This window comes from Lampetra fluviatilis, chromosome 30 (assembly GCF_964198595.1).
Source record: "Lampetra fluviatilis chromosome 30, kcLamFluv1.1, whole genome shotgun sequence".
Lineage (NCBI taxonomy): Eukaryota > Metazoa > Chordata > Hyperoartia > Petromyzontiformes > Petromyzontidae > Lampetra > Lampetra fluviatilis.
Window position 1 is genome coordinate 7485125 of NC_136304.1, and position 72089 is coordinate 7557213.

The 72089-nt window shown below is 47.0% G+C and overlaps 2 protein-coding genes across 4 annotated transcripts; both read left to right on the forward strand.

Moving 5' to 3' along the window:
- Positions 1-14217: 14217 nt before the first annotated feature.
- LOC144943217 (alpha-actinin-1) lies at positions 14218-39783 on the forward strand. 2 transcript variants are annotated; one of them, XM_078870509.1, is made up of 21 exons: positions 14218-14467; positions 19397-19511; positions 20688-20807; positions 22488-22574; positions 22696-22783; positions 23446-23524; positions 23725-23806; positions 24208-24293; positions 26578-26670; positions 27278-27508; positions 27932-28079; positions 28281-28431; positions 28863-28971; positions 29167-29307; positions 29494-29676; positions 30421-30555; positions 34703-34882; positions 35847-35993; positions 36450-36530; positions 37288-37446; positions 37908-39783. In XM_078870509.1, exons 1-21 carry the CDS (start codon positions 14357-14359, stop codon positions 38064-38066), a joined length of 2685 nt encoding a protein of 894 aa, XP_078726635.1. In that variant the 5' UTR covers positions 14218-14356; the 3' UTR covers positions 38067-39783. The 2 variants fall into 2 exon arrangements, with proteins under 2 accessions (XP_078726635.1, XP_078726636.1); XM_078870510.1 differs by lacking the exons at positions 14218-14467; positions 19397-19511; positions 20688-20807; ... (3 more) ...; positions 23725-23806; positions 24208-24293 and adding an exon at positions 25490-25571.
- Positions 39784-41676: 1893 nt separating this feature from the next.
- Positions 41677-52983, forward strand: LOC144943218 (calcineurin subunit B type 1-like). 2 transcript variants are annotated; one of them, XM_078870511.1, is made up of 6 exons: positions 41677-41829; positions 43714-43753; positions 46439-46615; positions 47161-47220; positions 47441-47625; positions 47745-52983. In XM_078870511.1, exons 1-6 carry the CDS (start codon positions 41827-41829, stop codon positions 47790-47792), a joined length of 513 nt encoding a protein of 170 aa, XP_078726637.1. In that variant the 5' UTR covers positions 41677-41826; the 3' UTR covers positions 47793-52983. The 2 variants fall into 2 exon arrangements, with proteins under 2 accessions (XP_078726637.1, XP_078726638.1); XM_078870512.1 differs by lacking the exon at positions 47161-47220.
- The last annotated feature ends 19106 nt before the right edge of the window (positions 52984-72089 follow it).

Below are 72089 nucleotides of genomic sequence, written 5' to 3' on the forward strand. Positions count from 1 at the left end.
GTAGGCCGTGATGGAATTCTCCGAATGCCTCCGTAATGACTTGCACGTAGACTCCAGCCGCAGCGGGCAGTTGCCACCGTTGACAGCGCCGTGCGAAGCGGCAAACAGGAGTGGCGGAGGTGGCGGCTGCCAGCACCGCGTGTCACATTCCCCATGGCAGTGCCAGCTGGCTCGGGAGGTTCACCCGTCCCGCAGGTTTCTCCTCCAGCTTTGCTCGAGCTCAACATCGCCGCCTGCCACTGCCTCGCGAGGAGGTGATAACCGGGTTGAACGCTTGACTCACGATCGGGAGAGCTGTGAGGTCGAGGGTCGACTCGGAAATTGTGAATTTGTTTTTGTCTCAGTCGGCTCTTGGCTGCTGACAATTAAAGGTTTCAAGTTTCAACTTGAACGGTTTCAAGTTTTTGCTTACCTGACCAAATTACACTGCACGCGCTCCATCTCGCCGGATCTTGTAGGATCTCGGAAACTAAGCAGCATGCGACCTGGTCAGTACTTGGATGGGCAACCACCAGGGCTTGCCAGGTGTCACAGGCGTGTGTGTGTGTATACGAGGTGTGGTCAGGAAATATCAATGTTGGATGTCACCTCTTTGTACGCGCCCTGGGGGTTTCTCCAAGTTCTCCGGTTGTGACCCACGTTCAGCCAACCACTCATTCATGGGATTGGCCAAATATCACAAATACAATATCACCCTCCTGTCTCGAGACTCAGTACGGCTTTCATGGGTTTATACTTGCCACGGTTAATTGCCAATCATCCGTTCCGTGTTTAAACGAAGGACCGCTAATTGACGTGGTTGAAGGTCGCTTGGTTTCAGCGCTGGTGCAAAGAGATTAGCAAGAGGCGGGCAGGGGTTTAATTAATCACACGCAGCGTAGTTCATTAAGAGACCCCCGTGTGCGCCAGCGGTAATGAGACGTGGCTCACCAAGGTTCCGTTCACAGGTGACTTTGAAGGAGCCACGTGGGTTAAATATCGCATGTATTAACAACAACCATCCATGCTTTTTTTTTTAACTCGGAGGGCTTCACAGAGTCGCAAGACTATTTTAAGAGGGTGCTACATGGGGATGTTTGTCCAATCTCATGAATGAGTTGTTTGACTTGTCGGTTGAATGCAGATAACCTGGAAATCTCACGCGTACCAGATGGTTACATTCAGCACTGTCATCTCCTGACCACCCCTGTCATCCCCACACCTACAAGAGCTGGCAAGCCCAGTTGGTTGCCAATTAAAGTACTAACCAGAGCGGACAGATGCATTAAATAATCCATTACTCGATTTCTATCTTCTCGCCCTCTCTACCGCAGCCCAAGCCTACGACACCCTGGGCATTCCCATGCGGTCTCTCGTACACACGGACTAACCAGGCCCAACGCTGCTCAGTATCTGAGTTCTGATGAGATGAGGGCACATTCGGGGTGATGATTGGTCATTTGGCGAGTGAAGACACTCCAACATCGCGGCGGCTCGCGTGGTCTCCACGCCTCGGGCTGCCCGACACAAGTTTTACATTTCTTTGATGAGAAAACACATTTTGAAAGTTACGGTAAAACTTGTCGCCAGTTGCATTGCGGTGTTACGATATAACGGGCACACACATGCAGGTTTTTTTTATTAGAGTCGTTTCAACTTGTGTTGCGCTTCGGGCAGCTTAGAACGCACGGCCAGTGGATAGGCATCCATCCACATGATTAAGAGAAGAGCTGCGATTTTGGAATTGGCTTTCCTAGAATACGGGAGGATGGGGCTTAACTCATCACCGCTGGTATCTCTGGGCCACAAGCTGACGAGCCGCGTGCGTGAGATGCGTGGTGGGCGGCAGAGCACGAAGGGCGGTGGGTGGGGGGGGCTGTCGTGACGCGGAAAGCCAGGATCCCTTTCTTCTCTCAACTGGGAGCGAATATTCTACAGTCAACGGAGTGAATCAACAAATCCCATGCGTAAGCGGCGTGCCAAATCACCCCAGTGACAGCCGGAATAAAGACTTCATATAAACGAGTCAGGCTTTATAAGGAGCACAGGCTGTGTTCTGTGCCACGCTCCTTGGGGCGATGGTGGGAGAAGTGTCCTCTGCTCTGGGGGTGGCTCCTGTATGGTTCGTTCTTCACTCAGTGCCGCGTGGGGTCGGGCACTATCACTGCCACCACTCTCCGTGCTGGGGGGCCGTGATTATATCATTGATTTTTTAAAATATTTTACCAGGCGAGGACACGTTGAGAATTATGTGGTGGCTATGCACGTGGCCTGTGATCGAGCGCTGTGGAGGCAGCGAGTGTTGGTGGATCACAGACACACATGTTGTGAAACTTCCCCCGGGCATACCATGGCTCACCAAAAGAAGGCAGTACAGCAAAAGTGTGGACCTCGCAGATTCCGTATGTATGGGATATAGTGTTTCCCCCTCGTACGCGTGGGTTTTCTCCAGGTACTCCGGTTTTCTTCCATATGCAAACACTCGTTATTTGACCAATAACACCTTCATACACTGAGGACCGCAGAGCTTGGGTAATTGTTGGCGCCGGCTGCTTTCCCACTCGTCTCTGGTTCCTCCTCGCACCTCTGCGTCGTTCTCATCGAGGGAGAGCCAACACTGTATGCGATACAAGTTGGAATTATTATTTTTCAGTTTTCAAGGGTTATGTTGGTCGTCAGCACGTGGCAATTGGAGGGATGTGATGGCGAGATTGATTGACTTTATTTTAACAGGTGAGAGCTCATTGAGAATTATTTTGAAAAGGGCGACCTGGGTCAACCAGTGGAAATCGATGCGGTACAAATCGGGCCTGACAAACGCAGCCGACACAAGTTCCAAGAAAAGCGCTCCGTTCATACGTCTCGAGGTCTGGTGGAGACGGCACAGACGCTAATTGTGGCAGGGACGACGGACGAACGAGCAATACTCCCGATCTGGTTTTAATTCTAGAGGCACCCTCATCAGGTTCGCCGACTCGCTCCCAACCAATTACACGAGAGCCACCTTCGCCTCATTTGTGGTGATTGCCCGGGCCCTGTCTGGGCCGCGCCCTGGCCACGCGTCCGCAGCCTCCGCCGCCGCCGGCTGCACGCGGCGCAGCACCACCCGTCACCGCCGGCGACGGCGGTCACGTGGGGCAAAGCGGCTGCCAGTCTGACGGGGCCGATAATGGGGGCCCTCTGTTGTCTCGTTCTGTAAATATCTCGCGACATTGACTCCTGTCCTTGCTGCTCCGGATCTTAGCTCCCGAGTCCCAGGAGCTCCGAGCGGAGGCATGCGGAGGAAGGTTTAAGGGCTTAGATTGAGGGTGGTTTCGGGTGGAGTGGTGGTGGTGGTGCTGGTTAAGAAGCCCGATTGTGATGCATCTTCCTCCTCTGGAAAAATGAAGGCAAGAGAAAGACAAAAACGGATGTGGTGGAAAAATGACATCAAGGAGTGGACCCGTTTCAGAACGGGAAATATCACGAGAGTGCAGAGAGGAAGTCCTGCCTACACTGACCGTTGACCTCCAAACCGAGTTGACACCGATGGATGGATGGATGGTGGTGTTTTTCAGGGTACAGAGTGGTGGTGCAGTGATCAGCGATTTGTGCTGTGGATCCAGAGTTAGATTCCTTGCCACGACGAACACCAGCGGCGAGCTGTATCTGATCTAGTTCAAGATACCCCCTTCACCAGCGTGGTCAAGTACGGTCAAACAACCCCGACGACCCACACTTTTGGGAGCCTCCCATCCAGCATTGATACAGGGCTCTAAATACATGCATTGTGGTAAAGCGTGGTGGGGGTTGGGGGCGGTGGGGGCGAGCGGGTGGGGGGTGGCTGTTGCGTGAGCCAGGTCCAAGTGGCTCCATGTCTCAAATAGAAATGCGATGACGCAAAGTGATGGGTGCGAGTGGTGAGTTGGGGGGGGGAGATTGGGACTCGACCATTGAAGAGAAACAGCACTGAGTGAGATTCACTCTCAAAGAATTCAGTGGCAGAGACGCGATCTGGCATCCACACTCACAGGCGGTTAGGGCCCTGTTGTCCCACGCGGTCAGCTGTCTGGCCGTGGTGATGATTTTATTCGCGGTGTAACCGCGCGACTTAGTCGTCGATTAACGTCGATTCTCGAAGCAAATTTTCAGTCATTTATGTTGTGCTCTCAATCTTATTGTCTCATTCTTTTCCTCGATTTTTTTTTTACAGAGTTCCGTGTGGTTTGTTTTGGTATTTTCATTCTTTTTCATAACTCTCTGCTCTTCTACAAATTTCTCTGCCTCTTTACTCTGCACCCCAACTATGAGTGCGCTGTCAATGATAGTGTTGGTTGTTTAATTATTTATAGTGACGATATCCAGTTAATCATTTTGCTTGTTTATGCATTTTAATCAGTTGCTTAGTTGCTTAGAACCAGTCCGAATTCCTTTCCCTCCTAAACTGCTGGCCGCTTGACATGCTTTTGGGCCTGTGCTCAGCAATAGATGCAAATTCCCCAATGTACAAAATAACCGAGATTTTTCTGTCTGAAGCATTTCGGTGTTTTTTTTTGCCAGTGCATCGCACCGGCATGTGAATGCTGCCTGGGCTGAAATTTACGAGGACAGAGACTGACAATCTTGGGTTGAGCCCAGAGAATACAGACTGCAGTGCTGAGTGCCACCCCCTCGTAGACGGCGTGGTGGGGTTTCTCCGGTGTCATACCACACAAAGGCCAACGCTCGATTATAAAAATAAAAAATCTTTCCAAACAAGTCCAAAAATGCAGCAGCATCACCCACCTGAAAAAAAGTGTCTTTGAAACTCCGCGAGGCTCTACGTGACGAATAATTGGAATTGTTATTTGCTAGCACCGTGGAGAAAAAACCCCCCCATCTTCACTGACAAACATCACAGGGAGAATATTTGGACGCAGAACCAGACGGGGATTGAAACCCTACCCGAAAAACGTTGCCGGCATTGTGCATCTGCGTGGCTTATCAGCAGTGGGGGGGGGGGGGATGCGATTGAGCTTTGCAGCCATCACGTCCCACATTCCTCCTGTGTTTGGGTTTGGACTTTGCGAACAAACAAACATCGCTCAGAGAGGAGCTTGCGACTGCAGCCGCGTGGAGTCAATTCTGGATAGGGGCAAGCGCGCACCGTCGGCATTCGCGACAGATGAGGCAACCTTAATAACAGCCATCACAGTCGAGCCATTGATTCCCTGCTGCTCAAGTGAATATCGTGGGGGTGTTCATCTAGAATTTACAGCCCTGAGCCGGTAGTGGAAATTCCACATTTATATTGCAGGGATTAATTTATCCACAGCAAAACTGCTGTTGGCTTCCCCAAACACTGCCGTGCACCTTGTATATCAACGCTGTGTATACGTGTGCGCTACGTGTGTTGCCTTACGGTGCTACACAATACACAGCCGTTATGACTCATCACCCCACCAGCCTCCCCACAGCGATTCGATGACACGGTACATTATTTGGTCTCGTTTCTACTGTCGCGTTCGTGTGGTTTCTTGTCCACTCCCGTTCGTTCGGTCTCACTAAGCCACCGTCGGTCGCTCTCCACCAGCGGTGCTGAACCTGCGGTGAGTGCACGCACGCCCTGGGGGTGCGAGATGCCCTTTCTGGGGGTGCGAGACGTGGGCAGATTTTTTTAGCAGGTAAATCATCGAAACGCAAAATTAAGCACTTGCACGTTAAGTACAACTTACTTTGTTTCATCAAACCTATGTATTTATCAACAGTATGAAATGTTTAAGGGTTGAGAACCAAAGGGGTGCAAGGCTGCAATAAAGGTTAATAAAATAGGTTAAAATTTTGTTTTTAACACGCTTTAATGAAATGTACTGTCCGAGCTGCCCCATCCCCTACCCCCTTCCCCAATCGCCCCTCCCCTTCTTCCACATCCCCCGCCCCTCGGCGTGGCTCCCCGTGGCTTGCCGTAACGTAAGAGACCGTGGTGATTTACAGCCAACGTGAGTTGAGCGTCGACAAATAGAGCCATAAAAAAATATTTACAAAAATATGTTTTGGATTTTTTTATGATAGGATATTGTGTTGTCATCAGTATGATATACCTATACGAAGTTAGCAGTCGATAGCACATTGGGAAGTGGGTAAAAATTGAGTTGCAAGATTTCTTTTTTGAGGATGCAACAGACGGAGTGAGTTAAATAAAAGCGTGGAATAATAATAAAAACAACTTCTCTAAACGAATCGATGTGTCGTTTACACGCGTACAATATATGCTTGCCTTTCATCCAGCAGTGGATAGACCTCGATGGAATTTCCGGAGAGTAATGAGGCTAAGATGTATTGCCGAAATAAAGGACGAGCTCTAAAGCAACATGCTGTTAAATCATCCATTTAATGCCAACGTAATGCACAAGAGTACAACATTGTATCAATATATCCCACAAATAAACGTATGAAAACATATAACGTCAATAAGAATATAACGATAGGAATAATAATGTTTAGCCCCCGGATATATGAGCAACATTTACCAACTTATAATCATAACAACTTGATAATGTACAGATTTTTTTACTCCACTTGTGGATGAAGATCCACTTACTTAAGCACTGCCAGTGACAGGGGTTGTTTGACCATACTTCACCAAGCTGCTCAGTTGGGGTTTGCGAAGTTAGCTGCCCAGGATCGGTTCAGATATCACTCGTCACTGATGTTATCCGTGGCTGGGAGTCAAACTCGAGACACCGGGCTTATGGCGCAGCGTGCTGAACACTCTGCTACCACTCCAACAACACAAGAACTGCTTTGCTGGACTCAACCTATGACTGAATCACCCGCAATGCGTCCGACCTCATCACATCTGGGAAGCTAAGCAGGCTTGATCCTGGATAGTGCTTGGATGAGCAACCGCCATGCATTAAATATATATTATAAGCTGATGCTGGGCTACCTCGTGGGTCTTACACTCCATCGTACTATGCTCCTGTGATACACTCGCTGCCTTCACCAACCCAACACTGACCAGAGTGGAGAGGTAATGGAATAATTCGTACACTTTGGTTCTTTCGGTAAAGTCACGTAGGTGAACATTTTTAATAAATAAGTAAACTCACGACGTTTCGGGCGCAACACAAGCGCCCGTGATCAGGTGGGACACAATAGTTAGAAACAGCTGCTGAACTGGGCAAGAAATCTGCAGTGAAACAAGACGCTATATATATTGTTTCACCTACGTGACTTTACCGAAAGAACCAAAGAGTATGGATTCTTGCAGTCACAAAAACTTCAAATCTAGAATAATTCGTACAATTGGTGTTCGCACCATTCGTGTTGGGGTAGGCCCTCAACCAGCAGTGGATAGACAGAAAGCCTCACACATGAACATGGGACTGGTGGACCAGTCGTGTGCGCTGACCTTGCAGTATGAATGACTCATTTCACCTGTGTAATTGTCAATGTATTTCAAGCACAGAGGGGTGGCGTTAATAAAGGCGGTTTGCGAGCGCTAATATCAGGCACATGCCCAAGTCAAGAGCTATTGTTTTATTAAGCCGAAGCTCCCTTGAGCTACATTATGGAATTCTGAATGTGCTTTTTATACTTGCTTAAAAATTAAGGCTTGTGTTACGTGCTTTAAAGTCTGTTTAAGGTTACGCGTCAATGTGGAATGTAAATTACGAATGGTCTAAAATTTGCTCTTGCGAATGGTGTCACAGACTCTTTCATGTCCACTTTACACCTAGTTTTTTTCTCTCGCAAAATGTGCGGTGACGCATTGGTTAATTGTTTTGCACATTATGCTAGGAACCTGGCGACATGAGGTAAATTTCTGGCCATGGTAAACATCTGTTTTGAGTAATATCTGAATACGTTATGCTCCCGCCCATTCACCAACCTGCACTAACCAACGGGAAGTACGGTCAAACAAAGCTGTGGTCAGCGTAATTGGTGCTTGACTCGCAATCGGAAGATTGTGAATTGTAATCCCAATCGGGAGTTGAACAAGTCCATCATCTTAATCATCATCATCATCTCACTGGGCCGATTAAATAAGTACCACTTTGCTGGAAAGTCTCTTCGTTAGAGAGTGATGGCCCGATGGGGAGATTGCCCTCCAATGCTATAGGAATGTGGAATTTCCACCAATGTCTCAGGGCCACCAGCGGAGTTGAGCATTGGCCCACCCTAATCTGGGCAAGGAGACACTTGCACTTAGAGAAATGTAAACAACTCAACGGGCAGAAGCAGGCTTCACACAACGCGCTCCCCACGTGAAAATAAGCAAACAAGGGATAATGCGCGCGCTGAAAAGGTGTCTTAAACGCAACACACGACACCAGTTCCAGCGTGCTGTGCATGTCTGGATGATATCGACATTCCAGCGCACGGATCATCAGCCATGGTCAATCCATGACTGGATGGAGGCTTCCCCAAGTCGTCGCTACCTCCCACGATCCCATGATGCAACGTTCCACCTCGCACCTGCACGAGAACCGATCACATCGCTCCATCTCCTGTGCGAGCGTCTTCTAAAACCCGTTCCTTTCGTTGGATTTCATTCCGTTGTTATTCTTGACTATCGGCCATCGCCCCTTCTAGAGAGGTGTCCTGCCCAAGACCGCTGCTCACTTTTCTTAACAATTAGAATCATGTAAACAATCTGTGTTTTTCTAATCCACGTGTTCCTATTTCTGTCTTTCAGTATAATTCCAAGCGTGCATCGCTCCACGCGTCTTAACACCCTTCCCAGTTTTTGTTCCGTTTTCTTCCATAACGTCCGTGTGCTTTTGAAGCATGCGGCACAGCAGCGGGTAAAGTACGCATTGGTGGGTGCCCTGCTGTGGACACTCTTGCAATCGAGAGATGTTTCACCTCCATGGATTTTAAAGATGAAATATCTAATAATAATAACAACGACAACATTGATCATTGGTTTTTTACCCTTCTATCTGGCAACAAAACTGACACATTTTTTACAAGGAGTCATGTTCGTATAGACCACAATACCTGCAGCCATAATGCAAGCAAAAAACATAACTCTGATAATATATGCACTGTCCTTAAAGTTGAGATAGAAAGGTAAAACAACAATTATCATATTTTTTACTGGCAAATGAGGTTCCAATGGTGAACGACAACGTTCTTCTATTTAAAATTTTATGCAACCGGGACCCCCCCACACCCCCTCCAAAGGCAGCTGTATAACGGTTTTATCATTATTAGCACTCATCGGCTCAGTACAAACACACACCGATAGTGCATGAGAGGGCAAGAGGGCAGGGCCCTGGATCGTCACGAGGGGCACTCGACCCTGCGGAGCCAGTTTGCCTGCAGCTGGAATGCAACCGCCCCAACCCCCACCACTCGAGCGACTTCTGAAGTAGATTTACTAGGGGACAAGTACGTTCCCGAAACGCGCCGTCTTTCTCGACAGTGCCTTATATCGCACCGTGCCATGAACAGCATGTGCGTGTGTGTGTGCGGGTACGTGGTGCTGGCCACCCACCCCCTCGTGTGCCGTGCCGGCCTTCATAGGTGCTCGCGAACAGCACTTGCCCCAACAGTCTGTTACAGGCTATACGGGGGGTCTTTGTCTTTGGGGGGCCACCGTGGAGGGGGAGATTCTGTGGGGTCTGCTCTTTTGAAAGAATATAAACAAACTTGTCCGTGGGTTTCTCGTGGAGATTAATTGCAATGTGCTAATCGTGTCTGTTAGCTATTCAAACAGATTTACTGAATCTCCGAGCTATTTCTCAGGGGAGTTTAACATTTGGACTTTGGGCCACTTCCTTCGTGAGCATTGTACTCGGTCAATATGCTTATTTTAGTCTAGCTTTGGTTAATTTACAGCCCTTGGTCATGTCACTGCTGGATGAAGGTCTCCCTACGCCGTGTAAATCATGCGGGGGGGGGGGGTATTTTGACTGTAATCTAAATATGTAAAAAAATGTGAACATGCACAAATAACGGAGAGCTGTATGTTTATAATTACTGTAGACTGAAAACAGAAAGAAGAAATCATTGGTTAGAGAACATACATAAGTCAAATATATCTTATGACTCTTAAGAAAATAACTTTAGAACACGACTCTATAAAGGATGCATGGTCTGTGATCGAGACTAACAACGGAACTGCAGCCAAAGTAAGGGGCACGCCCAAGAGGTTGTCCACCTGTACAGATCGACCTCATGTGCAGGTGCTGTATGGAATAACACATCATCACATGACCGTGAGACATCGCGACCAGTGTAGGGAGGCCTTCATCGTGGCTCATGAGGATCACGATGATGATGTATGTGCCACATCTGTTTACAGAGCGTTGCTCTTTCAGCAGACATACACATGCGGGGCGGAAGAAGCAGTGGCGAGATTGCTGCCCAGCTAACGCTCATTTCACAGACTCCTTGAAGGAGCTGACACGCTCTCTCTCAGCCCCCCAAAGAGTTCCCCCCAACAGCTGTGGATATGATTATTTTGCAGCCCAGGGAAGCCAAGGTCAGCTCTTTCCTTCAGCCCATGCGCGTTCTGGGTCCGCGCCCGCACAGCAGTTCACGGGCCCTCTCACGAAAAGCCTCCAAAATGTCATGGTCTGGCCCGGACAGTCCCCGCGGTTTTAAGAAAGTCTGTCCTCCTCGTGTCTCGAAGCTTTAATGGAAATCGAGATTTTGTCCCAGTTAAGAATTGATTTGCCTCATGCAAAGGCAAAGACTCCCCCCCATACAGTCTACACGGGCTGTTGGGGAAAGTTCTGTTAGCGAGCCTCCAATGAAGGCTGGAACGGCGCACGAGGAGTGGTGTGGCCAGGCATATAATATCCGGTTACCAAATTAATTATTTTGTCAACCCATTATTATTATTGATATTATGTTAAAGCATCTGGTGCCACTAACGTTCAGCCACATCAGGTGGTACACTGGTACTCGCAAGAGGAATGCATAGTCTGTGGCTGATTGTGTATCATCCATTACCTAATGCAGAGCTTCATTGAGTACATGTCAAGGTTTTAGGACCCAAAATGAAAACCTTGCGCATGCAGCAACTGTGCATGCATACATCACATCTACACTCTTTGTCAATTCACGCCTGGACGAGAGGCCTCCAGGCGCCGCATGGATTAGTTGTTTGACCATACTTCACCATGCTGGCAAGTTGCGGGTTGGTGAAAGCAGAGGGCATTATTCATGTTGCTGCACTTCAGGCCACGCGCGGCGTGGTAACGTGAACCCACGTGGTGTTGATTTTGGGGGGGATACGGCGCCACGTGCTGACCTGGGGTTTGCATTTTTATTCAGAGAGGGCGGCAGTCGGCAAACTGGAAATGTGACGACAAACGGAGCACCTTCATCTCTCGATATACACCCGTCCCTTACCCAGGAAACCAATCCCTGCTGCTGTTTTGCATAAATAATGTTTTGCATAAATAATGTTTTTGCATAAATAAAGAATGTCCACGCTCAATTATTCATGGCAGGTCTCGGCCCAGCGTGTTTTGGGGGTGGGGTATATGAGCAGTGGTGATGCTAAACGTGAGCAAACTAGGACAAATAATGTATACACGAAATATCAGCTCGAATTGAATTAATATCCAAATAAACATAATTAAATAAAACAATCAAAGCCGATTAATCTCTAATCTCGATATTGTCTGCTGTTGTTTTCATCATATCTTAGAGACCAGAGTTGCCTACATCTCCCTTATTTCATTATATCTCTCTCATCTCATTATGCCTCTATTTTCCGTCCACATTTATCTCATCTCATTCCTTCTTTATCTCTAGTCATCTCACGAGGTTATTGCCCTGCGTGCATAGTGGTCACCCACTCAAACGCTGGTCCAGGCTCTCACCTGACTCGCTAAATTATTGGTTACTTGATCCGAGGCACGGCTACATTAATGGACCGAATATGACTTACCATACAACCTTAGTAACACAGCCATAGGTAACTTTTTTCAAGAACAGACTGAGCGTGGCACTAAAGTGAAAAAACATCAATTTAAAGCTTTCGTGACTGCAGGGATTCATCTTCTTGGTTCTTTCGGTAAAGTCACGTAGAAGGGAAGTAATAAAATAATAAAAATAAAACATAATAAAATAATTCTCACGACGTTTCGGCCACAACGCAAGCAGCCGTCCTCAGGTAAAGACCAGGTCTGTCGGGGAGACAGCGTCTGAATGTCTCCCCGACAGACCTGGTCTGTCGGGGCCGAAACGTCGTGAGAATTATTTTATTGTTTAATTTTCTTATTTTGTTACTTCCCTTCTACGTGACTTTACCGAAAGAACCAAGAAGATGAAAAACATCAGTTTGATATATTCACAATTAAGGTGCTTGTAGTGAGGGATAATTATTGTTTGCGGGCCTTGTAAAAGTGCTGCTACACACGTGGTCTGTGTGCCGCAGGCTTTGTGATATGTAAGTCGAACCCGGTCCAGAGTTTACTCATATGATGCTTGACAATATTGGTATGGAAAGCCCATCGGTTGGAGTTAATTTGTGTTGTATATTTGTAGGCTCAGCACGGAGTTGTAATTATATCTGATTTTATCCACAAAGATCCACGGTAACCGCGTAGGTTTCAGCAGAAACGAAGTCGCGGGTCACGCTCTGAGCCGAGGAAGACCAGGAGGAGATTGCGTGAGATTATGGGCTTGGCTTTTTGAAGTTTGCAATTAACATACTCATTGTAGCGGGAAAGTGAGTGGTGAACAGTTGCGTAAAACACGAAGTCATGTTACTTTATGTAACTTGCAGACGCTTCGATGTTAATCGGGCCAATTCATACCTGTCAACCCATACGGTTTAGCCCGTATTCTTGTACAGGGAAATTGAGTTATAAGGTCTATACGGCGTACAACCGTTTCAATACGGGCAAAAAAAATGTGTGTATGTGTTTGTATTTCTCCCTTGGGATGGCACTTTATAGGATGAACTTTGAGATTTGGAAGGGCACGGGGTGACCACTAAGGTCTGAATTGTTCTGTAATGAGGTAGGCACTGATAAGGTGTTGACAGGTATGCAAATGGCACACTAATTTGGGGAACGGATAAGGCAACTTGAGTGTTGTCTCTGTAACAAGGCAGTGGCAGTAAAAAAATGCGCTCAATCTCGCCCAGCCCACCTCGTTTAAAATCTCTGCGCGCGCGCTCTCTGATTGGCCGTTGCTAGGGCACGTCCTCGCGCGGGGGTGGGGGCGTTTGGGCTCGGGGGGGCGGGGGGGGTCTCTGAGTCTGGGGGCGGGGGGGGGATCTCTGAGTCTGGGGGCGGGGGGGGTCTCTGAGTCTGGGGGCGGGGGGGGTCTCTGAGTCTGGGGGCGGGGGGGGGTCTCTGAGTCTGGGGGCGGGGGGGGGGTCTCTGAGTCTGGGGGCGGGGGGGGGTCTCTGAGTCTGGGGCGGGGGGGGGGTCTCTGAGTCTGGGGGCGGGGGGGTCTCTGAGTCTGGGGGCGGGGGGATCTCTGAGTCTGGGGGCGGGGGGGTCTCTGAGTCTGAGGGCGGGGGGGGGGTCTCTGAGTCTGGGGGCCAGGGGGGGTCTCTGAGTCTGGGGGCGGGGGGGGTCTCTGAGTCTGGGGGCGGGGGGGGGGTCTCTGAGTCTGGGGGCGGGGGGGGGGTCTCTGAGTCTGGGGGCCGGGGGGGGTCTCTGAGTCTGGGGGCCAGGGGGGGTCTCTGAGTCTGGGGGCGGGGGGGGTCTCTGAGTCTGGGGGCCAGGGGGGGTCTCTGAGTCTGGGGGCGGGGGGGGTCTCTGAGTCTGGGGGCGGGGGGGGGTCTCTGAGTCTGGGGGCCAGGGGGGGTCTCTGAGTCTGGGGGCGGGGGGGGGGGTCTCTGAGTCTGAGGGCGGGAGGGGGTCTCTGAGTCTGGGGGCGGGGGGGTCTCTGAGTCTGGGGGCGAGTCTCTGAGTCTGAGGGCGGGGGGGGGTCTCTGAGTCTGGGGGCGGGGGGGGTCTCTGAGTCTGGGGGCGGGCAGGGGTCTCTGAGTCTGGGGGCGGGGGGGGGTCTCTGAGTCTGGGGGCGGGGGGGGTCTCTGAGTCTGAGGGCGGGGGGGGGGTCTCTGAGTCTGGGGGCGGGGGGGGGTCTCTGAGTCTGGGGGCGGGGGGGTGTCTGAGTCTGGGGGCGGGGGGGGTCTCTGAGTCTGGGGGCGCGGGGGGGGTCTCTGAGTCTGGGGGCGTGACCTTGGGTAAAGAAGAGGACTGCCCCGGTCCCCCAGAAGCCACGCCCATAGCTTTCTCGGCATCGCTCTGGAGCTGGATGGAGGGGGGGGGGCGTGTCCTTAATGAGGGGCGTATCCTGGCTGCGGGGTTGGGGGCGTTGACCACTGAGGCTGAGCTGTGCACGTCCCTGAGGCGAGAGGCGGCTCCGCTTCCCGCCCGCTCAAACCTCGCGCTCCCGCAGCGCCCTCGGCTCCCCCCGCGCCGTCGCCAACGCCATGGACAACTCTTACGAGAACACGATGGGCGTGGAACCCTACATGGCACCCGAGGAGGACTGGGACCGCGAGCTACTGCTCGACCCTGCCTGGGAGAAGCAGCAGCGCAAGGTGGGCGGGCGAGTTGCAGGCGAGGCCGTAGGCTTTGGCCTAACCGCGGTGCGGTGGTGTGGATGAACGTAGCCTCGGCCATATGAACGGCGAGTTTAACGCTCTCGCTTTCTATGCTTTTATCTGAGCCGAGGAAGGCCAGGAGAATGCGTGAGATTATGGGCTTTTGCTTTTTGAACTTGCAATTAACATACTCGTTGTAGCGGGAAAGTATTGGTGGACAGTTGCGTAAAACGCCAAGTGATGTTACTTTATTTAACTTGCAGACGCATAAATTTGGGGAACGGAGAAGACAACTTCGTGATGTTTTATGCAACAAGGCAGTGGCCTAAAGATGCGCTCAAACGTTGGAAGGAGAGGCCCTATTCGCCGAATCCATCGCTGGATGATGATGACTCCACAGTGTTGCACGTCGTGGCGTTTGCGTGACCACCGTACTTTACACCACGTTGTTCGGCGCGGCTTGGTAAATACGGGTACCAGCGTAGATGTTGAAGAACGTGAAACTACAGTACAACAGCACCTGTGTCTGCGCCCACTCTCTATGCTGACAATGCAACACCCGTTTTGTGCATTTCACGTGCAGGGGAACAACTCTCTTCAGATGTGCAGCTTACACGCTGGGGGGTTTGGCCAACTGAGGGATTTAGGTGCCGTTATTCACACCCGCATGGGGCGAGAATTTGGGGCTGTGGGGGGGGGCGAGCAAAGAATCTGGCAGCACGAGGGCTGGGGGAGAGCTTTAGGGGGCTGCTACCAGCAGTGCATGGCCCCAAATCATCGCTGTTGTTGCCAATCTCGAACAGTCATCACTGCTGAGCAAAAGGCCTCATCCCCCATTTTATTCGATGTCTTCCTCTCATGAGTTTGTTTAGTGCTGCTTTATTGGTGTTTAGTTTGTCCTTCATCGCACCTCCGATCAGCACGGTTTGGGATATACGTACGGCGCGAAAGAAGTTCAACACGACGTAGTTGCTCTGGTACAGTTAAGAGTCCTCCGAATTGGTTTTATGGTCGATAAGTCTCATCACATGAATTAACTTTTAAGTTTATATTGTACGTACCACTGTTATAGGCCTTTAAAAAAAACACACACACTAAGATGGTACTGACAAGTGAATTTTAAAGCTATCCATTATAAGAGTGATAGACGTTTTTGCCGAGTAGCCTCTGTGAGGATGTGAAGATCAATGTAGTATGACATCACCCGACGAGCATGAAGTGCTGGTAGTATTGTGGTTTTATCAAGTGTGCCTCACGCACTCGGGATCTGCATTTTTAAAACAAAGCATTCTTTCCGTTTCGCGGTTACCTTACCATGCTCGCTGAATTGGCAACTATGCACTTTATCCACTTTGGTGGATACGCTGTTACTATACTTAGCCGCCTCTGCAGTGTTTCACAAATTGAGAGCCCATTGAAGACTTTGACGTCTTGTAAGGGAGACCTGGAATAAATGTGAATAATTAATGGTCACGGGAACCAATGGATGGTTGCCCACTCCACTGGGGGGGGGGGGGGTCTCTGAGAACGCTTGGGCAGCCCGTGGCCTTGAGGAAGGGGAAGAGAGGAGAGGGGGGGGGATCGACGTGGGTCACCGGCTTGGGCTCTCGTGGTCCGGGCCGAGGCCCCAACTACCCCCCTCCAGGTGGGAGGCGGGCAGGAGGGGAAGGGCATGGCCGCAGGGGATCAACATGTCTCGAGGCAAGTGCCACTGCTTGCAAGGTTGGACTCGGAAATCTGCATGGGAGGAGAAAACCCTCTTAAGTTTAGTGACGGGGGGGTCCTCGATGCGAGAGACGTTTAAGCAATGGATTGTTTTTTATCGCAAAGGGTCGGTGTTATCCACTGAAGCGGTAACAACTATTAAAACATAATTTCCAGTCGTTTCTAATTAAAATGTATCCGTTGATTAACCGATGGCCACTGACACATTATATCGAGACTTGCAAAGTTTGGTCTCAGAGCCCCACACGTTATCATCGGCAGGAGCCTTAAGAAGTGAATACACGTGGGTGCTGTCAAATAATTGGGAAGTGGAGCTGTGAATGAGTGGGTGTGTACGTGGTTGCTTGCTTGAGTGGCCACGCGGGGGGGGGGGGACTGTCACAGATCTTCGCATTTTGCGCTACCGTGTTGAGTTTCAAACATATAATGAACACGAACATATCTTGCCGACACGGCTTAAAATATGCATGTCAACTTCATGGTTTCCGAGTTAACCGTTAAGTTTACGAGTTGTACAAAAATCCAAAATGCAAATATTGTTCGTGACTGCTCACGCACGTTCATTGATTCCAGATGGTATCTTGGAGCATACTTCACATTCTGGTAGCCGCTCTCAAAGCAATGCAACATCTTTTAACCTGATTTTTTCACAAAAAAACATCGAGAACTCTTATACTGTGTGCTGCCTTCATAAAGCATAATACAGTAAATCAATACTCACTCACTCTATTCAAATGAGTTGTGAAACTTAGTATTTTTACTTCCCGAGTTACCATGCTTGAAGTCATTTGGCTTTATGGGTGGTGTCTTTTTTACAAAGTGAAAACATCCTCCCCCTCATGTCATGTGACCAAGTAACCATTCGGAAATCTCAGAGCAGGACATCCCCCCCATTTAATTTGAAACCTACTTGCCACTGATATCGATATTTTTTTTTATTCTCGGAACAGGATTTCAGCCAAAGTAAGTGCATAATCAAATTTAACGTTTTGTTTGTGTTGGTGTACTCTATTATTATTGGGCTGAGACCATCAACTGACTAACCATGATAAAACTGACTTAGTCACTGGTTGCTGCCTGGATCACAACGCAGGATGTTAGTGGTGCAGCCTCAGAGCTCTGACTTGATTCACCCGGCTGGTTGGTATATTTTGTCGAGTTAAGCCAGACGAGCAAAGTCTACTGAATAAGTCTCATGGGAACAATGTTGCCAAACGATGACCACTGAATACGCACCTTGTGCTGTAAATATATAAACAGGAGATCATTCATGGATTTGGTTCTTTGTATGTGTCAGGCTCTGCGTCTGCCTTCAGCTGGTCGAAGAGTGAGCCTTGTGTTTGGCATTTGGATAGAGGTTGGTAAACAGCAGCATCATGCACCTGCGCTGTCAAGAGCACAGCAGGACGTTTTGTTTGCAGAGTTGTGCACACACGGGGAGAACAAACAACTGCGCCTTCTGCAGCAAGAACTTAAATGTGCAGTGTTGATGTTAAACCAGATTCCTGATATAAATACTTGTGTTTCTCCAAATGATGATTGTATCACTGCAAGCAAGCTAGTCAATTGTAGCTGTCATAATATTTGGCAGCAAAGTGTTGTGAGTTGCGTTTGAGAATACCAGTTGGTATTTTTTGGAGTATTACGGCTGTAATGAATGGGTTTTCTGGGTCGTAATGTTATTGCACCATTACTGAAAGAATGAACAGCAAATGTATACATTTGTGAGCCAAGTGTGTGTAACTGTAAGGGGTGTGGACATTTTCAAGTGATTGAGATGTTATGTAAACAGCTTAAGCTGTCACTTGTGTTGTGGTTCTTTTGATGTGTATATACCTGTCAGATTATGGATTTACACCCTCAACCGAAAGGTGATATAAAATGAAACTTTGTCATTTTAAGAATAACCTGTTGCATTGCCTATTAGTCGTACATGGCGTTGGTATGTGTTCTCAGTGCCCAAAGCACGAACTGACATAGACTGCGGTTAGAGTTTGAAGTTAAAGGTTTTTTTTGTGTGGTTGCCTGCAGGCTTGAATGTTAAACAGTGAGTACTGAGGGCTCTGCTCACTTTCGCCGTGTGGTTTTTTGTGCTGAACAGGGGCCGTATGTGTAGTATGCTAACTCTGCAAGCAGGATGTGCAGAGCAAAGGGGAGCTTATTTTTGCCAACAATGACCGAGTCACATGATGTTTTATTGCAGCACAAGACTCGAGGGGGCAAACGTGCTGGGTTTGTTTTGCTTGAGAGTGTTCTTACAAATTTAGCAAACGCTGCATTATGATATCTGTGAGGCTAAATGTTGTGATAGTTTACTGTGGTTGTCATAACGTTCCAGGATTCAAATACTTAACCTTGCAGACAATTTGAGTTGCACGATATATGGTGTTCCAGAATACATTTATTTGTTTCAAAGTATATGTTAAAACTTTAGTATGGAGCAGTGGTCTGTTTCTATTATTGCATGTGGAAATATGTTCAGGAGCTAAATAAGATGGTAGCCTTCGTACAGCCTGCCTGTTAGGTGTTTTCATGTTACCTTCAACACAACTAATATTCTCATCTAGGTGAATTAGACATGATACATTTTCGTCTGATAAACCAGGCATAAGTGTGTGTATGTGTACATGCGCGGTGAGATTAGGTGGCTTCGAAAGGCACCTATTCTGGTACGAGCACCATGGTGACATCACCATAGCGCTGTGTTGTGTATAATTACGTGGTGAGTCAAAATCGTGCGTGTCTGTGGGCGTGTGTCCGTGCATGAGTGTATCTTTATGCGTGTACGGTTGTTTGTGATTGTTTGTCAAGTTTGTATGTATGCATGTATCAGATGTGTGTGTGTGCATAATATATGCTTGTGTGTTGATGTAGTGGGGAGCGGTAGTGCAGCAGTTAGCTATGAACCCGGCGACCCAAGCTCTTTTGCTGCTCATGGCCAATACCGGTGGGGATTATCTGAACTGATCTTTGGCTTTACCCTAGGTCGACTCTACCTCAAATGAGTACTTAGTGTAGTGTGTGGAAACAACACTGGGAATACAAAGGCGGTTGGGCGTGGTGCTGGCCACCCACCTCTTCATTTTCTGTGCAGGCCTTGAAAGTTGCTCGCGAATGGCATTTTCCCCCAACAATCTGTTAAAGGCTATATGGGGTATCTTTGACATTGTTTTTGTGTGCTGCTGCCTCTCGGCCCCCTAGACGTTCACGGCATGGTGCAACTCACACCTGCGCAAGGCCGGCACAGGCATCGAGAACATCGATGAAGATTTCCGCAACGGCCTGAAACTCATGCTGCTCCTTGAGGTTATCTCAGGTGAGCTCACGCTTGGTTTCAACCGGTGATATTCCACCAAGCGCAAGGACGTCGTCACCACGTCAAGATGCATTGTCCATCGAGTGCAGCGAGTGACGACATCTGAACAGTTGGATATTGTGCCGGGTCCTGTACAAGTGTAGGGTGACGGCAAAAGATTTGATTCTGATAATTTTTGTTTCCTTTGCAGTTTACAGAAAGTGTTAAAATTGGTATAAGTGTAGGATGAATCGCTTTGCTTTTTGTGCAATCACTTTTTTTAACTGAACACAATAGTAGCTCGTAGATGAAGAGCATTTTGACAATCGTTAGAAGTGCTGTTTTATGTTGGCTTGCCTTTACTTTTGTGTTTGTGTTTTTTAATTGCCCTCTTTGGATTGTTTGTTACCATTATTGAAATTGCTTCAAATAAATGAAAGGCTTAGTGAGCATAACAGATCGAATTGTTGGAAGGTTCAAATCACAATACATTTAGTAGAAAATAATTTCCTGCTGGTTGACGTATTGGGAGTAATTGGGTCCAATTTGTAAGTGATTGTTTTTTTTCTCACCGTGGAATAATTGGAGCTTGCTTTCCGGCTAAGATCTGGCGGCTGCTAACGAGATGTGACTAGCTGTCAACTTCACACGAGGTGAAGTCGTTGGATTATTTTCAGCAGGCTGAGTGTATTTACTAATAAAAAAAAACGCAATTTCAGGCTGCAAACCGCTGCTATGGTAGGAGGTAGACGTTTAACAATGTCCCCCCCCCCCCTCCGACCCTCATCAAGCTCGTCAATGAATTGTCACGATTGAGGGTTACGATTATATTTAATAATATTTTCAAACAAAACAATGTTCTGAATGTAGCAGCCACTGGTGGCTACATCGATGATGCAAACCTATTACATACAACATCTGCATACATGCGATTATTTGCATGCATCGATAATAATTTATATATTCATGCAATCTTACAATTCTAGTGAAACATAGACATTACCAGCACAATCTTGTACCTTTATTTTGCTCAAAGTTGAACATGCATTCTGAAGAGTGGTATAACTTGAATGGTATTTTGAACTTGTGATCTGCGCATATCATGCATTATTGCTCACACGTTGGATACATCTACGGCTATGAATGTAGAGCTCGGTGTCGTGAGGTTTACGCAATGGCGTAATGTTTACTTTACAGGTGAGCGTTTGGCCAAGCCGGAGAGGGGAAAGATGAGAGTGCACAAGATCTCCAATGTCAACAAGGCTCTGGATTTCATTGCCAGCAAGGGTGTGAAACTCGTGTCCATTGGTGCAGAAGGTGGGATTGTCATAAGCTGATTTCCTCTTGTGTCACTGCCCCCGGTGCCCTCTACACCGTGGGATTCAGACGTGACGGGCACTCCGTAATTCAGACGCCCGGCTCGATGCCGCTTGACCCGGTGCACATGGGAGATGGAGGGCAGGGTACATCATGAGAAGGGATGATGGTCAGTGGTCGAGACGAGCTATGTAGTGGCAGCCAAAGGAGAGGGCAAACACTGGCACATGTCTACCAAGAAGATAATGATGAGAAGAGCTTGTGTGCAGGAGCGAGGTGCTTTATTGTATCGCGCGACCATGAATGATGGTGATGGATTTGGAAGGTCTTGAGCCAACACAAGCAAGATCGTGGCTGATGATGAAGGCAGTTTTTAATAATGGTGGTGGGAAAGTTGTTTTCAGCCTTCGTTTAGTGGGGTCTTTTGAAAATGTAATCCTCCTGCCAGCTGTTTTACTAACTGTACTTGTGTAACTGGTGGAGTGCATGGGTTTCATATTGGTGAATGTCTGCTCCTGTTGTAATCGTGGCGAACGGCTTTGTATTTGCCTTTAACCTTGTTTCTAATTATGCTCTCCACTTCTTCAGCCACTTGGTTTCTATCGGCTGAATGTATTGAATGTAATAATAACCGCAACTTGTTTAGGTCATATTTCATCTTACTTTCATCTCAGTTTTACAGAACTGCAAACACACGACATTTAAAGTTGCACTAAATGTGCTTCTCTTGGTTGATGTAAAATACTTATTATCCAGACAGCTTCCATGAGCAGAGTTCCCAACTGTGTTGGCAGCCTGGCAGACTGACAAACTGGGAAGGGATGTGGCCAAGTGGTGCATAGCCCTGTGCACAATGTGGAGTCCCAGGCACATGCCGGACGTGCCGACATTCCACCGTTAATCTGCAGATCCCAAACTGAGCGTAAATCATTGATTTAACTGCCATGTTACATCAGGCATTCACATTGTTACCACGATTTTGCTTTATTCATATGTTATCCCCCGCCCCCCACTTCTATGATTAAATGCAGATCACATTTTAATTAAGCCTCTCTGACAACTTGTAATGTTGTGGTTACATGTATTGATTTTTATTCCTCCATAAATATGCCACTTTATAATGTATTCAAGAAACGTAAATACTTGGGCCTCCAGTGTGTAAAGCAGTATTGTATATATTTTTTATTGTGCCAAGCGGTAGTGGTGCATGCCTGTAATCCATCACTGAAGGCGGGGGTTGGTGGATCGCACAAATGTTGTGAATCTCTTTTAGAGTGAGTGTTTCGGAGGTGCCAAACCCTGGCTTGTCAGGATAATAGCAGAATGTGGTACGGAAAATGTGGACTCCAACTTTTCCACCTGTATAACGTAGAGTTTTGTCCCCTCTCGTGCGTGGGATTTTCTCCAGGTGCTCCGATTTCCTCCCACATATAAACAATTGTTAATTGACCGATAATGCCTAAATATATAGAGGACCATAAAAGTTGTGGTGAGTTAGGAATCAGCTAACTGCCAGGGCTCCCTTACCTGATTGTTTTTGGTTCCTCGTGCCTCTGAATCATTTCATTTATTTGAGAGTGAGTGAGTACTGTGCGCATTACAAGTTCAAATGATTCCTATAAAGTTTGTTAAAATGTAGAGACCATCACTCGCCTTTCTTTTTATGTTTATTTTTTGCAGAAATTGTGGATGGAAATGCAAAGATGACCCTGGGTATGATTTGGACAATTATTCTGCGTTTCGCCATTCAGGACATCTCTGTTGAAGGTAAGCGAGCCTCCGTTGGAAAAAAACGTGCATCTAGGATCAAACGTGTTGTTCATAGGCTAAAGTTACATGTATTCCTGCGCACACTCGCAGACAGAAAAACGGCTGCATTTTTGTACAGAAACCTCTGCCAAGGAGGGCCTCCTGCTCTGGTGCCAGCGGAAGACGGCTCCGTATAAAAACGTCAACGTGCAGAACTTTCACATCAGGTTAGTCCGTCTTGTCCTCAGCTTTAAGACACCTGCTGTAAGTTAGAAAGATGCAACTGACTGAATTTATTTCCGTTTGCTCATTGCTGGCAACCAAATATACACCGGTTAAGTATCATTCCAGGCAGCTGGGTTATTGTTTTTCAGCAATCTACAAAATATTCAAGAGAATGTAAATAACAGTGGTGGGGATTGAAATTGCAAGCCAGAGCTTGTTGTTTGTTCCAGATCTGTAACTCATGAGTCTCCACTGAGCCCTTGCATCTGAAACAGCCACTGTATTAAATCTTAATTTTCCAGATTTAAACCTCCCTCCTTATATGTACTAAGTCGGCATGGATTAAGATTATAATGCTTGTGAGAAAATTAAGAAGGTTTTGTGTGCATGCATGTGTCCAACTCGCACATTTTATTGTAGCCTTGGGTTGTGCGACTCCCACTCGTCACTTTTTTTGTATGTTTCACCGTCCGCTCGTTCGATGATAGAAGCGTAGAAGGTATGCAAGTCCATGCCCCAGCGAGCATGCCGCTGATAGATGGCCCCTCAAACGTGACCTCCGTGGAACACATTTCTGCTGTGCAGCCGTGCTGAAAAAAGGACTTGAGACGATCGGCTTGGATCCCCGATGGATGTAATCTCGTTGTTTGTGCCCTCACTGCAGCTGGAAGGATGGCTTGGCGTTCAATGCCCTCATACACAGGCACCGGCCGGACCTGATCGACTACGAGAAACTGCGAAAGGTACGTACTGTCTTATCTTTTGCAATCTCTGTTGGTCCAGGCGAGGAGTACATTCTTAATAATTGTTGATGCAAATATGCAGTGTTTTTAAGAATTGAAATCCTTATATTTTGCATACATTCAAATGATGATGCATTTCTTTTTAAATCAGAACTCTCAGAGCTTGTTGTGTTGATTGTCCTGGGCATTCTTATTGGCAGGATGATCCCATCACAAACCTCAACAATGCCTTCGAAGTGGCAGAAAAGTACTTGGACATTCCAAAGATGCTGGATGCAGAAGGTAAAAATGTTTTTCAGATTATTATTTTCATTATCATTACTATGCTGAATGGAGTTGGTGAAGTTGGAAACAGTTGAAAGTGTCATGGATACTGGCTGTGAGCAAGCGTATTGAATTATAGATGTATAATAAATACCCTAGGCGCAGCTGTGAAGACTGCATTCTCTTTGATCAGCTTTCAGGCCAGCAGGTCATCGGTAGCTTTTTAACAAGCTACTTTTTACGAGGCAAGAAGTGAGAGTACATTATGTTAAAATCGTACATTGGTCTAAGGGCAAAGGGGAACATGGTGACTGCTAATGCATTGTTAACAGCATTTGTTATTTAATTGCTATTTAATCTGCATGCATGATAGTGTTTACCTAATCATGGCTGTTTTTACGGCACGCGTGTCCGTGCAGACATCGTGGGCACAGCACGTCCAGATGAGAAGGCCATCATGACCTACGTGTCGTGTTACTACCATGCATTCTCGGGCGCGCAGAAGGTGAGCCACCCCCCCCCGGGGACATCTGGAGTTGATGCAGGCATGGATAGTCGCTTCCTCCCTCGTTATGAACTCGCACTTTGATAGTGGATCCGAGAAGGTCGCTGGCGCGCGCGTTCGGTTATGCACTACCAACAACGCGAGCACTGTGCGGTTGGTGGCATTCGTGCCGCTATTGGTGAAGCCTGAGCAGCGTAACTGATGTTCATTAAGGGATGCACGGAAGGTGAGATTGCAGAAACGGGTAAAGGTACAGGCCTGAGTTTGCTTGCCAACTTCATTGCTGGTGGAAGGGCCTTCATTGGAGGAAACTCACTCAGGAGAGAGCCCCTCGAGATTTTATTTTGGACTACTCTTCCATGCTAGACATTTGTTTTTTGGAATGTTTGGTGTACCCACATTTTACTCCACCCATATGCGACCTGCTAATCGACTAACTCTGGTGTAGCCATTTATACTGCTTAGTGGACAGAAGCGGAGTGGGGGGGGGGGTGATTTAAGAAACTTGCGCCATTCTTTCAGCTGCTGTGCCAAGAGATGGATTCGAACCAGTGACCTCTTGGTTCGCAAAAATCTAGAGCGTTGACCATTGCACTGCAGTAGCATCCCGAAATTGCAGTGGCGATAAGCAAACGTAGGAGAACTGAGCTCGGCGAGCGGTATTCTGCCGTTGAAGCAAAGTTTCCACAACTTGGTTGCTATTGGTGCAAGCGGGTGTTTGTGGGTTTTGCGCATGAGCACTCGGGAGGATTTTCATGCACGCGGCATAGCCGAGGAGGGTGTTTTATCCCAGCAGCAGGCTCTGACTTGCCCTCTGCATGTCACGCGACTCTAAGCCTGGCTCGAAGGACACTTGGCAGCTGTTTTTGTGTTCAAGCGCATGCAAGTGTTGTTTTGAGGTAGCGGTGTGCGTCCTATTGAAATTATAGTGTGCCATTCAGCCCACGTGTTAATGCAATGAAAGTATTTAACTTTAGACGGTCGTTATCTTTGGCTTGTCCCTTTGATGCGAGAGGTGGCGCATGTTCAACGTGCACGTGTTTCACACACATTAAGTTACGCGGTGCGGCTGTAGTGAAATTTTAAGTACGACGTGTTGTCCGAAACGTGTCTTGCAAAGATTGTTTACATGAGGCTTTGCAGAAGTATATCACGGTTAAAGATTCTCTCCTTCCCTCTTCCCCGACTGCCCTCCCTCTTTCCTGTGTAGTTCCCAGGACAGACGTGTTAGGCTTTCCCTTTCCTGCCTTTCCCCCTTCTTGATGGTGCTCTGCACAGGTATTTGCCTTCCTGCTATGCTCATTATGCCCCTCTCCTCCTTTGTGTATACACGCTTGGATTTTTTGGTCTTTGAAGGCAAATGGAGGCCTGCGTTCTGCTTGACTGCACGTCGCTACTCATGGCCACTGAACACGTTGGACTGTTAAAGCACAGGCGCTTACCATTGTTCAGACATCTGCTGACATGTTAACGACGATTTTTATAGCAGTTGGAGGCAGCCAACCTTTACAAGATGATTGCTGAAGAATGGGATGCTTAATTATTACTGATTGACAATAATGAGCGGTCTCAAGGGTAACTAACAATATTAGATACGTTTTGCCTTGTGCAGTGATGATCATTTTCTGTAGTGCGAGAAGTGAAATCTTTAATTATAATGTCTACAATTTTCTACTGAAATAATTTGCTGTGACAAAGTACAACTTAATAAAATGTAAAAGTCCATAGATTACATTTTTTTGTTCACTTGATTAATACTTATTGTAATCGCTGTGTCACATCAAGGGTCACATGAGTGTCTTTATTCGTGTAGCGGCGTATCTAGATTTAATAGGTCAGTAGAGAAGCAGCTGGAAACCACTTGAATGCTTAGCTGTGTAATTCGAAACAGCGATGAAGTCTGGTCTGACTTTGGAATGAGAAACAAGGAGGGCTCAATTCAAGATGCACGCACTGCTCCACAAAGTCCCAATAGTATTATACGAACCCATTGATACGACTTCATTGGTTAATGTTAAACTTGATGTTTGTGACATTTTTCACCTCCTTATACCAACCGTGTCGCTCAAGATGAGCGAGTGAACTTGGCGCACGATTCATCTCTGCTGCGAAAAAGTCGGAATACATGCATACACCCTTGAGATGTAGCGTGTTGGGTAGGTACTATAAAGTGTCTTGGGGCGTTGTGGGCAGTCGTTAGACGTAGTTGTGCGTTGGGGATTTATTTGTTTTTTTTGCTCAACGATCTTTGCATGCTTCATAAACGTTATGTTTCTTTGCGCAGGCCGAGACGGCGGCTAACAGAATCTGCAAGGTCCTGGCTGTCAACCAGGAGAATGAGAAACTCATGGAGGACTACGAGCACATGGCCAGCGATGTGAGGAGCGCCGCCACTGCCACCAGCCAGCACACGCACACACGCTTTTACATCACTGTAGGGGGTACGCATAGTTATTATTAAAATGGTAACATGTCACATCATCAATCTCAGCACTTTAGAAAGGATTTTAAAAGCAGTTTTTTACGATGTACATTTTTTTAATATTTCTGACACTTTAAAGATGTAGGCCATTATTAGTGTAATCATGGAGTGGCTCTTTTACTTGGGCATAGTATTTCAACGGATTAGGAGTTTGTCAACTTTTCCTGATAATGGAGAAATGCTCATAAAATACGACGGTGTCAGACGTACTCGGACAGACTTGACCTTTTCGTCCACGCTGTGATGGTGGATTCAGTTTCATATATTGTGTCAAACCGTTGACTTATTGCATAAATTTACGAATTAACAATAAAGATAATTGTTCAAAATCACACCTTGAATTTATTGTTGGGATGATTTTGAAATATTCACCGTTAGCTTACTTACTTTGTGGAACATCCCACAAGCGGGTAACTCTCACAGTATTATTGCAAATATTGAGTGCTGCTGTCAGCTGTGTAGACTCCTGACAAGCGCCGTTGCTTTGTGATTTCATGTTCAGCTGCTGGATTGGATCCGGCGCACCATCCCGTGGCTGGAGAACCGCGTGCCGGAGAACACCATGCAGGCCATGCAAGGCAAGCTGGAGGGCTTCCGCGACTACCGCCGTGTGCACAAGCCACCCAAGGCCCAGGAGAAGTGCCAGCTGGAGATCAGCTTCAACACGCTGCAGACCAAGCTGCGTCTCATGAACCGCCCCGCCTTCATGCCCTCCGAGGGCAAGATGGTCTCGGTGAGTTTCGGTCTCTCTGGCACAGTAGTCGTTCTCTTGGCCCGCAGTTTACATTTATTTTACTTGGTGCAGCCTGTGACGACATCTGGAATGCAGTGCCCAATCCGGTCCGATCTCAGAAGATAAGCGGGATTAGAGCCTGCATCGTCCTTGGATGGGTGACCGCCATGCATGAAACAGGTGTCGTAGGTCGCGGGGCTATGTTGTGGGCAGCAGACCGGAGTACAGAACTTTGGCCAAATCACCCCCTTCCCCCCGCCACTCACATGGTGTGGGAAGGCCCTCATCCAGCGGTGGATTGACAGTTATGCTGCACGTGTACACATGGGCATTTATTCGTGTGCCTCATTTGTTTTGTGCGTCATGGAAAGAGAGGTGTCACCAAACCGCGTTTCACACCTGCACATGTACTTCTCATCACAGGACATCGCGAATGGCTGGTCCATGCTGGAGCAGGCGGAGAAGGGCTACGAAGAGTGGCTCCTCAATGAGATTCGACGCCTGGAGCGGCTCGACCATCTGGCCGAAAAGTTCAGGCAGAAGGCCAAGATCCACGAGGCGTGGACTGCAGGTACCACTTCCAAAACCATCGCTTCAGCACGTGTTCATGTCCATGGGTGTGGGCTCCGTGGTACAATTAGCAGTTCAAACTGGGGCATCGGCATCTGCCGCCCTGGAGGAGTGAATGCGATCGTTTTGTTGTTCAGCATTGTGCTTGATGCTGCTGCTGCTGCCCTGCCACCTGCTAAGCCCGCGGTTTCGCGTGTGCCAGGCAAGGAGGCGATGCTGGAGAAACGCGACTATGACTCTGTGTCTCTGACGGAGCTCAAGGCGCTGCTGCGCAAGCACGAAGCCTTTGAGAGCGACTTAGCTGCTCACCAGGACCGAGTGGAGCAGATCGCCGCCATTGCCCAGGAGCTCAAGTATGTGTGGCACGCATAGGGAAGGAAAGATAGAACGTGGAACTTGGTCCGCGGGTGCTCTAGCACACGTGCTGTGCGTTTCATCTGGCGTGCAAATATGACTCAACTTGTTAATCGTCATTAGCCAGAGCATTGTAAAATTATTGCATGGAATAACGCTATTGCACTGAGAGAATAGAAATGCACCACTTGCCATTTTAGGGCTATGGCACATATGAGGACTTTAGAGAAAAGCGAATCCAGCGTGTGTTGCTGACACCTTGTGGCCAGTCATTAAAACTTCCAGTCGCTGATCGCCTATGTGGCTGCGTAAACCTATCAATTGCTTGTGTTGCACTCTGGGGATTAATATCCACTGCACCTGCTGTCTACAGAATTAACTAAATGTTTATCTCCTCCCCCACATTGTTCTCCTCGGTGGCCTCGCGCAGTGAGCTGGACTACCACGACGTGTCGAGCGTGAACGCACGCTGCCAGGACATCTGTGCCGAGTGGGACAAGCTCGGCGACCTCACCCAAAGGCGCAAGGATACCCTAGAGGTGAGCTGGTGTAGCACGTGTCCGCCTGTTTTCACTGTTACATTTTTGGTTGTTGTTAACTAATTCCCTATTCTCTGGATATAATAATAAATACGGTTTCCCCTGTATTTCAAAGCAAAAGTAGCGGTTGGTGGGGGTTCTTCACGTATCAAAAGCCACCAGTTGAATTGCTGTCGATCGTGCTTGTGAATGCAGAGGACAGAGAAGGTCCTGGAGACCATCGACCAGCTGTACCTGGAGTTCGCCAAAAGGGCGGCGCCCTTCAACACGTGGATGGACGGAGCTGTGGAGGACCTGCAGGACATGTTCATCGTTCACACCATCGATGAGATACAGGTCGGCAGTGTTGGCACCCTTTACATTTTTTACTGATGATGCAATCATAATTTTACAAGAGTGTGCGTTTATAGTTTTGGGAGCCAACAACATTTTCTGAGATGAAAGTGCATTCTATTATGAAAGTATATTTACGTTTTAATTTCACCTTCATTAAACTGATCAAATGTTTACATTTCTGTGCAGGGTCTGATATCGGCTCACGAGCAGTTCAAGGATACCCTGCCTGAAGCAGAGAAGGAAAAGAGCGCCATTCTGGGCGTGCACAACGAGATTCAGAAGGTGGCGCAGACGTACAACGTCAAGCTGGCCGGGCCCAATCCGTACAGCGCCATCACGCCACACGACATCTCCAGCAAGTGGGAGAGGGTGAGCCATCCCTCACAGCTCACAGCAATGCACGCAGTCTCCTTTGGGATCGAGCGCAAGCTCTCAAAGCACCCTCATCAATCCTGAAACACAGTGCAGAGCAGCCAGTGACAATGCCGATGTTCTGAACAAGCAGTTAATCGCCAATCCCTAAGGGGGGAGAACCTTCCGGTTTCAATTTACCCTGTAAACAATGGTTTGCATTGAACTCTATAAGATCATCGTCATTTGGTGAATTGTCATGATTTGAGGTTGACTGAAGAATTTTTTTTGTGATATTGTGAATGTAACACCTCGTGTGTTCAGGAGTCACAAGACAGGTGACTGAGGGAGGGGAATTTCAGACTATTCAGACTATTGCGGGCAGCAGAGTAAAATTATTGACCTTCCACTGACAGGGCTTTGATTGACATTGTTCATTGCTGGTGTGGTGAGTACATGGCGGGGTGTAGAGCAAGGTAAGAGGGTAGATGTAGGAGAGTGCACAGAGGGGAATAAGTGTGAGATGAAAGGCGAGAAGTAGGAGCATGCATTGAGGGGGGGGGGGGGAGGAGCGAGTTTAGTGAGATGAAATGGGAGAGGGGTAGGTAGGGGCAAGTCCGTGAAGGATCTTGAAGATAGTTTATGCAACATTTTATATTGATTCATAACTGGTCTGGGAGCCACACTTTGATGCATGTGTGATGAGCATGAGTGTTGATTGTAGTGGATGGATTTATGCATCTCCTTCTATTCTGCCGGCAGATGACACAGCAGGTCCCGCTGCGGGACGACTCTCTGCAGGATGAGCTGGCACGGCAGCAGGCCAACGAGACGCTCCGTCGGCAGTTCGCAGCCTCGGCCAACATCGTGGGGCCCTGGATACAAACCAAGATGGAGGTGAGCCGTGTGCTTGGGGCAGCACACAGTCTCGCCGTGGGAGTTGCGTTGGAAATTTTTTCAAAATGTCAACCGTGTGGAAACCTTTTCTGCGGGTGCCTTTTTAGTGTATTGGTTTAACTAGGTGAGAACTCGAGACACCAGGATAGTCTCATTTGCAAGAATGTCCCGGGTCACCAAAATGTCAAGCAAAACAAATAAAACAAAGTACACCAATGAAGCGAATCGAAATCGGAGCAAAAATAAACTGTCACATGGGAAATCGAAAATGTTGCACAAATAATCTATTTTTAATCGTAATTTCCCTGTAATGTAGATCTGCTTTGGTGGATGCTTTTAGACTGATCGTAGTGAATTAAAAATAAGGTACAGAAGCATTCAATAGTTAAGAGTGACTGCATGAAAACAGACACGGTTTTACGTCAAATGCAATTGGAAGTAAAGTTATCACAGAGAATTGACAGTTTGGCATCAATTTATGTTTTGGATGGGAGTTACTTATTGGTGACCAGTTGGTTATGCAAGTGTGCACATCGATAATTATTCGGATAAACTTGAGTTTATATTCTTTGGTTCTTTCGGTAAAGTCACGTACATAGAAAAATAATAAATTAAAAAACACTAATGTAGACTGTAGCCTGGTTCTTAACCTCGGTGAGTGTACTGGCAGTCTATAATGTAGACTGTAGCCTGGTTATTAACCTGAGTGAGTGTACCGGTCCTGGTGAGACACTGCCTCACCTATACATACTTCACCTGGAATGGAACATTCTACAAACAAACTTAAGGCACCCCAATGGGTTCTCCCTTATCTCCAGTTGTAGCCAATATTTTCATGGAAACATTTGAGACGGACGCCATCCAGGCATCCACTCTACGCCCGTCCTTGTGGAAGAGGCACGTGGATGACACGTTTGTCATCTGGCCACATGGCTGGCTGGCTCTGAACCAATTCCTCAAGAGGTAAAAAAGGATGGTATGCTACCCTTCTTGGATGTCCTAATCAAAAAGAGACCAGCTGGCTTCATAAGCCATTCTGTCTACAGCAAAGTAACCCATACTGACGCCTACCTAAAGCTTGATTCCCACCACCATCCATCCCAGAAGAACTCCCTCATCAAAACGCTACACCATAGAGCTCAATGTATCTCTGACCATGAACACCTAACCAGTTAACTCAAACACGTACACCCGGCTCTCAAGGCGAATGGATATTCTGACTACACAATCCGCAAAGCCATCACCCCAACTCTGAGGAAGGAGCCATCTGAGGATCCAATCAAAGCCATCACCTTGCCATACATAGCAGGGGTAACCAAAAATATTTCCAAAATCATGAACAAACACAAGATCCAGGTCCGATTTAACACAGTACATAAAATTTGTGATCTGATCCCATTTGTGAAGGACAAGATTCCTGACATGCAATATCCCGGCGTCTACAAACTAAGCTGTATCTATGGCAGCAGTAACATTGGGGAAACTAAGCGACATGTACCGGACCGTGTTCCTGGGCATAAGGCAGATTTGAAACACGGTAGGACCAATACTTCTGCCGTAGCTGATTATTATTTTAATGCGGCTGGCTCACACGAAATTGATTTCACTAAGGCTATGGTACTTTGCAAGCCGACTGGCTATCAACAAAGATTTGTTCATGAAGCCATCCATATATATAGACACAGACACAATTCAACAGAGAGGATGGTTATAAACTCAGCAATCATTGGAAAGATGTCATCAACCAATTTGGTTCATGACTTGATTTGTGTTTTCTTGTCAACCTCAACCGTCAGCAGTGTGGGTATGTGGAGCGAGGTGCAATGATTGCCTGGCAGCCCTTTTATTGGTGTAGACTTGCTGTGTTGACGTTGTTTTCTCCAACATTAACATCAGCTGCCCCGCCCATAATTCTGACACACTTGGGCTTTGACCATCTCTAAAACTTTATAAACAGTTTGCCTTTAGAAGCTAACCACCCTTTTCCTGATGACGACCGCTTGTGTTGCGATCGAAACGTCGTGGTTTTTGTTTGAATATTTTAAATTAGATTTTTATGACTGAAAGAACCAGAATAAGTCTACATTATAGACTGCCAGTACGCTCACTCTGTTTAATAACCATTGCTACAGTCGACATCATAGACTGCCAGTACACTCACCGAGGTTTAGAACCAGGCTACAGTCTACATTCTCGACTGCCAGTACACTTACCCAGCTTAATAACCATTGCTACAGTCTACACTATAGACTGCCAGTACACTCACTCCGATTAAGAACCAGGCTACAGTCGACATCAGTGGTTTTTTATAATTTATTATTTGTATTCACTTTATTTTTATTATAATTTTTATATCTACGTGGCTTTACCGAAAGAACCAAAGAATATTAATTCCTGCAGTCACGAAAGTTTTAAGTCAAAATTTTTACTTGAGTTTGTTTTACAAACATCGCTATGGTATTATCATTGCTTCATATGCACTGATGAATAATTGCAAAATGTTAAGGTTAATATTACTCTTAATTGTGTAGCGTTTTTTCACACTGAGATTTATTTTCTGTCCTGCTGATGTATCTGCTAAACCCAGATCTCCCATAATAGATTCGTGGTAGCAGGAGGCGCTCTTACCTCTTCATAAATAGAAGCTGTCTATCTCTCGGAATCATCTTTCACCAGAAAATAATTAGTTTTGTATACATTGGCACGTGTGTGTGCATTTCACATGCTGTGCGATGCCTGTTTAGCAAGCTGTGCATGTTCATATGAAGACATAAATTATACAATTTATGGTTGCCTATAATTTTGTGGCAAACATTCCCACTCATGCTGAATAGTGACTTGCAGCACATTGAAACTTGATTGAGGTGGAATTGATGCCAATTTTTACATGAAATTATGATTCAAAAATGAATATTTAATGAGGGCCAATATTAACTTATATTTCTCATTAAAGCTAAATGTAGGTGTACTCCTAGGTCATTAAATAAAGGTCAAAGTAATTTCCTGCTTAAAGGAGCATTGAGGTAGTTATCCTCTCCTGTTTACAACCAGTGGTGGAAATTCCTCATTCCTACATCTGGGCCGAGTCCCTAATATAACCACGGATAACTTCCCCACAAAGTGGTGTGTATTTTTAAATCCTTTATATTAAGTTCGCGTGCTTGCTTGCTTGCTTGCGTGCTTGCTTGCTTGCTTAGGACCGTGCAAATCTTTCGGTCGTTTTTTAACCCACTTCCCATGATCCAATCGAGCTGACATTTTCTACACAGACTCGTTGTGCCAGACAATTATTGTTCGTGAAAAAAAATTCCCAAAATTTTACACTTTTTAGGCAAAAAAAAATTATTTTACATATATTCAAATAGAACGCATTCATGGCTTTGGCTGAACGTCAGAGTGTAAGAGCCCAGAGCGTAACCCCTCCACAGGCTGTGGCGGAGTAGCGCAGTTGGTAGCGCCCTCGCTTCCCATGCCAAAGGTCGCGGGATCGATCCCCGCGTCCTCCACAGGCGAATATATTTTAAAATCCTTTATATTAAGTTCGCTTGCTTGCTTAGGACCGTGCAAATCTTTCGCTCGTTTTTTAACCCACTTCCCGTGATCCAATCGAGCTGACATTTTCCACACAGACTCGTTGTGTGTGACAATTAATTTTCGTGAAAAAAAAAATCCAAAATTTTACACTGTTTAGGGAAAACAAATTAAATATTTAATTACCAATTGCTTAATGGTGGCAGACAATCATCTGACCCATAAGTGGCAGCCATCTCAAGCCAGAGGACGAGAGGACTCTAGCCGCCACGCATATAAAGGATTTATAGTGAAAAACTTTGTTTTTACGGGTTTACTTGTTTCGACCCCAGAGAGATGATGGCCTGAGTCAAACGCTAACCAGGAGTTGAACTTGCGACCTTCCGATTGTTAGCTGCTCGCTCTACTGCTGAGCCACATGGCTGGTTCTAAAATTGTTATTAATAATACTGTGATGTTAAACATTCTTAGACATTTTCACCAGTTATGGAAGCTGTTTTAAATACGTACCATTTACTATTTTCGGGAGTCACAGTGACATTGAGCCACCCGGCTGTCTTTCTCATTCAGCCTTCAAATATGCCATGTGCCGCGTGTTGGGCGTTTGTTGTTGCAGGAGATTGGACACATCTCCATCGAGATGCACGGCACGCTGGAGGACCAGCTGAACCAGCTGAGACGTTACGAACAGAACATCATCAACTACAAACCCAACATAGACAAACTGGAGAGCGAGTACCAGTTGGTGCAGGAGGCCCTCATTTTTGACAACAAGCACACCAACTACACAATGGAGGTGCGCACGACACATGATGTGCACCGCTGCGCATGACACAGGTGCACGCCGCACACAGCGTGCACCAGCTACGCTCGGCAGGCAGAGGCAACGACTCGAGGTCGTTGATTCTGCAACACCTTGGCATTGCTTCCTGTCGATCCCCTAGTTGTCAGGTCAACACCTGCCTGTCAAAGACCCCCCTGTCACTTTGTCACCAACTTCACCTTCTGGCTTTAGGTCTGCATCTTGGATGCAAACCCGTGGGTGATCATCGCATCTATAACCTTCTCTCACCCTATTGTGCAATAACTAAGCTATACTAATAATGTCATTTACGCAGAAAAGTCCTACTTAGTCTCAGTAAATCGAAATTTAGTCTCAGTACTTTTTCACGAGGGTCTTGCATTGAGAATTTTGGCCAATTTTATTTGTAAGGAGATTTTTTTTATGGCGTACCCAGAGAAAACCCATGCACAAGAGAGGAAAACACTCTTAGGTCCAAATAATAGGTTAATGAACCAATTTGCTGTACTGCCATTTCTTGGCCTGCTTACAGCCCAGCCCAATGGGAATAAAAAAATGATGTACCAACGTTTGCCTTCAGAGGGCTCGATAACAGGTGTGCACCATCAAGCCCTGATGGTTGGACACTGCACATACCTCGTTCCTCGCACCAACGAGGTCACACACGGGCACGCGGCAAACACGACTCAGTGGCGGTGCACATACTCAACACGCAGGTGTCAGGCCAGTGGTCTCTATGGTAATGTCATGCTTTGTCTCTAAGACCCTAAGTAGACGGAATTAGCTTCATCAGTATGTAATGTTATAGCTACGTATGGTTAAGCATTACATTATACTTTACCCTTATCCTGTAAGGTGTGGCTAATGTAAAGGCAGGCTGAGAGAAGGTCATACATTTACGTCGCGGAATATGAGCGCTCTGTCTTAAGAGGTTTATTGCACCGTGTCGTGTGTTCAGCACATCCGCGTGGGCTGGGAGCAGCTGCTCACGACCATCGCTCGCACCATCAACGAAGTGGAGACCCAGATCCTGACGCGGGACGCCAAGGGTATTAGCCAGGAGCAGATGCATGAATTCCGCGCCTCTTTTAACCACTTCGACAAGGTACTGCAGGTTCTCTTGAAAATATAATAAAGTGGCAATTTATATTCAATAGATTAACCGCAGCGCGTACATATTTAGTTTTGTAATTCACTCCGTTAAGAAGCATGAATACATAAATGTTAACAATGCAGTACTTGAATGTGCTTGTTTTTACGATGCTTATCGGGTGGACTTCATCTGGCCTTGCGTTGACAAATGGTTCTACCGTATTCTCTGGAATATTATAGACACTTTTCCCCCTGTATTTTAAAGTAAAATTTGGTGGGTGCGAAGCATTTTGTACAGGAGGTCTGTGTGTGACCAGATTTGTATTACTTTATTGACACCCTGCACTTGTTTTGGGTACGTCTTACTATCTGGAGTGTCTTATAATCTGGAGAATACGGTAAATGTAGATGTGTGAGTTGCTGATCAATGGTTTAAGTTGGTCTCGCCAAACTGTCCCTCATGGTCTAGGATCACTCTGGCAAGCTGGGTGCGGAGGAGTTCAAGGCTTGCCTCATCAGCCTGGGCTACGACGTCGGGAATGACCAGCAGGTGACGTGCAGCCCCATAATTATTTCTGACACCATAAATTGGCTGTTAAGAAGAGTATCGAATTTAAAATACATACACAGTGTGTCCTAAATCGATTTGGAATCCATTTTAAGTAAAGTATAATTTCTCACATCGTCACTGGTTTAGGTAAAAGTATCGTCTCGGTTGTAAAGTCTTCGTAATAATATTTAGATTGGAATAGGGAGTTTGAAAAAAATTGCCAAATACTTTTTAACCTTTCCCCTAATTTTATCTTGATAATGTCAATGGCATGTTTTGAGATGAAGTTTACATTTTCGTCTCTTGGAGAGAAGTTCAACACACTGTGTGAGAGAAGTATTGGATATCAGCTTCATCTGAGATCCTTTCAACTGACCTTTCTTCCACACAGTAGGGGGCAGCACTTTCCCACCCATTCTCCCACTGAGCTTGATGTTCCTTTCATGACATTAAAATGTACATTCTCAGAGCTCAAATTTATCTATATTAGGCACATAACCTAATTTTACAAAATGTTTTTTTTTGTGAATTCATTGGAGACCATCCTAAGGCCATCCAATCACTACACTTAAGAATCCGGTTTAGTCACCGGTGGCAGAATCCTGGATTAAATTATTCATCTGAGCGCAGCGCTGCCTTAACATTCTGAACTGAGACACTCAGCCAACTCCATCGTAACTAAATACTTAAGGTATTTTGTGTATGAAAAAGCATTCTACATTGCTAAGTAATTGTCTGTTGTCCCTTGGCCACACAGGGAGAAGCAGAGTTTGCGCGGATCATGACGGTCGTTGATCCCAACAACACGGGCCTGGTCACATTCCAGTCATTCATCGACTTTATGACGCGCGAGACCACCGATACCGACACAGCCGACCAGGTCATCGCCTCTTTCAAGATCCTCGCCGGCGACAAGGTCAGCGTTTCTAGCAGATCATGGCATTTCCCGTGATTATTTTCTCCTCTGGAGTCAACAGGAATTAAGGTCTGGCTTTTGGAGCCGACTTGTCTGAGATATTATTTTTTTCTTCTTTGAACATGGGCAACTGTTTTTTAGATCTAGAATGGTTGGCTATGTATGGAGCGAAAGAAGGTCGACATACATTGTATACCCATCAGCCCATTGGTTGTATCTCCTGTCCTTTGCTCTTTACACATAGATGCAAGAGACCTATTCCGTCGATGAAGAAGTTTGAGATCAGTCCTCCTTGAATCGATGCGGCAGGGCCTTCATTTAGGAGTATATTGACGAAGTCTAACAAATTTATGTACAAAGCAGTGTAGGGAGTGTTTTTTTGTGTAATTGTGTACGCCAAAGAAATCGAGTGCTCGCTGAATTAGTGTGTGCTGCCGATGTGTGTGAACTCATGGGTGCAGAACTTCATCACGGCCGACGAGCTGCGGAGGGAGCTGCCCCCGGATCAGGCTGAGTACTGCATCGCCCGCATGGCCCCGTACCGCGGGCCTGACGCCGTGCCTGGCGCACTCGACTATATGTCCTTCTCCACCGCTCTCTACGGCGAGAGCGACCTGTAACCACGGAGAACCGCTCATACAAACACGCACACCACGCACTTGCACATTCGCAACACGCGGTCACTAGACACAGCACATCCATCCTTGACACCCAACTTCCATACACTATTCGAGCAGCTTTCAGATGATCCCGACTGCTGCGCACAACAGAGATCGGTTACTAAGCGTGCAGTTTGCCTATCCATGGTCACGCTTGAACAGACCGTGTGCTGAAGTGTGGACCGATGCTGTGCGGAAATTCGTGATCCTGTCCTGTGATCCACATGGAGGAATGGCGAACTGGAGTCTGACACTCCCACGCATGACGTGACCACGAATGAACTTCACTTACTGCGTCCTTGGAGAAGGGGGAAGGACAACAGAACACGAAATGCAACAATGAATTTAAATCGAACATACACCTAAACAAGTATACACAAAACAAACTTCGTGTATGTACAGTAAACAAATTTATTTGGCTTACCACCATTGGGTTATTGCTGTATTTGTTTATTATTAAGTAGTTATCAAGATTTACAGAAGTGCCCTTTTGTAGAATACAAAATTAAGAGGGCTTTGTTTTTTATTTAGTATTTTACTGATATTTCTCGTATCTCAAAACATGTTAAGGCTTAATACATACCATTTTTAGCCATCAGCGCATCATTGAGGAGAAGCCCAGTGTATAAAATAATGTACCCAGGACAATACTTAGTTCTTAAAAAAAATCTATGCATGTCCGGTTGGAAAGCATCAGACATAGGGTGATACTCGGTCTTGTAAAGAATGTGTTATTTGAGTAGTAATGCGATCTGTTTACAGCAGAGGTGGGAAAAGCAGTTAGCATTGAGTTGTTGAGCTGGGTAGATCCGCAATTTGGGGGTCTGGTGGTGTGTGTTTGACTGCACTTGGTGTAGTATTGGCATCTGGAAACCCATTGCTTATTTGACCTAATGACTTCACAATGGTCAGAGAAATGTTGCCCACCACTGGATTACAGAAACCTATAGTTATTGTTTTCTTAATATACAGTAGCAGCGTGTGCTAAAAATGTAGGGTTTTTAAATGTAATGTGTAATATGAGAATCTGTTTAAAAACACAAACCGGATGTTACAACCCACCACTTTTAATAGTGTAGGTCTTTACATTTAAAAGCAACTTGGATTTTAATCCCACTGCACAGCATTGTCATTTGAATAACTGCTTCAAGTTGGTGGTCACTGTCCCCCTGCATTTAAGAATGTCTGTTGCTCCCAAGTAAACCCCGTCTTATTTATATGAAACAGTGTTAGAATTGGATCGGTGCTGATTTTAAATTCTACATTTATATTGTATCTTAACTTTCTTATGAATTTAGTCTTTCCAATCATGGGGCTTAGACAAATGGACCAAGTTACTTAGCTGTATAATGGTGTGTTATTTAACAATTATTTTTTACTGTACCACAATAGTGTTTGCCCTTTATTTTAAACATCAAATGTGGAAATCAGTGGTTTTTAGTGGAAAGACAGCGAGGTGAAGTGTTAATCTTGCTGAATGAAATGTTGGCGTTTTACAACGAGTGATTGCCTTTCCACGCTATTGTTACAGGGTTTTAACTTTGACCGCATATTTTTAATGCGGACGTGGAGATAAGCATGCCTCAATGAAACTCCACTGGGCAGACCGCAGACGTCCCTGGATGCATTGTGCAGATGTGTAATCACGTGGGTAAATAAAGGCTTACGTTGGATATAACCGCATTGTGCAAGTATTTGTCATTGCTATATGCCAGGTGAATCTTGCGTACAGTAAGATTTCAACCCTTTAATGGAGTGGTTCTCAAAGTCCAGTGCGCGGACCAACAGTGATCAACGACGGTCTTCCAGGTGGTTCGCGGACTCTGGTGCAAATGCAGGTTGATCCAAATGCAGGAAACAATGTTTATACACTGTTTATTTCGGACATGAATTCGAATTTCGCTTACGATGTTGAATAAAAAAATGCAGTTCGGTAAACTTCACCGATTACGCTAACCCCGAGATCTAAATTCCTCCTCGAAAATAACCTTATAGCGGTCTTTTAATGTTCCGGTAAACGAATCCTTGAGTATCACTGGCATTTCTGGAGAAGTGAATGCGTTTTGTCACTGGTCCGCGGAAATGTTTGCATTGGTTGAGTGGTCTGCGGGACGATAAAAGTTTCATAAAACCGCTTTAATGCACAACAAAAATGTAAACACGTGGCGTTGGGCTTGGGGTGAGATTCCAGTCGCTGAACAATGACCGATGCTCCCATTTCCACCAAATGGCAATATGTGGTTTTGGGAAACCTCTGATTTTCATTGCTGCTTACTGCAGTGCCGTTTGCAGCATATGACTCGGCAGTGGCCTTTGTTTCAGGGTCATTCCTTGCGCTAGGTGTGTGACGAGTGTGCAGTTGAAAAACACATTCCTGCGGAGGGAGCTGGTAGGAACGTTGGGTTGCTCGGTCAATGGCCAGGGTCAACGGCGGCGTGGTGTATTCCGCAAATATGCCCGACTGAGGGCGGGCACAAGCCGGCGTGAGTAGGTTAAACGTTGAGTTTTATAAGGACACCCACGGGGTGACCAGCCCCTCCCCACCTAGCCCCCCCACCCAGCCCCACCCTCCTCACCCAGTCCCTCCCCACCCAGCTCCACCCAGCCCCACCTCCCCACCCTCCCCACCCAGCCCCTCCCTCCCCACCCAGCCTCTCCCTGCACGACGGACACAATAATCCCCTGTGGGCTGGTGTAACCAGGAGGTTCCTACCAGTAAAATACTGTACGAAATACCTTACTGAATTAAATGAGTGAACATTCACAAAGTGTGTTCGGGTTCGCCCCAAGATTGATCTGTAACCCTGTACATAACATCGCAAATCGTATTTTATATGCACCATGCCATGTTTAACTTTGGAGTATAGTTCAGCATTGTAGGGCTGTATCTAAGATAGAGTTTCAATGCCATTAATCATGTGTATTGCGACCAAGTACGTTCTGGGAGTGGTGGTCATAGCTACGTTTTTGTGGTTGCAATGGGGACTGGTGGCTTCGAGTTAGAACCAGAGCAATGGAATCGGTCATTATTTAACATTGGCAATTTGGAATTGCGCCTACGTGGGCTTTCGCCAACTTAATTTTGGCTTTGACGCGCGAGTTTAAGGGTTAGAATTCACAATGATTAGGCATTAAGTTGGGCGGCGCCGGGGGGGGGCTATGATTTACAACTATGGCTTTTGGCCGGGGTATAATGTAATAATGTAATACAGGCATCAAACCCAGCGCCAATAATTTTGCAGATCACTCCACGCAAAAGTGTTCCCGTTTCAAAGAGTTGAGCCCTTGGCTCAAGTTCGGACCGAGTGGGTCCCCGTTAGATGCCGGGTTCAGGACTGGGGGAGGAGCTTATGACCGTTGCTCAGCAAGTGAATCGATTTCTACCTTAATCGATCCACAGATTGCCTCGACGCGGCGTTCCTCGCCACCGCTCGTCTCGCGACCAATTCAAGCTTTCATGCAGGTCTCGCATTAAAACCAGCGTTAGTGTTACACCCAAAAAGGCCTCGAGCGAGGGCAGCTGGCGCTGCGGCGCGCACGGAAGGCTCAACTCTGCGATCCGCGCGGGGAATCGATTCGTGCGGGGGAATCGCTGCCGGCGTGAAGTCGTGACTCGCGCCGTGGGACCCCGGATGTTGTCGCCTCCGCTGCCGAGGTCCGGGCCGCGCCTCCCGCTCCGCTCCCGCCGTCCTGCAGCGCTCAGCGACGTCCAGCCGCCAACATGGTGAGCCTCTCACGGGGTTCCCGGGGCCGGGAGATCCCCGGGTCGGCCGAGTGCTTGGGCGCCGCGGGCGGTGTCGTGTTCCGAGCCTCGTGACCCGCACCTTCGCGGGGTTCCGAGACCCCCCCCCACACCGTTGTCGGCTGGCCGGTCCTACCGACCGAGGGCGCCCTTGCCTCGGCGGGGTTCGCTAGGCGAACGGTGGGGGGCTGTGAGGCCTTTACGAGGCCTACGCTTTAATACATTGTCAAATATGAGATGCAATGTTGAAATGTTTCAATTGATCTACGATGCGTATCTTTGGTTCGATGTTTACGCCTGCAACGCGCGTTGGCTGCTCTGATTTTAAATACATTAAAGTCGAGTAGCAACCGAGGAATGGAACTCGTTCGCGAAATGTAAGTCCACCGAGGAGATGGAGCGCTGAAATGGGCTCGTGTGTATCAATGTTGAACTTATTTTGCACCGTTTCGCAGCCAGTCGTGCAAAGTCGGGAGTTGCGAATGTGTAGGCGCTACGCCGCACATCGCAGGGTCGTGAGAAATGGCGACGGCTTGGACGAGGCCTTCATCCATCGGTGGAATGACCATGGGCAGTGATGGTAAAAGATGATGATGGTGGTGGTGAGGCTGATGGTGATGATGATGGTGATTGCTCGCGGGATCACGGATGGGGATGGTGGCCTATGTGCTCGGTGAGGTTTTGGGGTCCGTGGTGCCAGGGTTGGAGGGACGTGCAGTGTTGGAGACGCGGCTTCGTGCGGCGAGGGATCGGCCTGCGCTGAGCCCAGAGACAGCCGAGTATTTTATTCTTAAAACGCGAGGGAGATACAATCTCTGTTTGTGTGTCAATAAAGCATAGGGTGGTATGTGTGTCAGCGTTGCGCAAACACGAAAGTAGTACAGTACGGAATAGCACGGCCCACCGCTTTAGCCATCGTCATCTGAGCCTATTTTAATGTACATGCTGGAGTGTGTACTACATGTTTGTGTACACGTTTGATTGTACGCGTTTCACACTTGCTTACGTACACGTTAGAATGTGCACACGTGTGCGCGTGGTTCAAGAGTATACACGTTTAGCTTGTGTACGTGTTTCAGCGTGAGCGTGTCCTTGTTTACGAGTTCTAATCCGCACACGCTCGATTGTGTACTTTGTATGGGCGCGTGCTCCGCTTGTTGATGTGTTTGGATGTACACACGGTGGAATGTATTCGTAAACACGCCCGTATTTTGCTGCAGTTTTGCTCTGCCTCCAAATGAGTCCGCTGAGATGCGCCTTGGGGTGGCTTGTCCTTCAGTGAGCCATCTTATCTGTCTTTTGTGTTTAGAAGCGGGCAGGCCCGTCTTAGAAATGAATGATAGATAATGATGTTTAATAACAAACGCGCCCGCGGTAAACCCTTCTGAAATGTTATGTCAATAAGGTCCCCGTTGGAAAATATAAAAACGCAGTAATGAGCTCCCCTTTCCACGCTCTCTCCTGTGTTTCACACGTACGTGTATGCTAATAGTCGCCCGAGTTAAATGGACTTTCTCGCCTCTTGAGTGTCTTTAAAGCTGAGCCGCCGGGAGCCACATGAAGCAATGGAAGAAGAACTCGACTAGTCGTTAAATACATTAGTAAATCGCGTAATCGGTTAAATGATCACGACTATCTCCAATTAGTGGTGTTGGTGGAGGGGAGGGCGGTTTTTATGTAAAAAAATAAAACAAAACAAAGCTTATTTTAGAGCACGGCTCAGTTTTCATTTGGCTCCATTCGCTGCTTGTCAACATAACCTTCATTGTGTATATATTGTCCTGGCAGGTATGGTACACGCGGGCTTGTGTGAATGTGCGCCGTGTATGCGTGAGCGCTTAAAGGTTTCGTGTTATTTCTTTGCAGGGGAATGACTTGAGTTATCCGCTGGACATGTGCACGCACTGTAAGTACTCACCCGATTGAACGCGAGTTGGTGCTTTAAACGCGTGGGCAGGGAGCGCCCGTTATTAGTGTGATCAGTACGAAGGGTGCCTGACCCGGAGTTCTCTTTGTGCTTGTTACGAAAGACCTAATCAGGATTCTTGCACATTTCCCTTTCGTATGGACGTATGTGTGAACGTTTTGATGTCTTAAAATAAGGAGTGACTCGACAGCTGGCAGCACAGCACAGCTGTAGGTGTTGTGTGTGTGCAGTTATATTGCTGCCTTACCGATGTCAAGGTTTTGTCCTCCAGTAAACTAAAATCCAAGCGCCTTTTACCGAATTTGCACTGTACGGTTGTTATTAATGTGGTGGTGATTTTTTTTACACAGTTTTATTTGCAAAGACGTACATTGACGAAGCCAATTAATGATGATGTTAACGACCGTCACGAATGTTATTTAGAAAATGTTTTTTAAACAGATGCCCCTCAAGTAAGATTCTCTTGCTGCGGCGGCCATCCTTACCAAATTTATCTCACGAGGCTTGTAAGGGATATGTTGCACGGTGCAGCTAAGGGGGATACGGACCATAATCGGGCCAAGATGTCGCTGGTGGCGTGACCTTGTGGTCCGACCCCATGGGCTTGCGGAGAGCGCCAGCACCCGGGAACACGTGTCCGCACAGGTTGGCCATTGTGTGCCCGTGTTTGCCACAGAGGGGAGAGTGGGAGACTGGTGAAGATTGCTTGGGTTGGGGGGGGGAGTGCAGTTGTTTTTGTTGTAGTAGCTGCTGCGGAGCATTCTCTACACAGTTTGGATGTTAATTTATTTCACCGTTTCTTTCCAAAGTACCCGTGCTAAATAGGCAAATCTATCGAATGTTCATCTTTGTGTTGACCGAGAATAATGTAAATAATGATACAGTTAGTATGAATGTTAAATAATTTCACTTGTGCAAACCCATACTATGTAATTATTCAACAATTTGTGGCGTGTGAATTATCGCTCATTAATATTCCACATCTACTTACAGAATTTACTATTGCCCCCACAACTGCCTGTGCTGCAACACGCTTTAGGCCCACTGATGATTTACATGCTGCATGAACCGTTACCTATTATACGTTGTCAGAGAGAAGTATAGTTGTTATTTTGGAATTCTGTGAAAGTTAATATTTCAGCTTTGTATTTGGCTGCCGGAGCTCAGAGGCCAGCTGTACGTTATGTGATTCTGAGAAATAGCATCATGCTCTTGAGTGTTGTGAATTTGTGTACTGGTTATCATTGAGGTACAGATCAAGCCGCCGTGCAGTCCTCTTGAAGCACAGGTGGTATATTAGAGTATACTTAAATAATTCAGGCATATTTAATATACGTTGTGAATGTACAGCATTTTGCTTTATTTGCTCTATGCTATTATTACAGAGCTCGTCATTCTTTGTGTTTTAGGTCAACTTTAGCATTGCATCATCACAATGGAGAATGTATAGTGCCTTGGCATTATTAGCGGACTACATACTTGGCAATTGACCTCTATGTGTCCATTTATAGCTGCTGCCGTTATGTTTAATGTCAGTAGGTTAGCTGAACAATGGTCAGCATTTGCATCTCAATAAACATTTAACGGTTGCTTTATGGTTAATTAAATTACTTTGAAATGCTTATAATGCATCGCTTCAGGTTATCGCGCGGAATATATTTACATGCGTGATTTACAGACATTTAACAATTGGGAGTGAAGTGGTGGGGGCAGTGATTACTGCAGTGCACCATGAACATGGTCACTTGAGTTTGATTCCCAGACCTGTCTCACGTCAGTGACGAGATATCTGAACAGGTCTTCGATTTTCCCTTTTTCCTGCCCACACTGACCAGCGTGGTGAAGTGTGGCCAAGCTTACACAATTGACACAATTTGGGGAGGCCTTCCAAAAGTAGATTGGCAAATGGCTGTTTTTATATTGCAATTAAACATACATTTGTTTTATTGTCCTGTGAGGCCCACTGACATTTTCCATTACATCTAAATATTAGTGGGGAAAATAATACCAATTTATCCAATTGTTCACTCCTTGACTTAAAGCTTTCGTGACTGCAGGAATTCATATATTTATTTTTATAAATATAAGACTTTACTGAAAGACCCAAAGAATATTCACTCCTTCAGTTACTGTTTTAAATAGCTGATAGATAACCTGTCCAAGTGCTTGACTCTGATGTTGCCTTTTTGTTGGGTTTACAACTCAATACACTTTTTTATCGTGCCGTACTTATAGCACGATATTTTGAGTTCTATGTCAAATAGAATAATTTCACATTTGAAGGAATTATAGAGAGATCAAAGAGACTCAGCCCTGGTGGCTGGTAGTATTTGTAATTTAATTACACAAAGACCCCACTGCAGACTAATGACATTAGCTGAAAATCTGCAGATGCAAGCAACTTCTTTTTTATACTCGCAACTTGCATTAACGTAATGAATCTGTTAATACAATCTATGGACTCACCATTGTTTAATCATTCCATTTGTTACTTGGCAATCCTACAAAACTGTCTCAAGTTTTTAATTACCGCAATTGTCTCTGAAGGCCTCGAGTGCCGAATAACTTGATCATCCATTTTCTGTCCACTGCAGGATGAGGCGCTCTGCTGTTGACCACGACTGTGCATGTTTAAAAGGTCCCGTCTGTTTCGCCACCGTGCAGTTGACGCAGACGAGATAAAACGGCTGGGGAAGCGATTCCGCAAGCTCGACTTGGACAACTCGGGTTCGCTGAGCGTGGACGAGTTTATGTCTCTTCCCGAGCTGCAGCAGAATCCTCTTGTGCAGCGCGTCATCGACATCTTCGACACCGACGGCAATGGGGAGGTCGACTTCAAAGGTAGGAGCCCCCAGCGAACTAATGCCCTACTGCGATCACCAGCCGCCGCTTCTTGCGTTTGCTATCGCAGGTCGATATCCAGATCACTCGATCGTCACCCACACGATCGAGTTCACTCAGCCTGCCAGCTGTTGCCATATCCTGTAGTCCTCGAAAACGTTTCATGGTCAGCATCATGGTCACATGTCGTAGGGGTGGCTCGCGTGTACCGACGTGGTGCCAAATCGGCATGCCAAGTCAACCGTAGCGACGCACCAGGGGCCTGAGTACAGAACGTGCTTGTAAAGTCCATCAGGCAGGGATTATGGACAGATACTAAATGTTAGAAGGGAAAGCGTATAAAAATTCCAAGAAAATTTGGGTGTCCTTGTGAGATTGCATAGGTGTGGCCATGGTTGTTTGCGATTACATCATCATGCCACTACTGAAATTCCCCGAGGCAGCACGAACTTACGTGTTGCAACGTTAGTGGCCATCTGTACAAAAGTAGGCTGTGCACAGTGCGAGTGTATGAAATTTACTTTTGCTTTAAACTTTGTTCACAGAATTCATCGAGGGTGTTTCTCAGTTCAGTGTTAAGGGCGACAAAGATCAGAAGCTGAGGTGTAAGTTGCTATCCTGTGTTCGCATTATGATTTGTTATAATTAATCACAATGTAAGAATTTACTTAATTTTCATAGATTTGGAATGCATTTTTGCACGTAAATCCTTTCTGCTTCACATTGTGAAACCTAACATACAATAGTGTGCAACCGTGCGTTTGTCCCACAGAACATGACATTTTCGTATGGGTTTTTTTTTTATCTTTCCTTCACGCCCGACAGTTGCCTTCCGAATTTACGACATGGACAAGGATGGCTACATCTCAAATGGGGAGTTGTTCCAGGTGCTGAAGATGATGGTGGGAAACAACCTCAAAGATACACAACTTCAGCAGATCGTTGACAAGACCATCCTCAACGCCGACAAGGATGGGGATGGACGGATATCTTTCGAGGAGTTCTGCGCCGTGAGTTTTTTCTCCCAACCTTTGCCTGCCTAGGACCCACTTAGCGTGCACCGCGACACCTGTGGATTGGTTGTGCTTGTGGTGTTGTGGAAATCTCTGTTGTGTGTATTTTTTTGCAGGTGGTGGGAGGCCTCGATTTCCATAAGAAGATGGTTGTTGATGTCTAATCCGCCAATGCCTGGCATCTACGTGCGTACCGTTTGCTGTGTGCACACTCGTTTACTGCTTTGAAATGCGGCTGTCTGGCAGCCAAGCCCAGTGAGCCATCTACTCCTGCCGTACTCAAGTAGTGCCATTTTGTTTCAATTTCTTTAGTCTCAAAAACAAAACACAAACAAAAGAGAATCACAGCGTGGGCAGTAAACTGATATATCTGTTCTGGTCTCCTCTTGAGTATAAGGTGCCCTAGCACTCCATGGCATTGTGAAATGACTTGCCAGCGGCCTTGTACTGTGCCAGTCAATGAGATGATGACAAGCACGACAGTATTTTAAACTCCTGGCTGTGAAACGTACCGACTGCTTCGTGTCCACCCTGCTCCCCTGCAGAACAGCCTAGGAAGCACTGCGAGCCGAGTATGAATGCTTGTTACTTTTGCATGTTGAGACAAATGTAACTTCATAATGAGATTTTGTTAAAGATATATATGAGTGCATTACACCAACTCCAGTTTCCTTGATGTTATATATTAAATTATTGCGACTTTACACGCATCTTATAGATATTTGTTTACCTGGAAATTTTAAGTCTAGCTAGATATTTATAAAGAAACGTAGCGTATGTTTATATTGCAATTATTTATAAAACTGCATATACCGCACCACAGAGATAGCATAAAAAGTTACACTGCAAATGCTTTAAACTTGATTTTGAATTTTTTTTTGTTTCAAATAGACTCGTACAAGAACATATTTCATATTTAGTTGAAACACGAGGTGGTCTTAATGTCGTGAAGTGCAGATCAATCGTTTTCACTCTCTTCAAGTAATATTCAGCACTTCAAACAAATACTCTGAGCTCCTGGGCAAAGGGGATAACTGGGAGCCTTCACCTGTATTTTCGGCACTTTCTACAAAGGGTATATTGGCCTTAAACGTTGCCTCTGTGCAGGAAGGGGAGTTGGTGTAATGCGCTGCCAGTGTCCTGGTCCGTGTTTAGCATGCAGTGTGAGTGGCCGGCTCCCAGCAGACGCACACGCGTGCATGTGTAACGCAGCACCCCTGTGCCCCCCGTGGTATGTGCTGCCGCCGTGACTTTGCTTGCTTCACGTGTCGCTGTCAGTCGCGGCCGCACGCCTGCCCGGGGTGCGTAGCATGCGCTCTTCCTCCGCCTGGACGTTTGTCCGCTCGCCCGCCTGACAGTCCTCCCGCTGGCCCATCCATCCATCCACCTACCCACCCACACACTCGTCCGCACCTCCGCTGCCCTACCCTCCATGCGTAGGGACGAGCTTTGCGCATGCTTCCAACCTGTAGCCGGGCAAGGGTCTGCACAGTCTTCTTTATTTTTTTAAATGAAAAACTTTTTACTTCGTACGACATTTGTAAATTGTAATTTATTTTCTTTAGCTTTCAATGCAACTCAGACAATGCCAAACAGGTCTGAATATGGGGGGGGGATGAGTTTCCAGCAAATGGCCAGCTAGCAATCGATACAGAACAAACGGCTTACGCGACGCTAAAAAGGGGACAATGCAGAGGGAAGTTAACAAACGTTCAAAGTTAAATATTTTCGTCGTGGTATAATTTTTGCGCGAAGTTCATTACTCAATGGAATGTTGAGTATATCTGTATCAAATAATTATCTTTATTTAAATTAGTTTTTTTGTCAAAGTATAACTATAATATTCCAGCACAGTTTGATAGTGAAGTGAATGCTTTGTCCTGAGTGTGTGGATTGGTCCCGGGTCACTGATGAGTACCTATCTTATAGGTATGCAATATTTTTAGCAGACGTTTAAAACTGGTGATTGTTTAAATCGAGCAGTTTATGCGAGGCAACTGTCACGCACTGCTTTGATTTGAAAAAATTGTATCTTCGATGGTGCGCACTTGAATGAGATTGGCCTTTGTTATGTAGTATTGCTTTTATACATTTTAACCATGTAAAAGCAACTTGGCAGCTGTTAATATGCTCAAATGACAACTGGTATACAACTGTGTTTAATTTGCTACATAATTAGCGTACACATTTAACGTCAAACTGTTCCCGTACTGTAGACTGGTAAAAACTGCGATGAAATTGAACCTGCCGTGCCTTCTCGTATAACCTACGTTTCAGAATGCTGCAAACTCGCACGCATTAAATCGAGTACAATAGCGGTAATTTTCATCAAGTGAACCTCATGGCGGTACCCCGGAGTACCATAGTACACCCCGGCTCTCGCGTAATGTCCGTGATGCAGTCATTTTTAGTCTGTTGGTGGTTGGCGATGCGGCAATCGATTCATCTCGACGAGCTGTACACGATGCACCACTACGGTGCGTGCGAGCGTTCAGGGTTTCAGCGCAATCGTCCTCGCTGCGTTTCGACATCACGGAGTAGCACTGATTTCGGACTGATTGGTACCCCAGTCGCGGAGTTAAGTACACCCCTGGAAAAAAGTGTCCCAGATAATAAAATATTTAATTGCCTCGGCCATTTTGTATTATTTCTTATCTCGGGGTACCGCCATAAGGATCAAGTGGCTAATTAACAGCGGCGCTAAGAGAATTGGTGCTAATGCTTTTATTTTAGGTGTTCCATCGTCCACGTGTCGTCGTAGTAAGTTTCCATATAATTTAATAATCAACATTAAATCACTGGTGATGGGATGGTCCGAGTGGACAGGGGGGTTGGTATGCTAGCAGTGTAGAGTTGGTGTACATTTTATGCTGTGTAAATACATTTCATTTTTTTTTATATACAAGCTCCCAACATACACAACACATACTTTGGCTTAACAAAATGAAATTCAGTTTGCGAATTAACTTAAAGAAACACGGAATCTGTATTGATTGATCTTGGCAGAAGTAATCAATTGAAAATTACATTATCATGCAATAGACCTCGCTGTTTGGCTAATGGTTTAGTTTTAACAGGTACCGCGTTGCACAGTCATTTTGGTATTGCCGTAAACAGGTGACCGTATTTTAACATGCATTTCATGTTGGTGGCTGGTGCTTTGTAAGCAGATTTTTTACCAGTCTAAGCAGGCAGTTGAACGTTGTTTTAGGGATGCACAATAACAATGCTTCGTATAGTAGGTGCATTTTACTGGTTGCTTATTATGCTGTTTTACGTCCCAAAATTATAATTATATTTGGGTAAAGGGCAATTGGTTGTTTATTAATTCTATAGATTGTGAGGCCCTGCACGCATGCATGCAAGTAGCTGGATTATGGACTGGCTTGCAAGTCAAAGCTGGCTCTTAGCGTCTTGCCACCTGAACTGATCTTAAGGTATTGCGCTGGAATGCAATGAGAAATTCTAGGTTGTGTCACGAGAAAATGTAATCATCGGCAGGAGTTGCTTAAAATTGCTCGGAACGTAGCAGCCATTTCCTCATTTCAATTACGTACAGTTGCAAACTCAATTATGGAAACGTCTTTCTACTGAAGTGAGCATCCGTGATGTGACTGGGTTAATGACACCATGGTGCGTGTGCATGTATCTTGCATGAACACATTCGTTGGTAAAATTTTGATTGAAATATGCATGTAAAGCACGTAGGTGATTGACCCATAAAATGCACTGCTGTGTGCGCCCGTTCACATCTAAAACGCATGTCAGGACAATGATGACATGGAGGAATTAAGTTTGCAATTGATAACGTGGGCTGTTTTTGGAAAGAAAAAAAAACGTTTTGTAATGAAACCGGAGAACGGCTGTATCAGTTTTACATGATCCTGTCTTGCATGAGGAACTTTTACGAGTCTCGTGATTGGTGAGAGCACGTGTGCTCTTTAACACAGTGGCGTGGTCATGTCGCACTACCCTAGAGTACATATAATGCAAGCATGGCATGGTGACCTTTGCTTATTGTTGAAGTACGTAGGTGATTTGAGTTTGTGCTTTTCATCGATTCAGTGCTAGGTATTTTTCAGCTTTTTTCCTGGTTAGTATGAAGATTTCTTAAGTGCAATGTTTCCCTGCATGGCGTATCTGATGAAGGGACAGTTGTAAATAAGTTCGTAGCTGCTGACGTGCGCAGGATGAAACTAAACGCAACGTCGCCAATTGCTAGCGGGGATTGTATGCAAGGAGAAAGCCAAAGTATTTGTGTATTTCGAATATGCCTGTTTATTTTATAAATCAATCCAAGCATGACGTTGACTTTAATAAAAATGTGAGTTGAAGTCGTGTAGTCTAAACGGCCACTTAGAGAAACAGCAGTCATCTGCACATTCTTTTCTTTGGGATGGTTTGGAGTCTCGAGGGAATTTTGATGCAATATTACCTGTTTTCTGTGAGCTATTCAAAAGGGGGAAAAAACGTAAAAAAAATGCTTTTAAATATATTAATATTCCGTTTTAAGTTTTACATCACAAACTAGAGATCACCTTCATTTAGCGGATCGTGGTAAAGCACTAGCAGGAGTTTGAGCGAACCAATATCGTGCAAATTATGTTTTGGATGCAATAATGTAATATTATGAAGAAAACATTTTCATCATGCAAGATGGAACCACCAATTGCAATTTTTTTCCAGCCAAAGCAATGAAGTTTGTGTAATTTTCTACACATTCATGCCAATTGTTGGCCATGATGCATGCAATTGAAAACTGATTTTTTTTCCAACTTTTGGGTCAAAAATGATCTCGGCAAAGGAATAATTGTTTGCTAACAGGGGATTAAAAGGCAGTGAGCATAAATTGGAATAGATTACAAAGTTTCAGATTCGCATTAAACATTCACGATAAAATCGGGCATGAATATTCCCTTGAATCTGCACAACAATCAAGGAATAAATTCGGGTGTGCGATGCTATGAAATAAAGTGTGTCAGTCACGTAGTAACTCGTGTGATATTTGCTTGAATTGGAATTCCGCATTCAATTGTACGATAACTTCACAAGAAGAAGCCTGTGACTTTGCATGCCCGTTAGCCATAAATAACGTATTTAGCAGCAGCAGCAGCTTCTCTCCGCGTATGGTAAATGTAAACGTTAAAACTCGATGATTCTGAAATACAAATTTAATCGCGTGTTTGCTGGGATGTAACAAATGAGCTGCAATAACAGGATCTGAATTGTGCTATTTTTTTGTACATAACTGAAAATGGACTGTGCTCTTTTGCATGTTTATGGATTTGTACATTTATACATGTTACATTTTTATCTGTTGTCAAAAGAATGAGAATAAATATTTGTTTAAAGTTATGGTATCTCCTCGGTGTTCATTCGTTGTCCGTTTTGTTTTGTTTACAAGCGGAAAGAAGTACGGATTCTTCCGTTTATCTCACATTTTAATCTCGTGACACGTGTATCAAATTGTGCGTGCAAGCCGGCAATGTTTTTTTGAATAGTACCGTATGTCACCACCCTGCAGCTACCAAAGGTTGCTACCATTCACAGCAACGTCAAAAAAAAAACTTACGAACGAGTTAGGTTCCAGTGGTCCGTTTGTAAGTCGATTTCTTCACAAGTCCAGCTTTACTCCTGTCGATTCCAAACGTACAGCATGTACACTAACCATGGAATGGCTTTAAAAAGTGTATAATCTCCTGTAGATGTAGATGCCACTGGTTCACGTTCTGCAGATGTAGATGACACCACCGCCATCTATTGCGCAGCGGTTGAACTTACGACTCGGTCTGAACAGGCAACTGAACATATGGACAGGTTTGTTCGTATCTCTGAAAGTTCGTGAGTCGAATGATCCGAAGTAGAAGAGTCCATGCTTCAAATAGTGACCCTGAACCGTGGCAATTCACCACATCGCCAGGAGAGCTGTTCAATTAGTCTCGAGCAACGATGTTACTATGCATGTTTAACTTCTTTCGCACCGTACGTAAACGTGCTAATCGGGATAATTGTTTTTTACAATTTGTCATCCAGCACCTGTCACGCACGCAAATAATAAGGTTATTTTGCACAGGGTACGTTTGATGCAGATCCAACCACATGCCAACGTTGCATGTGTTTACCGGTAGGGCATCATCTCGCAGGCCTTGTGGCTTCTCAACCTTGAGGGCGTTCACCATCCCAAGAGACAGCCGTCAGTAACGTCATGGTCCCACTGCTACCTGGACGCGGGGATTGTGGCTAGGGTGGGGCGGCGGCGGGGGGTCGGGGTCCGGGACATCCGGCGATCCACAAGTGAGGCCACAGCCTTTGCTGGAGGGCTCCTGGGAAATCCCCAATTATAGGGGGCGGGGGTGGAGGAGGGGGGGGGTTCCTGGGAAGACTGCAACGCCTGGTGGTGGCCAGTCGGAGAACCACGTATGTCGCTTTAGTCGGGTAAAAAAACAAGTGTGATTGTGCTGCCAAGGTCAACATGAAGCCCTCTGATGACGGTCAGGGCTGCCATTGCCTCCCTTTCGGGTCACAGCGCCCCCTCGTGCCCGAGTGACTCGCGGCCCCGTGCCACTGCGGCAGCTGCCAAGCCACTGGGCTGGTTCAAGACCTTGGCATCGTTGAGTCCAGACTGTCGGTCATCTGGCATTACAATTACACAATCATTGTTTCCCACTCATGGAGTTGGCCCAAACATGCCAATGTATGACCCTAGGAAGCCACTGGAGATGTGCACTTTTAAATCTAGATTTAGAAGTGCTTTTTGTTTTCCGTTTGTTGTCCCCCCCCCCCCCCCACACGTCCGATTAGCACAGTTGTCTACGTACGGTGCGAAAGAAGTTCAACATACAGTACCTACACAGAACTCGGGCAATTGTTGGCTCTTGTTGAGAGCGAAACCTGCGCGTGTGAGACATTCTACATTAAATTAATCCACTTGCAGTTCATTGTATAATTAATACCAGAGGTGGGACAAAGTCATTGTTATGCAAGTCCAAGTCGAGTCGCAAGTCATCAAATTCATGACTCGAGTCTGACTCGAGTCCAAGTCACATGACTCGAGTCCACATCTAATAGGTGGGACAAAGTCATTGTTATGCAAGTCCAAGTCGAGTCGCAAGTCATCAAATTCATGACTCGAGTCTGACTCGAGTCCAAGTCACATGACTCGAGTCCACACCTCTGATTAATACAAACGATACGATTACAACAACTGCATTTGACCCCCGGGGTCTGGCTCTAACTCCGCGTCTTCCATCTCCTTCATCCGGTCGCAGTCCCCTCTCGCTGTTGGGACAGACCCACAGAAGTGGAGCCCTCGCGACTCGTCGTCGTTTAGCTGTGCTTCAACACCTAACGACATTCAGGAACTATAAAGACTTTGACCGCATCCAGGGTGACTCCTGCTCACGACGAGTGGATTTGTTGAATGCACAGTACGCAATGGATTTTTTTGTTATCTCCCAAAGCTGAATTAAGCAATGAATTAAACCGGTTCACCATCACGGCCGTTCTGATGAGGTCATGCCACGAGTCAAGCAGCTATTCCACGCTAGAGTTGAGCTCTTAATAACGCCTGATAACGCTGGACGTAATCTCCAGCGAAACGTCGGACAGCATTGCCAACATTTTGGTTACTTTTCAATTCCTCTGGTTTGCTGGAAAAAAAAACCCCTCAAACCAATCGGCATATTTGTCCACGTGACAATGTCATTGTCTCTATTGCTGGGTGGTGGAGGGTTATTATTGAGAGACTCACATTTTGCCTGCACCACGACCTGACCCAAAATGCAACTAAATTTTGAATGACAAAGTTTCGTGTCATCTTTTGTGCAGTCGTTGGTGGTGTGGGCGAGACCCCGACTCGCGTTGAGAACCCGGATTCAAACCCCGACGCTCATTGGACTCGGCTCAACTTCTCTGACCCCCGGGATCCACCCGGTGACCCTGTCCACTGGCTCTGAGTTCTCATTCGATTGCAGTCATCGACGGTGGCCACCAGGGGGCAATGCTCACCGTGGAAACCGACTCGGTGGGAACCTTTCCTCGACCTCCCAACAACCACTTGATTCCTCGCCCCTTCTCATCGCAATTAAACAACCGCACCAAACTCCAATGAAAGTGAACATTGAGGCGATGCTCATCGTACAGTCGTTGAGCCAGTGGTGGAAATTCCACATTCCCATGACAGGGGCGAGTCGAGCTTAGAGGACAGACCACTTTTGGCTTCCCCCACATCGTGGTGTTCGTTTCGAGTGGTTCCTGGAGGACTGATGGGTTGAGTCAACACCCAACCAGGATTTGAACTCGAAATCCTTTCGGCACTGGCCGCGTCAGACCTCACTCTTGAGCGTGCGACGTTTCGAGACGGTAACACCGGCACGTCGGTCGGCGTGCAACGATGCGTTGACTCCTCGATGAATATTCATTCTGAAGCACACGATACGCGCACCAAGTCGCGTGTGCGCAGCGATCAATGTTTGATGATTTGTAGTTGCCGCGCCGATGCAAGCGTGGAGTGGGGGCGGCAGAGAGGGGAACGAGCACGCCGGATGAGAGAACGCACGCAAGGTCGAGACGGCGCTTTTCTCAGTGAAGTTAAGAGGGCTTGGGGCAGGGACGCGTCGCTCGAAGGGACTATTGCCGCGGTGGTTGAGACTCAGGACGCAGTGGCAGCCAAAGGAGGGACACGCGCCTAAGGGGACGTCCACCACAGAGTTGGGAGGAAGGGGGCTTTGTTCTGTCGTGCATAGAACACGGTTGCTGATGGTAAGGGTATTTTGCACGTAATAATATCATGTGGCGTCCATATTAGAGGCTTTTGAGTTAACGACACATTTATATTTAGGCGATCTAACCCAAAACACCTCTTATGGATATTGGTCGCAAAAGCCTACGTGTTAAACTGATCATGTGACGTATACAGCTACTTGAGGCCGCAACACTCACCGCAATGTGATCAAAATAAACAATCATTGAATCGGATTGAAAACCAAGAATTTGCGACGAGTCGTACAAGTCTCATAAACGACCATATTTCGATTGAAAGCTTTCGTGACTGCAGGGATTCATATTCTTGGTTCTTTGGGTAAAGTCACGTGACTTTACCGAAAGAACCAAGAAGAAAAAGCGACCATATGTGAAATACAATTTCATGCAAGTAACATGCAAAGGTGTAAGTGGGCATGAACTGTAATCTTCGAAGCCAATCCACTGCTGTCACCACTGAAACACAGTCTGGTAATAATCATAATCAGATATGATTATAATTTGAAACAACCATCACGAGCTATTCCCATAATAATGCATCATAATCAGTAAGTGATCATTATTCGCTTCGCTCTATGGAACTGCTGTGTGGAAGGCCTCCCCACAGGCAGTCGGCCACCTTCTTCAGGGCCTCACGGCCTCTCCCCCCGGGGTCTCACCGTCTCCGTTCTCATCATTGCCTCGGGCGGGTTCCCGAGGCATCTTCACAAAGCGAGTGTCTTCACCGTGGCCACGCGCTGCGCTCGCCTGTCCTTCATTAGCGGCGCGATCTTTTTTTTCTTATTCTTCTTGTTGGGATGTTCTGTTGAAATACCACACGTGCTGAAATCCGACATCAATATTGTACCCCGGGAATTTCAAAGCCCGAGATTAATTAATGCCGCGCGATCAACGGGATCCCAGCACTCACAAAGCCAATTACACGCAGTTCTAATTATCTTTTAATTATTGCCGTACAATATTTAGAATCTAAAGTCGGGGGATGCCTGGCCCAACTAATGGGAGGATGCAAATTCACAAATGACCCCCCATTAGAGCGGACTCGTGCTAGCTGTTTGCTTGAGTGTTCCGCTGCATCTGATCATCCCATCTGCCTCGGCTTCATCCATCTGGACCGACGGCGGATTCCTCGTATTTTTTGGGGAGGGGGGGGGTTTAATAACGCTAAAGCTGTTGATTGCTTCTGGGCGAGCAGGGGTGACCCAACTCGCACCTTTGCCTCTGACCATATTATCGCACGGAAATGTTTATTTCAGATACCTGTGCTAAAACTCTCACACACACACACAATGCCCCTCCCCCCCGTATTGCCTTTCACAAGACTCTTGTGGCAAGGACTCTTCGCGAGCACCCCGAGTGGGTTGTCAACACCACGCCCGGCCGCCTTTGTCTCTTCAATGCTGTTGTTTACAAACCTCGCCAGGTTACTCATTTGAGGATGAACCGACCTAGGAGAGGCCCCGGACCGGTTCAGATATTCGTTAGTGATGTTGGCCGCGAGCGGGAATCGAACCCCGGGTCGCCAGATTTGTAACAGCTCTAACCACTGCGCCACCGCTCCCCATTCACACACACGCACGTACACACATGGCAGACGTTCACCAGGGATGCAGTGTGACGTGACACTCGTGGAACCTGCAACAGAAAATTATTATCCTCATCAGTCATCATCTATCCACTGCTGGATGGTCTCCTGAAGCCGTCACACCAACACTTTGTTGGCATTTTTCCGCAATTTTTGAAAATGGCTAACAGACACCCCAAGCAACATTTTGGATAAACATTCACGGTGTGGTTGAGTTGGTGTGTTTCTCCCGTCAACGAGGAGCCATACATTCCGATGGTGCTGATGATGGACGTACCACCCCTTAGACGTGTTTCTCTCCTTTGGCCGCCGCTCCGTCATTATTCTCGACCACTGGCCATGATCAACCCTTGTGGCCACGTGTCCTTGCACCAGGCCACTTCATTGTCTGAACAGTCAAAACAGTCAACATGTGGCCTGTCGCCTGCATGTCTTCTCTGATCCATGTGTTCCTCTTAACGTCTATTTCATATTAAAGTATAATAATTATCATTGCAGCAGTAATTATTTCAAAGTTTTGGAACCTCTCTGCTTGCAGTGAAGGGGGTAGAACAATGAATCCCATGAAATATTCTCGATTCTTCAACTGCTGATATACGCAGGGCCGTACATCGGGAGATGTGGGCGCCGGGGAAAATCACGCTGCGTGTGCCCCCCAAGCCTTCAAACTAAATTCGAAGTATTACATCCGACACCGTGACGTTGAAGCGCGCCCCCCCCCCCCAAAGCGCGGGGCCCGGGGCGGTCGGCCCGATTCGCCGTACGGTAGGGTAGGGCTCTGAATATGCGGCATCGCGTCGTGTAATCAGCAAGGTTTTTTTTGTATTCATACCTGTTGCATGGGGTCACGAGTAGCTGCCACATTCACAATTTCCCGACTATTGCAGTGGCTACTTCCCTCAGGCAAAACTACGACACTGACTTTACATTCTCACTTCAGTCTATTATGTATTTCCTGTCTAATATGATTGTTGTTATTATTTTGTTTGCTGTATTTAGTTACATTCCGTTTTTTTGTGCCACTCTTGCACATGAGGCTCCTATATCCTGGTCCCTTGAGTACTCACCGTCGCAAATAAAAGCACCTGCAACTGACAACATGATCCTGTCACATTACCTGGTGACGCATACAGCATTTAAATGTAAAAAAACTGAAAACATTTGTTAAACCATTGCTTTAAAAGTCATTGATACGTGCTATAAAGGGCCGCTGCCTGAAACGTCGACCATCTTACCGGTTCGTGTTATTGACGAATGTGTTCACTTTTTTTTTTGTTACACATCGGAATCATTTTTATTTTAAGCCCGTCACTGTATACAGCGACGAGTCATAATAACCACAGCGACAGCGCAGCCGCTTTCCGTTGGGGAGCCTCGGCTGTGTTGAGTTTCCCCGTGCACGCGGCGTGTCGCGCTACCCCCGCGCGCGCGCACCGCACGGCACTGCCGAGTCGAGGGGAACCGGCTTCAGCTCTGGCCGAAAGTTCCGTCCGACCCCGGGGATCATCTCACGCGCCGCGTCAGCTCCAACTGGAGGACGGACATCTCCCGACCAGAGGTGCGCTGCGCATCTCTTTCTCTTTTTTTTTACACGATCAGAGGAAACAAGAAGATGCTCGGTTTAGTCGGCACTTTGCTTCGTTCATCATTTAGTTTTTTGGTGTTTTTTTGCCATTGCTTTGCTTTATGTGCTCCCCCCCTTTTAAATGAAAGATTTTACGTGTTTTACCATTGTGCAACAAAATCAATCTTTGCTACTTTCTTCATAGACACAAAGATCAACACGAAGAAGCACGCTCTGCTCCTCGTCCTTACCTCTTCCCCATCTCTCTTCCCCCTCGCTCTCTACCCCCTCTCTCTACCTACCCCCTCTCTCTTTAACCCCCCTCGCCCTACTCTCTCTCTATGTCCCCCTTTCTCTCTCCCACATCAGTCCGTCCTAAATATTTCCCCCCAAAATAATGGTTAAAATGAGATGGTTTGCCCTCGCCTTGATACCTGAACGAATTTCCAGAAGGCAGCACACGGGGGAGAGCTGAGACTCCCACATCTGATCCTCTCCTCTTCATCCTCCTCATCATCTTCCTATTAATTCTTCTCCTCTTTATCCGCTGCCATCTGCACACTGGGCGCACGGGAAATGGCCACTGCACATTTTGTTTTTTAAATAAAGTTTTTCAATTAAACTTATAATCGGAGGATAAGGAAGAACACATTTCTCCCCCCACCCCCACCACCTCCGCGGCTTTTTTTTTTCTCTCGCCGAGGCTGGCGAGAGAGAGAGAGAGAGCCTTGTTCAATATTTGAGGAGGCTGATTGAATGAGGTCCACGCCAGATTACCGCCGCCGCACCAATCCCGCCACTTAATTTGCCAAGTGGCGTTTCCCTAAGACAGTTTAAACAATTCATTTCTCGGAAAGAAATGCAAACACAACTGCTGTCTGGCAACACAATTACCGGTGCGTTGCGCGAGCATTTGTTAATCGCATCCCCCCCCACACCTCTTTTTTCTGGAACGGACACGTTTATAAATGTTTACAAATGGAAAACCGGTGTGGTTATCTTATCGTTAGTCCGCCATACGGCAAGCTGCGTTTCTCTACTTTAAAACAGCTTTGTCGGCGGCGCTTCGCGTCAAGTACTCGATGGATTCTCGCGCACAGGAGGAGTCACGGCCGCAAGGGATTTGACAAACGAGCGCGTAGTCGGCGCAGCTGTGCGAGCGAGCGCGAGAGAGAGGAAGAGACGGAGAGACTTTGATTTTTAAACAACTTTAATTGCCGCAAGCAGCAACAGCACTGGAGGCCGCGCACAACACGGAAGAAAAGTCACGTGGAGGTGGTGGTGGTGGTCATCGCGCACGCTACGGCGACGAGCGAGCGCTTCAGAAGGTGAACACGAGGGTGCCGTCCACGCTGGTACAGAGGGGGGCTTTTACGGCCCCCCCCGCGTTCGAAGAAGACGCGCACATCACCGGCATGTGTGTGGTACACGTGCTCCAGCCGGAGCCGCGCCTTGAGCAGGCCCCTGAACACTGGGAGCAGAGAGCAGCCGTCAGTGTCACAGAAAGAGGGAGAGACAGCTTAAATAATACAATGTCAGATGATTGTGATTCACTTTATTAAAAACTCAAGTCAATAGCGTCTTAACAGCCGTAGGTCATAGTTCACTACAACTGATGGTAACAAAAAACATCGAAATAGAAAAACCATGATTCTCCAAAAAACAAACAAGTTTATATAAGCTTATCCAGAGCACGCATTTGCAAATTAATATTTCTATCTCTCAAGCACATTCTTCCGCGGTTTAGTTCTTGTCTTCGTGACCGGGCCTTGTTTTCATTAAATATACTGCAAGGTACTCAATGGGATTTGGTGGTCTGTCCTTGGCAAGCACAGACAGCCCCTGGAGGCGGATAGGCACCGCTGTTTGGTCAAGATATGCACGCGTAGGCAGCGCCTGCAGGTCCCCCTCCTGCTTGGAACGGTCCCCGGCAACCCTCTCGCTCTCCATGATTTTCTAGAGACTGTCTGCAAGTCCGAACTCTGCATGTGGATTTTCAGGTCCCTGGGGCTGCGACTCGGCCGCTTGCTCAGCCGACACCACCGCTTGTTCGTCCGCCATCGCTGCCGCCTCAGCGCTCTGGTCGGTGCCCAGGGTGTGTGGGGCCGGAGTTCCGCCATGCGCGGCTGACCCACGCCGTGCCGGCCTTCATGGAGCAGTGGGCGCTGGAGGAGGCCGTGTGCTCGGTGGGAGAAGACGGAGAGCTCTGCGTGAAGATATGAGCTACCATCGGAGGCCGTCAGACTGCGAGGAGTGCTGGGTGTAGATGCAGCAATTGTGGTAGTTTACAAAAAAATAACATAGAAAACAGGGGGAACAGAGAGAGAGAGTAGGCAGAGGGGGGGGGTAGAGAGAGGGGTGGAGAGATAAGGAAGGGGTAAGGATGAGGAGCAGAGCATGCTCTTTCGTGTTGATGTCTGTGTCTACGAAGAAAGTAGCACAGATTGATTTTGGGAAAATACGTAAAATCTTTCATTAAAAAAAGGGGGGGGGGGGCACATAAAGCAAAGCAATAGAAAAAACCGAAATGATGAACAAAGCAAAGTGCCGACTAAACCGAGCATCTTCTTGTTTCCTCTGATCGTAAAAAAACAAAGAGGGAACGGGAGGGAGGAGGGGGGAGAGCGCAGAGCGATGGGCGCGAGGGTCGCCCTCGGCGCTGGGCTGTCGGCAAGCACGACGGCTCGCGGGGGGGACGCGCCCTCCTCGCGTCTTGCGCATCACTTCTTTGTGCCAGCCCAGCCGCTCGTGGTCCGTCGCCCTCCAACCTCGTCATTAATAACGCATCGCCGACAAAGTTACCGGAGAGTCGGAAACGATTCCGCGTCGCACCAGCGGAGGCACTCGCGCCGTGATCGCGTCGAGATTTATGGAACTCCCCAAATTTCTTCCGAGCCGCCGGCTGGTATTTCGGTCTCTCCTCGAACGCGGTTGCTATTGCTGTGGTCTTCTCTCTGGTTCGTTGCTGTATTTTATTTTCCTTGCTTTTGTTGTTTTAGGTGACCCAGGTCACTCTTGCAAGGGAGACTCAATTGCCTGGGTCTCTTGACTTCTCGCGTGGTGAAACACGCCAACGTGAACCCTGAACTTCAGACGCCAGTGCAGCAATTGTCTTGGTGCACACATATCCGTGTGACACTTTACGTGCCATCCACTTCGCACTCAAGGGGTTTTCTGGAGGCTTCTCTGGATTTTCGCCGCCCTCGGACCACTGCCATGAAAATGGAACTGGCCCAATTTCCCAACCTAGAGCCCTCCTGAAAAAGTCTAGAAAGTTCCGCAAGGCTTTCCCAGATAAACACATTGCATTATAAACATAAATGTATCCTAAATAATTAGCTATAAATTCAGCAACCTCGCAAACGTGCCACCACGAAGTTTAGCATCGCTCACAGTGGGAGACAGCACCCCGAGAGCCCCTCTTGCCGTCCGGTCACCTGGCCGGCACCGCCGCCGCTCACCTGCGCTCAGGGCTTAGTCTCCTACTCAATATTTATGGGTCGCCTGCAGTCGCCACAGCTCTACTGGATTCGGTCTGCCAGGTACAGAAACATTTCTCCAGGTGGCTGAGCCCGGCAGACCCGGCTGAAATCCATCCCTACCTGCGCTGTCCACAAACTGGAGCCACCGACCACTTGTGTTTGGAATTGCGCTGGGAGACAGAGAGGGGATTGAAAAACCAACACAAGTTATTTTGACAAACCTTGCATTAACTGTTAAGAAATATAAGTGGGCCTGGACAAAGGACATCGCTGGAAGGGATGACAGCCGATAGTTAAGACCAACTATGGAGTGGCAGCAAAAGGAGCGAACACACGGAGGACGCAGCGGTGAAATCAGCTCCTGTGGTGGAGCAAGATTGATTGTTACAATGCTGGACCGTGAGAGATGGTGACAGCTTGGGATGACACATCATCCAGCAGTAGATGGATCACGGCTGCTGCAGCTAATGATGGTGACATGCCTGCTCTCACCGCCTGTGCCAGCTCTGCCAGTGGGTGGCCTCACACTCCCTCTGTAACTTGCACGTCTCTAACCCCCATGACGGCTCTGTCGACGCATATCGCGACAACCACACGATGCCAGGTGGGTCACAGAGACCTCCTGCTGCTCAACTGAGCCACAGTGAAGGATTGGTGCTTGTCTCCTGTTACAAGCCCTGCAGAGCCAGTGGTGACCATTCCACACTCATATGGACGGGGGCGATTCTATCCACAATAGACCAGCTACTTAACACGTGGGCTTTCGTGACAAATATGACGATTCCTAATTGATTATTGGGTCAGATCGCGTGAGTAAGATGAGTGTCATACACCCTCCTCCACCCGACATGGCCAATTAATAAAGTTGGAACGTCCTGAAACGTGCCAATTTATTACCGTTCTAGCAGCAGCATCACCGGTGGTGTTGGAGAGCAATCTATATAAATGTAACAATTTGGTACAATGCATTTTAATCGGATGTGTTGGGTGGAGGAAGGTTTATGACATATATGTTTACTTACACGGCCTTCTGACCCAAAATTATATTACGAATCCGGACAACCACCATTGCCTACAAAGTAGCACGTGGCGTGTCCCTGCGGTCCCCATCATTCGGGTACGGCAGCGACGCCCCGTTTTTCTACAATTCAATTTCAACAGATGCGCGCAACCAAACGCGTAAGTAAACAACAACAACAACAACAAAATTAATCGCAAATACCAGCCGGTCAAGAGGTGGAGTTAGACTCGTTGACGGTGGTGGTGATAGTTGGTGACATTCAGGCACGGCGTGGGCCCCCCGTTCGTTCCCTTTGGCCGGCGCTCGCCCACCGTTCGGAGCGCGGGACAGTTCTGTAAAGGTCACTGAATTTCAATCAAAGAATTTCCTCCTAAATGTCTGCGGCAGATGGATTGTGCCGGTGACATTTTTTTTTTTTGCCGGCGGAGAGGGAGATTTAGCGATCGGCAGATGGCCACCGATGCCCTTAATGATGTCAGGCGAGCGCGACACACATCGCACATTAGCGGTTCGGGCGGAAAAAATATAATTCTCGAGCGTGGCGTATGAGTGAGTGTGTGTGTGGTTCTGCAGTGGTACCGCTGCCACTGCCGCTGCAAGATTTTTTTTTTATTATCAGCTAATTCGTGCAGTGTATTTTTTTCTTCATACATTTTGATAACATTATGCATTTCATTTTTTAAAATTGCATTTGAGCTCCCCAGCGGTTCGAACGGCGGTTCGTGTGCGAGGAAAAGATGCGCGATATGGAACGGAACGATCAATGCCGGGTCTCATCTCGCCACGTACATTTAGCATACATTTTCCAATTTCTTGTTTCCTTATCTTAATTTGGTTTTAATAGATTTTTCTAGACAAAAGGCAAATTGCATTGGCTACACTGATTAAATTGGTTACACTGCTTTGTCAGCCAGTGAGAACAAGGGATATCGGGTGTGGGGGGGAAACCTCCACGTTAAAAATTTCAGACGCGCACATTTATTATTATTCACCAGCTTCGCGGGCAATCGCTTGGGACTTAATTGGCACAATCTTAACTTTAACGGTGTTAGTCGATGCGTATTGAATATGTAGACAAATCGATATCAATATCTGTCCATGCATATCAATCAATACACACATGCATGGATGCATGTATGTTGAACTTCTTTCGCACCGTGCTCTTAAAATGACCAAAACTCAGAGCTTAGCAAGGGTTAGCCTGGTTAGGGTGGCTGAGTGCGCAAGCCCATGAGTGAGCGAGTGGGAGAGTAAGTGAGCGAGTTCGTGTTCGACCGAGTGGGTGAGTGAGTAAGCGAGTGGGTGAGTGAGTGAGTGAGTGAGTCAGCAAGTGGGTGAGTGAGTGAGCGAGTGGGTGAGTGAGTGAGCGAGTGGGTGAGTGAGTGAGTGCGAGGGTGAGCGAGCCGAGCGAGCGAGCGAGTCGGAGGGCGAATTAGCGAGCGAGCGCACAGGTGAGCGAGTGGAAGAAGGGCGAGTTAGTTGAGCAAGCAAGTGGGAGGGCGAGCGAGTGAGCGAGTGGGGGGTGGGCGAGTATGCATGTTGGGCAGGAGGGAGGTGTTGAGCGGGGGAGGGGGGGGGTATGTGCTGGGAGGAGGAGCAGGAGAGCCTCTACCTGGGCATGCATATGGATGGCCCTGCCAAGAGAGCTACCAGCAAAAGGCGCGATGACAGCTGATCTTTGTATCCCTCTGTTGGGCTGCGGCAGGACATGCAGACAGGAACCCCCCGCGGGCCAGCCTCGTTACATATTAATGACGCCGACCTGTCGCTCAGGAGCCCTCGGGCTCCGCCGCGGGATGGCTCGGCGTGGACGAGCCGTGCCGCGGCAGTGGGGGGCTATTTTTTAACTCCCGCGCTCGTTGATTCTCTAATCGGCCGCGGGGCAAATTTGGGCACAAGTGTTGTTGTTGTTATTGTTGTTCTATAGCCGCGGAGGCAACAACGTGGAACGAAATGCGGCTCGTCGCTGCGATGAAGAGTGATAATATGAATAATACAAGATTAGCAATACAATATAACGACCTCGTTGATTATAATTAACGAGGTCGTTATATTGTGTAACAATTCTTTTCGTTCCTGGATAGTAAGTATTATTTCCCAATTGCTTATGCCTCAAAAATACAGAAAATGGCTATTAATCCCCACAAACCTTGCTTTTGTGACTAGGACATTGATATCTTGAAATGTACCTATTTTCCAGAACATTCCAGATACATTCAATGCTGAGTAAACTTGGAGTAACTTCTAGAACATTCTAGAACTTTCCAGTAATATAAATAGTAGTATAAATACAGGGACCTTAAGCCCACCAGTTCAGTTTAGTTCCAGCTGCCTAAGTGGATACATATCTGCATTTTTCTGAGATGACATCAAGAGGCTGCAAGCATCCGGCAGACGCATTTTGCTATGTCTGCGGCCAATTTATCAAGACAAGAGCGAAAAAGTACTCTGTTGAAGCATCTGCTAAGATGTGTGAGGCCTACAAGGCATATTTCGGCATGCCTGTCGGGGATCAAGACAAACCCTGGGCACCTCATTTCACCTGCAAGCAATGCAAAAAAAACTCTGGAAGGTAAGATGGATAATTGTTGCTCGGAATTTTATCTTATCAAATTTGTTAATATTTTTAAAATGGAATTTTTTTTAAATTTTAAAACATTTTACAATTTTCAATGGTATTGAAAAAATATATATCATATATGAAAACTGTTGCCAGAATCTCTTACACATTAGTCGTGGGTGAAATAAATGTGTTTTTGTAGGATGGTACAGAGAAGAAAAGAGAGCCATGAAGTTCGCTATCCCAAGAAATGGCGGGAACCCACTGACCACTCAAGCAACTGCTACTTCTGCATGGTGGACCCTTCCAAATGTCGACTGGCAAGAATGCACCTGCTATCACGTATTTGGACCAACCTTCATCCATCACCCCAGTGCCATACTGCCATGAGCTCCCCGTACCCACTCCTCTGGAGAAAGAGCAGCCGTCTTTACAAGAGAGGAAGACGTTGTAGATCCAGATGACAATTTCAGAGGTGGAGCTGAGGAGAGAAACCCATACTACTCCAACCAAAAAGACCTCAACGACTTAATCAGAGATATTGGTCTCACCAAGTCCAATGCGCAGCTTTTGACGTCTAGGCTCAAGCAGTGGAACTTATTGGATAACAGTGTGCAAGTCGCAGATCAGAGGAAGCGTCACCAACCTTATTGCAGATTCTTCACCCGTCAAGATGGGCTCTGCTTCTGCCAACATGTGACCAGTCTGTTCGAGGCAATCGGAATCGCCTGTAACCAGAATGGGTGGCGCCTCTTCATTGACAGCTCATCCAGGAGCCTCAAAGCCGTGCTGCTCCATAATGGTCATAAGTACCCGTCTCTTCCCCTGGCTCACTCGGTGCACCTCAAAGAGGATTACAACAGCATCAAGAGCTTGCTGGACGCCTTGAAGAATGATGAGTATGACTGGGAGGTCATCGGAGACTTCAAAATGGTGGAATCCTCATGGGTCTCCAAGGCGGTTTAACCAAGTTTCCCTGCTATCTTTGCCTTTGGGACAGTAGGGATACCAAGGCGCACTACCACAGGCGGGACTGGCCAAAGCGGACCGAGTTCTCCGTGGGGAGGAACAACATCAAGCGGGAGCCACTGGTCGACCCCCGGAAGGTGCTGATGCCACCACTGCACATCAAATTGGGCCTCATTAAAAATTTGTCAGAGCTGTAGATAAGGAGTCGGCAGCCTTTCAAGTATCTTCAAAACTTCTTCCCTAAGCTGTCTGAGGCAAATGTCAAAGCCGGTGTCTTCGTCGGACCACAGATAAAGAAGATCCTGGAGTGCAATGACTTCCCCAAGAAGCTCACAAGTAAGGAGAAAGCGGCTAGGAACAGCTTTGTCGCAGTGGTTCGTGGCTTCCTAGGCAATCACAAGGTCAAAAACTACGTGGAGCTGGTTGAGACTGGTGAAGAACTACAGCACAATGGGCTGTAGGATGTCCCTCAAAGTCCATATCCTTGATGCTCATCTTGATAAATTCAAGGAGAACATGGGAGCGTACTTGGAGGAGCAAGGCGAGCGCTTCCACCAGGATATACTGGACTTTGAATGCCACTACCAAGGACGGTATAACGAAAACATGATGGGAGACTACATTAGGGGGCTGATTCGTGAAAGTGATTTGCAGTATAATCGTAAATCTCGAAAAACTACTCACTTCTAAATCTTTTGTATTCATTTTGATTCATATGTTTTTTTTTCTGACTTTATGTGAACGAAAAGACACAAATTCGCCCGTTTTTTCATTGAAAATAGGTAAATTTCAAAATATCACTGTCCTGGTCACAAAAGCAAAGTGTGTAGTGAATAATAGCCATTTAAAAATACATTTTAGGCATAAGCAATTACGAAATAACACTTACTACCCAGGAACAAAAATTGTGTTACATAGTGTTATGTACACGTGCAGCCCAAGTGCCCATCTGCTGCAGGAGGAGGGCCTCCCCACGCAGTGCGGGTCACGGGGGGGTTATTTGACCATATTTCACCTCACTGGGCAGCGCGTGTTGGTGAAAGCGTAGACTTGGGTGGAATAAAAGCACGGTGCAACAACAGTTGCGCCCGACGAGAAAAGATGCATTCCGATTGGGTGGATGTCCTCTCGAACGAATCCGGGGGCACATTCACCGAGCAGATGGAGCAATGAAATCAGTTCGTGTGCGGGTACTGGGTGGATTGTCTCATCGCAGGATCGCGAGAGGTGGCGGCGGGCTTAAGGAGGCCTTCACCCAGCAGTGAATCGATCAAGGCTGATGATCATGATGACGAACATTAAACATATCTGAAATTACATTTACATGAAGGATTATTCATTATGATAATAGGGTTTTCCCCCTTTTTTCTGACAATAAAACAGGCGATAAGATGTAAAAACACCAAACTGAAACCTTTTACAAGGAATCATGTCTGCATTAACCACAATGCTTGTGGTCAGAATGCAAACAAAAAACATACTCTGATAATATATGCATTGTCCTTGAAACTGATTGGTCCACACCAGAGACAGCTTTCTTTTGAGCCGAGTCTCAAACGGTTTTAGACCAGAGGACGCCAAAAGGCGTACATCACAAAGACAACGCCTGTTTTGTTGCCAGAAAAAAGGGGAAAAACCTATTATCATATTTTGGTACTGGCGAAGGAGGTCCCATGATGATTATTAATTAATTTTCCATTTTATATACTTATTCAATAAATGCTCTATGACATACATTTTTCGGGGGAGGGGGGGGGCATAACTGAACATGTTACCCTCCCGCAAACAGGAACAAAAGATAACAAACACATATACATTCCTGCCATTCTCTATCCACCAATGGATGGAGGCCTCCCCATGCCATGTGACCATTTGCAACAACACCCACATCCCTTAACCCCCCCTCCTCCTCTTCCTCCGCAGTCTGGTCAGCGGTGGCGCAGTGGTTAGCGCCACTGTCAACCCGAGTTTGATTCCCTGGGCCTACCCCATGTCGACTCAGCCTCAGCTAAGTGCGTTGTGCGATGTGTAAACGTCGCAACCGGAGGGACGACGGTGACCACCCACTCCTTCGCGTGCCGTGCCGCCCTTCGCAGGTGCTCACTTTCAGCACTTGCCCCAAGAGCTCTGTCGTTAAGGCGTTACAGGGAATCTTTGCCTGTGGCTGGCCACGACACGGCTCCCTCCCGAGCCAGCCGGTGCCATCGTGCACCAACGCACGAGACCGGCGCCGTATCGAGGGCGGTGATGTGCCCGGCGTGCTCCAGCGAGTTGGCGCGTGGGTCAGCTGATCAGGGACTGCTGCTCGTTAACGCGTGCGTGCCGTGGCCGGCGGGGATGCTGACGGTGGTGCCTGGTCGATGGCTGTCCACCGCGCGAATTCAAATGCAAACGAGCAAGAAAACATCTTCTCGGAGCACTGAGCCGGTACCGCTAGGAACCTGGGTTCGAATCGAGGCATATGGTTAAATCGGGTGCTGAAGTGCAGGGCCGCGTTATCCAATAGGCGCAGTAGGCACGGTTGGCACTGTGCCTCGTGCCCACGAAAAAGAAAGTGCCTACGAAACATTTTTGTTGACCATGTATGATCAAATGTAACCAATGTATCTTCTTGAATACATATATGTGTACAGCAAGGATAGGCAGGGTGTATATACAAAGAGGCAGAGTCATGTCAATGACAATGTGTGTTTTAAGAAGTTGAGAAATTGCAAAATTATCAATAACATCTACAAGTGTTTTTTTCCGCACAATCTCATTGTCACAAGAGAGCAGTGGAAGGGAAGATACAGTGTCGTCGTCCTATGGTTGATCAGAGACAGTTTTTTGTAAATCAGCTTCAGTTTCGAAAACGAACGCTCCCCTTCAAAATCCACACGCTCCCATCAAATCAGGGCACAGGCTAAATAATGAACTTACCAGACTCGGTATCTGTCCAGCGGCTGAACAAAGTACGCGTGAAAGAAAGTGAGTGACAGCGACGATACTAACATGGGCCAGCAGCACCAAACAGATCACTGAAGGCCTCTGAAACATGGGTCCCTACGAGAACCTTAATCAGGCCCGGCTGAAGTGGTGTGAGTTGATGGCCGCCGATGGCTGCACACAACAAGAATCAACACTCCATCACGCTCAATTTTGTTTGTGTGCTTAACTTGGCAAAAATGTTGCTTTGTTCTTCCGTGTGTGGACCAGAGGTCACGTGAAGAAGGGATCTCAAAGGTGGCGCCGTTGTATCAATCTCCCTGGGCCGTTCCCTGACGCGAGGGGCCCAGACTGAACGAACCATTCGTCTCGTGTCGCGACGCCAGAAGCGCAATCGGGGTGAAGTTGTGCCAGAATGTTTTTTTATAGCGGAATAAAAACATAAAAACAACATCTTGTCACGTCCGTATCGGAACATCACTGCCCGGAGGCACGGTGGGCACGGGATGGCCGCGTCGCGCGCGATTACAGAGACGCAAACCTCTCCTGAGTGGCGCGGCGAGCGCGTGCGATCGGGATGTACCATGACGAGGAGGAATCGTATCAAACCACGTCCGCCACGGCCAAAGGTGTCGATAGCGCAATGACCATTTCCACTATTGAGTGTTCACGGGGGAGAGAGGGAAGCAGGCGTGAGATGCCCGGAGAGAGCGCGTTTGTGTTCATCTCCGGTTCATTTCTGGTCGAACGACTGCTCTGCATGCCCGCGCGCCCATCGCATGAATAACAAACAGTGACCATCCATTACTTAGGCTATGTTTGGGTGTTTGTCGGCCTCTGTGTTCGTGTAAATTGGAATTTTAATGTAACCGGTTCCCCCTCTTTTCTATCCGCACGTGTGCGGGACACCCGGGTGAATTTCATGCCAGCGCCATGCTTCGCTGTACCTGTGGCAAGGCGGGTCTTGATTAATGGAAGCGATTACAAGGGCCGTGTCAGAGCAGATTGACGCCATTCATCAAATTTGAGCCTGCAGAGTACAGAGAATTTCTAAGTTAGTTGTCCGTTCCACATGGCACCAAAGGCATTAAAAACTCAGCCGCGAGTTTTGATTCAATTTCACGAATTATAATTTTTTACCGTAAAAGCTGACGCACACACACACACACAAATTACGAAAGAAAAAAAACCCAGCAAGCAATATTGCCCGAATCGTGCCTGTGGCACCGTCCCAAAAATATCTTTCATCTCGCTTCGCACTTGCAAAGTATGTTAAAAAAACAATAATTAGCCAGACTATTAACATCAAAACGCCGCGCGTGCGTTGGCGAACCCGCGTGCCCCGGACCGTTGGCACGCGCGCCGGTTTCCGTCGCCGCCACTTTTCTTCGGGAGGGGAGGGGAGGGAGGAGGGAAAAAATGATTTTGCTTGACAAATAACGCGCAAGCGTGAGCGGAACACGGCGAGCTCCAAGTGTTAAGGTGGCGAGTTTAAACGCGATGGATTTCACAATAGCGGGTCTTTATTTATACCACTGGCACGCTTATCGCGAGCCCAGAAACAGAATTCCAACCCGATTTTAACGTGCGGGGGG

Coding starts and splice junctions, on each gene's coding strand:
- LOC144943218 (XM_078870511.1), top strand. Junction 43,754..46,438: donor GCTGGACATGTGCACGCACT/GTAAGTACTCAC, acceptor GCCACCGTGCAG/TTGACGCAGACGAGATAAAA. Junction 47,221..47,440: donor CAAAGATCAGAAGCTGAGGT/GTAAGTTGCTAT, acceptor CACGCCCGACAG/TTGCCTTCCGAATTTACGAC.
- LOC144943217 (XM_078870509.1), top strand. CDS start 14,357: ATGGACAACTCTTACGAGAACACGATGGGCGTGGAACCCTACATGGCA. Junction 14,468..19,396: donor GGGAGAAGCAGCAGCGCAAG/GTGGGCGGGCGA, acceptor TCGGCCCCCTAG/ACGTTCACGGCATGGTGCAA. Junction 19,512..20,687: donor GCTCCTTGAGGTTATCTCAG/GTGAGCTCACGC, acceptor TTTACTTTACAG/GTGAGCGTTTGGCCAAGCCG.